Source organism: Dasypus novemcinctus, chromosome 12 (genome assembly GCF_030445035.2).
Source record: "Dasypus novemcinctus isolate mDasNov1 chromosome 12, mDasNov1.1.hap2, whole genome shotgun sequence".
Classification (NCBI taxonomy): Eukaryota; Metazoa; Chordata; class Mammalia; order Cingulata; family Dasypodidae; genus Dasypus; species Dasypus novemcinctus.
In genome coordinates this window covers 25,418,786-25,490,874 of record NC_080684.1, presented here as the reverse complement: position 1 = coordinate 25,490,874, position 72,089 = coordinate 25,418,786, and the positions used below count along the sequence as shown (strand labels likewise).

The 72,089-nt window shown below is 35.9% G+C and overlaps 1 pseudogene; it reads right to left on the bottom strand.

Moving 5' to 3' along the window:
* Positions 1 to 16,954: 16,954 nt before the first annotated feature.
* Positions 16,955 to 20,701, bottom strand: LOC101431228 (serine/threonine-protein kinase RIO3 pseudogene; annotated as a pseudogene).
* Between the last annotated feature and the right edge of the window lie 51,388 nt (positions 20,702 to 72,089).

Sequence of the window (72,089 nt, the reverse complement as noted above, 5' to 3'; positions counted from 1 at the left end):
CACAGTTGGGAGACTGTTGTAGGGTGCAGTGAGGGAGGAGGACACGTCTGGAAGCTGATTGGGGAATATTTTGCGAAGTTTGGGATTTCGGATCTTAGAGTCTGTTTTCGGCGTTTCCAGCTGAAGCCCACCCCACCCGGCGGGGCTTGGGATCTGGGTCATTGAACTGGCTGTGGTGTAGAGGCGCCCTCAAGTGGCCGTTTTGTGGGAGCACAGGGAGGGAGCTGTCCAAAGGCTGAAACCCTGAGGAGTAGGTGAATTGCAGGGATCAGACATACAATATAGAGTTCGCGGACCTGGCTTCCCCCACGGGGCTGGCACCCAGTTACGGGGATCCCTGAGGGCTGTGTTGCACGGCGGGGCTCCTAAGCTTTCTGTGGACCAGATTTGAGGTTGCCAGGTCTGGGTCCCCTGGACTCTGGCGGACCACACCCCAGACTCACACCTCTTGAGTCTTCAGTGTCTCAGACTTTCCACCCCTGAATCCATCACACCCTGGGGTCTACCTGGGGTCCTTGAGTGCCCTGGACCTTAACGTTTGCATTTTATCTTTATTGGTTCATATTGTTTTGTTTTTATTTTCACTTTATCTTATTTTTTACTCTTTTTGACGCCCTGATTGCTAATATTGCATTATCCCCTAGTCTTTTCTCCTAGCGTGTCCCCCAAAGTCCTTTTTTTTTATACAGCTATTTAGGGGTTTTTTGGTTGTTGTTTTAGATAGTGTTGCAATTGTGACACGTGTAATACCTGTATCTCTCTTCCCCCATCTGTTCCCCACCGTTTGCCCATCCTGTTTTTCTTTCTTCCTTTCTTCTTGTCTTTCTTTTTTTCTTTATTATAATTAGTTTTTTTTTCGGTTTTCTCTTTCCCTCTTGTCCCTCATCTTCCACTTATTTTAATTCAAGTATACAATAGGTGCTACAGGGAACACCTCACATTTGCTGGGTTTTCCCATCCTCCACTGCCTCATTTCTGTGTGAACTGATTTAGGCTACCTACACTATCCCCCTTCCCCTGCATCTTGATATCCACTATCATCTACTGTCTCTCCTATATTCCACCCCCCAACTACCGTTCTTTGATCCACAAAGTGTCTAACTCTTAATTTCTAATACCTTTGTTCTGTTTTCTGTCTGTTATCCACTCTTGAAACTATTACCTTTCTTTTCTTTTTCCCTCTCTCATGAAAACAATAGCTTTGTAGTTCATATCATATTCCTCCCATATTCAGTCATCTACTTCATAAAAGGTACTCTACCTACAGCTATAACTCTATACAATCTACATGAATCTAACCTCCATCCTCCCAGATCTCATATTCTTGCTTTGTTAACATACATCACCAATACTACTTTACACTTTTCCCTTGCTTACACAATTGCCTTTCCCCAACACTAATACTTTCCTCTAAAGTGAACTTAACCAACAACAAGTAACTAGAATAAGAAGAAAAAAGTGACAAAGAGAAGATATAACACCTATGCAAAAATAACAACTAATTAACCTCCAAGAGCAGACAAAGAAGCTAAGGAACTGATTAAATTCATCAAAATAAAGAGATGACCAGAAAGCAACAAAAATCTACAAACCAAACCAATAATCAGGAAAACATGGCTGAATCCAATCAACAAACCAAAAATCACGAAGGGGAGCAAAACTTGGCACAAGCAATGAAAGATCTCAGAACATTTATCACCGACAAATTTGATGCAGTAATGAAAGAGGTTAACAACATGAAGACATCACTTGGAGGGGAAATTGCAGACATACGCAAAAACATAACAGATATGATGGGAATGAACACCGCAGTTCAAGAAATCAAAAATACACTTGCAGCAAATATCAGCAGACTAGAAGAGACAGAGCAGAGAATTAGTGATGTGGAAGACAGTACATCAGAAATCAAACAGATAGTAGAAGGGGTCAATAAGAAGATAGAAAAAATCCAATTAGGATTTAGGGACCTGAATGACAATGCAAAACGCTCAAACATACATATTATAGGCATTCCAGAAGGTGAAGAGAAGGGAAAGGGGTCAGAAGGAGTGTTGCAGGAAATAATGGCTGAAAACTTCCCAAATCTACTGAAAGAGACAGATGTACATATCCAAGAAGCACAGTGCACTCCACAAGTCATAAACCCCAACAGGCCCACCCCAAGACATATACTTGTCAAATTATCCAATGCTCAAGACAAAGAGAAAATCCTAAAAGCAGCAAGAGAAAAGAAAACCATCACATACAAGGGAAGCTCAATTAGATTAAGTGCTGATTTCTCTTCTGAAACCATGGAGGCAAGAAGACAGTGGTATGATATAGTCAAGGTACTAAAGGAAAAAAATTTCCAACCAAGAATACTCTATCCAGCTAAACTAGCATTCAAACATGATGGAGAGTTCAAAATATTTGCAGACAAACAGAAACTGAAAGAGTATACCAACAAGAAACCTCCCCTTCAAGAAATTCTAAAGGGAGTTCTGCAGGAAGAAAGGAAAAAACATGAAAGGCAAAGTTGGAGGAGAGTATAAGACTAACAACAACAACAAAAAAGACAAAAAAAATATACAAACAAAATATGACAAACACAAATCCAATCAAAATATGGCTAACACAAATAATTCCTTGATAGTAATAACACTGAATGTCAACGGATTAAACTCACCTATCAAAAGATTCAGACTGGGACATTGGATAAGGAAATATGACCCATCCATATGCTGTCTACAAGAGACACATCTTAGACCCAGAGACGCATGGAGATTGAAACTGAATGGCTGGAAAACAATCATACAAGCTAACAATAACCAAAAAAAGGCAGGAGTAGCTATATTAATATCAGACAAAATAGACTTTAAATGTGAAACAATTGTGAGAGACAAAGAAGGATACTACATTTTAGTGAAAGGGAAAATCTGTCAAGAAGATCGAACAATCATAAATATCTATGCCCCTAACAAGGGTGCCTCTAAATACGTCAGGCAAACGCTGGAAAAACTAAGTGAAAGAATAGATACATCTACAATTATAGTGGGGGATTTTAATACACCACTATCAACTCTGGACAGAACATCTCAAAAGAGAATCACCAAAGAAACAAAACATCTGAATAGTATATTAGAGGAGCTCGATCTAATAGACATATATAGATCATTACACCCAAACACAGCAGGATATACATTTTTCTCAAGCGCACATGGATCATTCTCCAAGATAGATCATATGCTAGGCCACAAAGAAAGGCTGAACGAATTCAGAAAGATTGAAATCATACAAAACATTATCTCTGACCACAGTGGAGTCAAGCTGGAGATTTGCAAGGGACAGAAGCCCAGATTTCACACCACGATTTGGAAATTAAACAGCACACTCTTAGAAAAACAGTGGGTCAAAGAGGAAATCTCAAGAGAAATCAAGGACTACCTTGAAACAAATGATAATGATAACACAACATACCAAAATTTATGGGATGCAGCAAAAGCAGTACTGAGAGGGAAGTTTATAGCCATAAATTCATATATCAAAAAAGAAGAAAGAGCAAAAATTGAAGAACTAACTGCACATTTGAAGGAATTAGAAAAACAACAACAAAGTAACCCAACAGGAAGAAGAAGGAAGGAAATAACAAAGATAAGAGCAGAACTAAATGAAATAGAAAATAAGAAAGCACTTGAACAGATAAACAAGACCAAGAGCTGGTTTTTTGAGAAGATTAACAAAATTGACAAACCTTTAGCAACACTAACAAAGAAAAAAAGAGAGAAGATGCAAATACACAAAATAAGAAATGAGAAAGGCGATATCACCACTGACCCCACAGAAATAAAGACTATCATAAGAGGATATTTTGAAAAACTATATTCCAACAAAAATGACAATCTAGAGGAAATGGACAAATTCCTAGAAATACATAAGCAGCCCATATTGACAAAAGAAGAAATTGATGATCATAACAAACCAATCACAAGCAGAGAGATAGAATCAGTCATTAAAAATCTCCCAACTAAGAAGAGCCCAGGGCCAGATGGCTTCACAGGTGAATTCTACAAAACATTCCGGAAAGAACTGACACCAATCCTGCTGAAACTATTCCAAAACATCGAAACAGAAAGAACATTACCCAACTCCTTCTATGATGCCAACATTACCCTAGTACCAAAGCCAAACAAAGACATCACAAGAAAGGAAAATTACAGACCAATTTCTCTAATGAACCTAGATGCAAAAATACTTAACAAAATACTTGCTAATCGTATTCAACAACACATTAAACATATTATACACCACGACCAAGTGGGATTCATCCCAGGTATGCAAGGATGGTTCAACATAAGAAAATCAATCAACGTAATACACCATATAAACAGATTGAAGGAAAAAAATCACATGATTATATCTATTGATGCAGAAAAAGCATTTGACAAAATACAGCACCCTTTCTTGATAAAAACACTCCAAAAGATTGGAATACAAGGGAATTTTTTGAACATGATAAAGAGTATATATGAAAAACCTAAAGCCAATATTGTTTACAATGGAGAAATCCTAGACTCCTTCACTCTAAACTCAGGAACAAGACAAGGATGCCCACTGTCTCCGCTCCTATTTAATATTGTTTTAGAAGTACTTGCTCGAGCACTGAGGCAAGAACCAGAAATAAAAGGCATTCAAATTGGAAAGGAAGAAGTCAAAATTTCATTATTTGCTGATGACATGATCCTATACATAGAAAACCCTGAGAGATCTACAACGAAGATTCTAGAACTCATAAATGAGTTTAGTAAAGTCGCAGGTTATAAGATCAATGCGCAAAAATCAGTAGCATTTCTGTACACCAATAATGAGCAAGATCAGGAGGAAATCAAGAAACAAATACCATTCACAATAGTAAATAAAAAAATCAAATACTTAGGAATAAATTTAACTAAAGAGGTAAAGAACTTATACAACGAGAACTATACAAGATTGTTCAAGGAAATCAAAGAAGACCTAAATAAATGGAAGACTATTCCTTGTTCATGGATAGGAAGACTGAACATTATTAAGATGTCTATCCTACCAAAACTGATCTACACATTCAATGCAATCCCAATAAAAATCAACGCAGCCTTCTTTAAGGAACTAGAAAAACTAACTATGAAATTTATTTGGAAAGGAAAGAGACCCCGAATAGCCAAAGACATACTGAAAAAGAAAAACGAAATTGGAGGAATCACACTACCTGACTTCAAAACATACTATAAAGCTACGGTGGTGAAAACAGCATGGTATTGGCATAAGGAGAGACACATAGACCAATGGAATCGAATTGAAAGCTCTGATATAGAACCTCACATATACAGCCACATAATATTCGATAAAGCCACCAAACCCTCTCAACTGGGAGAGAGTGGCCTATTCAACAAATGGTGTCTGGAGAACTGGATAGCCATATGTAGAAGAATGAAAGAGGATTACCATCTCACACCTTATACAAAGATCAACTCAAGATGGATCAAAGACCTAAATATAAGAGCCAAGACCATAAAAACCTTAGAAAGCAGTGTAGGGAAACATCTACAGGACCTTGTAATAGGAAATGGATTTATGAATATCTCACCAAAAGCACGAGCAGCAAAAGAACTAATAGATAAATGGGACTTCCTCAAAATTAAAGCCTTCTGCACCTCAAAGGAGTTTGTCAAGAAAGTAAAAAGGGAGCCCACACAGTGGGAGAAAATATTTGGCAATCATATATCTGATAAGAAACTTATAACTTGCATATATAAAGAACTCCTATATCTTGAAAATAAAAAGATAAACAACCCATTTAAAAAATGGGAAAAAGACTTAAACAGACACTTCTCTGAAGAGGAAATACAAATGGCAAGAAAGCACATGAAAAAATGTTCCAAATCTCTAGCTATCAGGGAAATGCAAATCAAAACTACAATGAGATACCATATTACACCCATAAGATTGGCAGCTATGAAAAAAACAGAAGAATACAAGTGCTGGAGAGGATGTGAAGGAAGGGGAACACTCATCCACTGCTGGTGGGAATGCAGAAGGATCCAACCATTCTGGAGGACAGTATGGCGGTTTCTCAAAAAACTAGCCATAGATTTGCCATATGACCCAGCAATACCACTGTTGGGTATATACCCAGCAGAACTGAAAACAAGGACACAAACTGATATATGTGCACCAATGTTCATAGCAGCATTGTTCACTATTGCCAAAAGTTGGAATCAACCCAAATGCCCATCAATAGATGAGTGGATCAATAAAATGTGGTATATACACACAATGGAATACTACTCGGCTGTAAGAACAAACACACTACAAACACATGTGATAACATGGATGAATCTTGAGAACCTTATGTTGAGTGAAGCAACCCAGACATTGAAGGACAAATACTACATGACCTCAATGATATGAAATAAACAAGCTGCCCTAGATAGCAAGAGACTGAACGATAGGCTTACAGGAAATCGGAGGGTGGAGGAAGGATAAGAGCCGATGTCTGCAGGGGTGGAATTTAAGACGAGATGGTGGTAAGTATGAACACAAAGAAGAGATAAAAGGGGGGCAAGGGGTTGCCTTTAGTTGGGGCTTTGCGGGTTTGAGGGTGGCTGGGGAGGGACGGATGGGTAACGTTGCCCAAAAGTGGGGGGAGAGAGGGGTAGCATACGAACACAGGAGAGGGTCAGGTGTTGGTGGAGAGTAAAATGCCGAGAAAATCATATCAAAATATAATAAAGAGGGTTACCTGTTTAGAATGCTCGGAGGGGAGGGTCTGATGCAGGACGGGCTCCTGGGGAATGTCTAAATGCTCATTCTGCCAGAGTGGGTGACACCATGGGGTAGAAACCCAAGTATTGAGAGTGGGGGTGGACCCACATCCTGGGGAGGACTAATGCCATCAAATAGAGGGAACTGTATCCCTTGAGAGAAAGGGTGGCTCCCAGGGCATTGGGGCAGTTGAGCAAGTTAGGCCCTGAACACTATTCCATCTATCTCTGGAAGTGGCTCCTCAGGAAACGGAGGTTGGCTGTCACTGTGGGCACCAAGGTGGAAGGGAAAATGGACGTTAAATGTGCGGAACCAAAGTAAATGGGGGGTAAGAGAGGAGTTTCTTGAGAGTACACAAGGATGGATATAAAACATGTAATATTACACCATAACATATAGGAGATGACAGACTGATAATGTAAGCCATAATGTAAAACATAGGATAACTAAAAATGTAAAGAACTGTGTATCCTAAAGTATGCACCATAATGTAAGCACAGATGTCACCTTGTTAGAAAGCTAATGTCTCAGACTCTGTACATCACTTTAAGTAAATATGATATGAATAGGGCGTAAGAGTATCACTGTGGAAGGGAAAAGGTTTTCTGGTGGATGTGTGGGAGTGCTGTATATTATATATATGCATTGCTGTGGTCTAGGACTCCTGTGAAGAAAAGCTGAATAATTAGGGGGAAAAAAAAAAAAAAAGAAAAAGATAGGATGTGGAATTTTTTCAAGTCAACATTCTTTATCTAAGTTCTTTATCTAACTTTATCCAAGTTCTTTATCTATCCTTTAAACCCATCGCTATATGCCATTCCCTAGTAAGGGACCATGACATTATATTGGGCTTCAAATTTCGGGGAGTTCTGGATCACAGAGTGTTTCAACAATGGCAATGGAGGGATACTGGTATGGGATACCAATGACAGGTGATATATGGCTGACAGGGAGCTGTACAGAACATATGTCCAGGGTGCATGGTAATGTTTGGATATACTCATAGTGGCAACAATTAAAAACCACAGCAGGGGGGGTACTGGGTTCCTGGCCAGTGGTGCTCTGTCGTGGTCCCTAGGGGAGCAGAGACAGTCTCCCAGGTACAGCGGCGGGGACCGGGAGGGAGTGAGGGTTCAACAGTGAGCCCCTGATGCTAATGACTATGCTTGTGAGCTGATAAACCTAAAATAAGAACAAGGCCTAGAGCAACATTGTGCCTGGGAATTTCCTCCTGTCAGCCTTCATGTTACTCAAATGTGGCCAGTCTCGAAGCCAAACTCAGCATGTAAATGCAATGCCTTCCCCCCAGCGTGGGACATGACACCCGGGGATGAGCCTCCCTGGCAACGAGGGACCACTATCAACTACCAACTGATGATGCAACTGGAAAATGACCTTATATGGAAGGTTCAATGCGGATCAGCAGAATATCCATGTCTACATAAAATAACATGACTTTAAAATGCTGTTTGACCTAAAGTAAGGGGGAAATGGAAAGGAGAAATGAGTTTATATGGCTACGAGTTTCTAAAAAAGAGTCTGGAGGCTGGCAGAAGGATTGCCCTCATGCACAACTGAGCAGAGTCAGAGAGACAGATAAAGGAGATACAACCCCCAGATATTGGTTCCTTTGAGGGCTAAAGAGACCCATGGGAGTTATGGTCATGGCCGATGGGGTTAACTACCCGGGCAGATGGCCCCTCTTTGGAAATGGTGTTTATGTGTGATGAATCTGGACTCAGATGGGATCTCCCTTCATAAGACTTTCATGCTAATCTGCTGAAGGTGCAGTTAATGTTGGGGTTTAAGATATATTTAGGGGATTTGAATCTCTGGACTGACAATGTGATAGCCAGGTCCTGAGCCTCAACAGACTCCAGCACCTACAATCTGATCTATTGGACTTACCACACTCAGCTAAGATGGAGTTGAAGAAGGACAACCACCACACCATGGAGCCTAGAGTGATTACAACTGAAAATGGGAGGATTGCATCCAGCATCTATGTGGAATCTGAGCCTCCTCTTGACATAGAGGTGCAATGGACACAACCAATCCAATGTCCACATAGAAGAGGTGGCATTGGATTGGGAAAAGTGGACATGGTGGATGATGGGTATGGGGAAAGGCAGGAAGAGATGAGAAGTGGAGGCGTCTTTGGGACATGGAGCTGCCCTGGACGGTGCTTCAGAGGTAATCACTGGACATTGTAAATCCTCACAGGGCCCACTGGATGGAATGGAGGAGAGTATGGGCCATGATGTGGATCATTGTCTATGAGGTGCAGAGGTGCCCAAAGATGTACTTACCAAATCCAATGGATGTGTCATGATGATGGGAACGAGTGTTGTTGGGGGGGGGAGGGGGGGGGTGGGGGGGTGGGGTTGAATGGGACCTCACATATATATTTTTAATGTAATATTATTACAAAGTCAATAAAAAATAATAATAATACAGAAAAAAAAAAGAAAGTACACAAGAAAGTCTCTGCATTTTAGATGATGATACATGATGTGAACATATGGGAATATAGATGAATTAAATGGTGATAGGTGTGCAATTTTATTTAACATGATTTAAGCATGATATGGGGGATTATGTAAGTGGAAAAAAAATTCTCTTTCCTTCGCTTTGTTTCATTCTCCTTTTTCACTTTCTTTCATTCCCAATACCCTTTGGGCCTAAATCTCCAACAGATGCAGACAAGGAATTTTGCAAAATCTAACACACTTTCATGGAAAAAAAATCATAAAAATATCCGCAACAGTATAAAGAAATTCATGTAAAACCCATGGTTAACATTACACTCAATTGTGAAGGTCTTAATTCTTCCTACATCAGATCAAGTAAAAAATTAAGATACAACTTTCAGCATTGTTATTCAATATTATATTAGAAGTCATCCCAGTAATTAGGCAAGAAAAAGAAATAAAAGATATCCAATTTGGAAAGGGAGAAGTTAAACTACTCATAAATGACATGATCATTTTTATAGAATATTAAAAAGAATCCGCAATAAAATAAGTAGAGCTAATAAACAGATTTGGAAAAACTGTAATATACAATATTAACATGCAAATTTATGTTGTTTTCTATACACCAACAATGAACAATTAAAAGGGGAAATTAGAAAATGATTTTATTTAGAGTAGTAGCTAAAAGGACAAAATATCCAGAAATAAATTTAACTAAAGAGGTGAAATACTTGTAGAATGAAAACTATAACACACTGCTGAAAGAAATTAAAGAAGAACTAAACAATGGCAAGACATCCTATATTCATGGATTGGAACATTACAATTAAAATGTCATCACTACCCAATGGAACACACAGATTCAATTTAATCCCAAGTCCTAAAAAGGACCCTAAATTACACCTATATTTCCCTCTCCCAGTCTCTCAGAATTTCCAGTGGCCACTGTCTCCAAATCCACTGCAGGGATCACAACAAGTCTACTGTAGAAAAACCGTAAGTCTGCTCTAGTTCATTGCCCATTCTCTAGTCCTGAGGATTCTGTGATGGTGATGCCCACTCCACCTCTAATTCTGAAGGGGCTTAGATCTCATGTGGCAGAGTTTCTTACTTACAGTTGCAGACTCTTTTTTTCTTTGAGAAGGTCATTGCCATCTCCTTGTTAGTTGTCCTGGGTTAATCCAATAAACTGGAGGATAGATGTTGTAAGTCTGTTGAGATTCAGGGCCCAACTGGTATATGGACAGCCCAAAGATTCAAGCTTCTTGAACATAAACCTATTAACTCTAATGCTAGCTCTAGTTTCAAATAGAGGAGCAGAAGAGCCATGTGTAAGGAAAACACAACTGAGTTCAACTCCATCATATTGAGGAGCATAAATTCTAAAGTAGGTTCCCCTGGTAGGGTGGCAAACACGTGACCTGTCTTCCCTGCCTATAGTGTTTGGATGTCTCCAAAGCCCTCAGAAGCCCCACTTTGAGCTATCTGAGGTTATATTTTCTTTGGCAGTCAGTGAATTCCTGCTGTGACATGCATAAGTGTAATCTCCTGACTCACTTTGAAGTCTCTTAGCCATACGAACTCATTTGTCTTTACCCTGTCCCCCTTTTGGTAATGATCTTTTTCCAATTGCATTGTTAGTTGGGGCTTGGTATAATCTTTTGTTGCCACAAAGCTCATCCCTGGAAGTCATGCCCCACACTGGGGGAAGCAAATGCATTTATATGCTAAGTTTGGCTTACAGAGATGCTACACTTGAGCAATAAGGATGCTCTCAGGAGGTAATTCTTAGGCACACTATAATACTAGGCTAAGTTTCAATTTCAAAAGTAAATGTTCATAATTACAGTCATCAATAACAAGGACCCATCAAAGGTTCATCCTCCTTCACAGTGTATGCAGGGGATTCTTGCTATCCCATTAGAAAACATCACAGAGCTCTCCAGGATGGGAATTCAATATTCCTTTGGTTATTGTGTGAATCTCCACCCTATAACTATGTCCCGAGAACACTTGAACACATTCATATATTTTATTGGTATGCTCCAAGTGAAACTCCTCCCATGCTTCCACATCTCTGACACCCCACACCAATGATCTTCCCCTGCCACAGTTTAACTGTTTTATGATCAAAAACTTTTTCAAAATTGAATCCAATAAAATAACCAAAAACAATTGATAGGAAAATGATATAATAATTATCCTTTTGAAAATAATGAATATATTACAAAAAATTAAGTTTTAAGTAATTTAAAAAATTAAAATTGAAAAAAATTGACATTATATATTTTATCACTGTAAAATTTGCTGTCTTTTATGTACAGTGATATTTACTTCCATTCACTTGCTCAATGTCCTATTTTTTTCATTTTGTCTTCAAAGAAGCTTTAGGCTGCAGAAAAGTCATGTACAGAATATACGTGATTCCCATATACCAAACATCCTCTCTCTTTCCTCTTTCCCCTATTAATAACATTTTACATGTGGATGGTGCATTTGTTACAATTGATGTACAAATATTGAAAATAACAATGGTCAGTGATTTACATTGTTGATTACATTTTGGACCATACACATTTATAGATTTTGATGAAGTTTGTGTGGTCTGTATCCATCTTTGCAAGATCATGTAGAACAATTCCATCACTACAAAATTGTCCCATGTTCCATATTTTCTATTTCTCCTTCCCTTTCCCCTCAAGGACTATGGTAACTACCAAGATTATCTCATGGAAAGACTAGATTCAGTTACTTGCAGCAACATTGAGGGCATGACGTACTGGCCTGTCCTGCCCTGTTAGACACTGACTATGCTCTCAAGAGAATTCCATCCCTGACCTTAAAACATACTACAAGTCTACAGCAGTCAAAACTGCCTGGTATTGGCACAAGCATAGACATACTGACCAATGTAACTGAATTGAGACTTCTGATATAGATCCCCACTATACAGTCACTTGATATTCAAAAAGCGCAACAAGCTCACTCAATTGGGAGAGAATGGCCTCTTCAACAAATGGTGCTTGGAGAACTGAGTATCCATATCCAAGGAAGGAGAGAGGAATACCACCTCACACTTTATACCAAAATTAAGTCAAGATGGATCAAAGATTTAAATATAGGAGCCAAGACCATAAAGATCCTAGAAGACAATAAAGGGAAGCATCTACAGGATCTTGTTTTAAGAAACAGTTTCATGAACTTTACATCCAAAACACAAGCAATGAAAAAAATAGACAAATGGGACCTCCTCAAAATCCAAAAAACCTTTTACACCTCAAGGGGGTTTGTAAAGAAAGTGAAAAGGCAGCCAACTCAATGGGAAAAATATTTGGTAATCTTATATCTGATAAGGAAGTAATATCCAGCATACATAAAGAAATCCTACACCTTGAAAATCTTGAAAATAAAAAGGGATTGTTTAATCCCTTTAAAAAATGGTCAAATGATTTGAAAAGACCCTTCTCCAAAGAAGAAATACAAATGGATAAAAAGTACATGAAAAGATTTTCAAAAAAAAATAAACAGAGGACTACAAATGTTGGAAAGAATATGGAGAAATGGGAACCCTTATTCACTGTTGGTGGGAATGTTCATAGTGGCATTATTCGCTATTGCCAAAATTGGAAACAAGCCATATTTCCAACAACAGATGAATAGATAAGCCAACCCTTATACATCCATACAATGGAATATTATTCAGTGATATGAAAGAATGCAGTATTAACACATGGAATAACATGAATGAATCTTGAAGACCTTATGCTGAGTGAAGCAAGCCAGGCGCTGAAGGACAAATATTACATGACCTCACATATATGAATTAAGCAAATTACACAAACCCAAGGAGTTAGAGTCTGGAATATAGGATTACAGAAAACAGAAAGGGAGAAGTTTGTGAGCCAATGCCCATATGGACAAAATCTATGATAAAGTGTAAGTGTGTAGTTGTGCAGTGGAGGGGGATGACAGTGGTGCAGTGATAAAATAGGGTTGGACAATGTTGATTTTTAAGGGGCCTAAGGTTGGGAAAGTGTGTTGGACAATCCACAGAATGGGAAGGAGAGTTGAAGGTGGGAATGTTGAACACTGTGGATTTGCAGGTATGTGGTTAAAAATACAACATTGGGAATGTTTATTTATTTTTTGGAAATATGCTGGTGAATATTAAAGGTTTAGGGTGCTGGATGTGGGGGGCATTTGAAAAAGAGAGCACTGGACAGGGTTCTAGAGAGTGTGTGAGTGTTCCTCTTGTCATAGTGCATTAGGAGGTTCAGACCCAAGTAATGAGTGGGAAGGTGTTGGACTCTCATCCTGGGGCGTCCTGCTATATTCTCAAACATAGGAGCGGTAGTCTCTTGAGAACATCAGGAATGCCTAATAGAGGAGGACAGACCAGTATGTCAAGCCCTCCATGTTGCTGTGAGTAACTATAAATCTTGTTCAAGGAGTGAAGCCTGGTGGTTGGCATGGGTTCTGAGTGGTGGTGGAGGGAGGAATAGAATAGATGAAACATGGGGTATTTGGGGGATGATGGAAGTGTTCTACATGATCTTGCAATGATGGGTACAAGCCATGTTAAATTTCATCAAAATTTATAAAAGTGAATGGCCAAAATGTAAACCATAATGTAAACCATTGACGATGGTTAGTAGCTATGTTTCAATATTTGTACATCAATTGCAAGAAAGTTACCATACACAAATATAATGTTACCAATAGATGATAGGAGAAAAGGGGGAGGATGTTGGGTTTATGGCAATCTCTCATATTTTGTATGTAACTTTTCTGTAGCCCAAAACTTCTTTAAGACAAAATGAAAAAAGTACGATACTGGGGCATAAATGGAAGAAAATGTTACTGTACATACAGGACAACAGATTTTGCCAAACTATGCCAGAGTTCAGGAGGCATACCAGGGGTAATACCTGGGGGCTTCCTTGGTGGTGGAACACCTCCATCTGGTGGTGACTTCTAAACCCGGCACTGAAGAGGTTGATTAAACCATCAAACATACTTTAGCATTATGAGAGTAAATTGAAGGACCCAAATTTGTAGTGCATACTGTGGCAGTCTAAAGTTCAGCTGCTGTACAAAATTCTGGGCATCTCAATACATGACTATGGAATGTGTACAGTGAAAGGAAATAGCATTGCACTTTATAGCACTATATATAGTGATATATATATATATATATATCAGCATATCCAGAGATGTGGTAGATCCTTTTATTATTTTAGGGGTTGTAGTGACTGACTTAGCCAATAACTCAAATGGAGAGGCCCCATGCAGGGTATCAGGGGGTCTGGTTTGAATGAATAAGAGAGTTTGACAATAATGACATTTATCTCTTTTCATTTTTATATACTTTCTAAAAATTTTCAATGCAGTTTATAACATATTAAATGAAATTAACTATTTTTAATGCTTTACTTTTACTTTTACACCTTTACCATGATTACATTAAATAAAAGGTATTTTACTTTAGGAAAAAAGTGCTTTCTCTTTTGAATATTATAATGTAGTAAATCTGGAAATTATAATCTTCTTCCTCCTTAGAGTCTTTGTTGTTGTTGTTGTTGTAGTTTTATGAACTTTCTAAAAATGTTTGTAAAGTCTGTGTTCTTAATTGTGCATCATCTTAAGGTCTTTCTTTATCCAGTTTTTAGGTGTGATGTTCTCTGAATGGCAAGAACCCAAAAGTATGTAACATGGGGTGGGAGGAAGAGAGAGAGAGAGAGAGAGAGAGAGAGAGAGAGAGAGAGAGAGAGAGAGAGAGAGAGAGAGAGAGAGAGAGAGAGAGAGAGAGAGAGGAAGAAGAGGGAAGGGGAGTGGAGGTAGAGGGAGGGGAGGGAAGGAGATGACAGGAAAATACAACTAAGATTTGCACACTGGTTCTGTGCTAGACCATTATTAAATGTTTACCCAAGCCATTTACAACCCCTCCTTAGCTTCTGCTTCCTTCTTGTACTGAGCCTAGAGGTCAGCCACATGCATCTTAGTGTCTTTTCTCTGATGGTATGTCTAGCTCTGGGTTTGTGTGTGACTTTCTAAATTCACCAGTAACCTTTGGTACATTTTAATATCCTAACTTTTCAAAGAATGTCTCTTTACAGCTTTTCCTCTCTGGCTGATGGCATTCTATTTATTTATTTATTTTCTTTTTACTGTGTTGTTTGATACCACGGTAATATTTTTTTTGTTTGCCTTATGATGTTTTTGAAGACTGCAAGCTTGTTTTATTGTCTGTGTGGCTTCTGAATTAGGGGAAACAAATATGAGCACCTCGGGCTAGTCCTTCAGGATTTTTCCAGTAGGCTACAGACAAATACAATTGTTTCAGAATAAGATCTTCTCCACTCCCTTTGAAATTACATCCCACCATGAGAACTTGCGCTACCCTGTTCCAGGGAGGGGGTGGATAGGGCTAGTACAATGCACAAAGTTTACCTTCCACTTTTAAATGCTATTTTCCTCATTCAGCATTTGTTTGTTTATTGTAGACCTTTGCTTCTTTTCTGAGTTCACATAAACATAATTATGACTGTTTTATCTAGATATTTTGATGCTTCTATAGAGGCACAAGTTTTTGAAGGTTAGTACTCTGTCATTTTTGCTGACATCACTCTACATGCGTATTTGACTGTTAATCTCCCATATGTTAATATCTCTTATTTTTAAAAATTGTTTGTTCTCCCTGATTTATATTGCATAGTTGATATTGAAATTCCAGTTCAATGATCTTTCTTTTTGCATTGTCTTTTTCAGTGTTAATTCCACCCACGATATTTTCATCTAAGGTCATGAAATTTTTCATGTCTGTAAATTCCATTTGTTTCTTTTGCTTATTCACTATTTTTACTAGCTTGCCATATTTCTCTCAAAAATCAGTAAATATATAATTGAGCGAAATGTACACTGAACTTTGTTTCTTTGGTTTTATTAACATACGTCAAACATGATTAAGTCTTAAATTTTGTTCTCCAGAAAATGTGTGTTTTCATTACAAATGCAGAGTGACTATATTATGAGCCTAACCACTTCACATAAATAAAGAAAAGCTTAAAGTTAAATAAAAATATTTTTCGATAGTTAAGAAGATCTGAATATGTTTATCTCTTTTAGAAACCTGAAATAGAATTCAGTTCATTTTCATGATTTATCAACACAACATTGCTTATGTCCAATTGTATCAGCCATTCTGAAATCAAGTTGCCGTTTAGAGCACCCACTAAAAGGGAAGAAAATTTTGTATGGAAAAAGAATAGAGAAATAAAAGCAAATATATTGTAATAAAACTATCTTATGAAAACACTTATATCCTTTCCTCTCATATTTGGAAATATTACCCTAGGTTTAAAATTGCTCATCAATTAATTTTATAACAAAAATCATATAAATTCAGGTCTATTTTATCTAGAAAACATTTAGTTATGAAATAATTACATTATCTTATTCATAAGATGAGAGATAGTGACACACTATTCTCTCAATGCTGAGCTAAAATTTCCACACTGCCTGGTATATGGGTTACAATGAAATAAAGGAAGACAGAAGCACAATTGTACACTTCTTATGTTTCCTTTTTTGTTATTTCGAGATACCCATAACTCAAAGTGCCGTTGACAGCTGACAGTCTCTACCGTCTTAATATTTAAAGACAGTGAATAAAGATGTTATACATTATATAGTGCTGGCAGGCCTCAATTGTCTTTTAAAAAAGGAAAAGCCTTCCTTACAGTCTTCTGAATATGATCTTCATTCATCTTCTCCAAAGCTTCTATTTCAATTAAGAAACAAGCTTCATTGCCTGATGAGGTGTTTAAACATGAAATAGCATTGAAGAGTTTTCTTTTACCAAGGACATCCTCTATCCTCCTTTAAGAAAAAAACTGTGAGAAATTCCTACAGTCTTGGAAGAGAACTCCAAGCAAGGAGGATGGGTTGGCTCTATAGACTGACTGACATCAGTTAACCAGACCTTGCCAGTATGCTATAGCACGCTATACTCACTGAGGCCTGCATGTACAAGCATATGTTTATTATATAACAGCTGCATCATATGAAGGGTTTGATAATAGACTTCTTTCATTTCTTCACTACTGAGCCCTTCTTTTGACTAGGGTCTGGATATTGATCCTGACCAACAAAAGTTATAACTAAAATGTGTTTCTTGAGCACTATACCTTTTGGGCAAGGAATTCCAGCTCTCTGCATTTTTATGAGATTGTGCATCTATTTTTCTGCCCACATGCAGATGATCCTACATAGATTTAATTTGCTGAGGTGATCTTCAAACCTGAAATCATCTCTAATGTATTTGTTACAATTCTTAAATTCATTAAGAGTTAAATATCTCGATGGCATATACTGTATAACTTTATTATCTTCCTTTATATCTTCTACCCTTCCTCCATAGGCATGAGACAAGAGATTCATTTACTGTACTAATACAGCCAGTTCTTGTCTCTAACATACTAGAGTTGATCATTTTATGCATAAATAAACTTGTCTTAGGATCAACTCATTTTTCTGCAGGCAGTAAATGGATCCTTTTCTTCATGGAGGTGGGTACTTCCACCCTCTGAATGGGCATGTGGTTTTAAAGCATACACTCCAATTCCATCTACTATCTGAAACTCAGCTGCAAAACTTTCCATCGTTACTGTATTTTTTCTCCCACAAACTGCTTTATAATGTTTAGTGGTGATCTTGTTTCTTTTTCCTATAAACCATTGTGGGTGTAGGAACTGGTTTTACTGATATGTAAGGAGTCCTCATGATTATCTAGCTGCTTACCCTCATCTTCAGAGCTACCATTTTCTTCTTAAGAATGCATTTTTGATAATTGTCAAAGGAAATGGAAACCTTCTATCTCCATTGAACTTTTTCTTTTTCTTCACAATTTAGCTGTGCATCATATTCTCTGTCAAATTCCATCTGTAGTATCTGAACCAAAATTAAATACCCCCAAGTATTTGTACTTTCTTCAGTAATAAATCATCTTTCAGCAGCAGCAATTTCAGGAAAAACAACAGCTTCTTCAAACTGCAATTCTTTAGTCAGCTGTTCACTTTGCATCAAACAACATGATACTGTATTTTGAAGGGTAACCATGGACTGTGCCTGGGTCCCCAGGCTGCTGTGGCCTGGGCTCCAGTGATACCTCTCTGCCCAGTTCCATAGGGGGAAGATGCCAGTGAGGAGAACAAGGCACAGAGGTGGAAGACCAGAAGTAGAGTTCATGTAAGAGGACACAGCAAGGGATTATGAGCTGTTTGTGCAAGAGTTGTGGTCATAGATCATTGGGCAATTTCATTTGTTTTGTTTTAATTAATATACTTTTTAATTTTTCAAAAATATATTTAGATTACAGAAATATTACATAAAAAATATAGGAGATTTCCATATGCCCCACTCCCTAGCTCTCCCACATTTTACCACGTTAACATCCTTAATTAATGTGGTTCATTTGTTACACTTGATAAACACATATTGGAGCATTGCCACTAAAAGTGGATTATAGATTACATTGTAGTTTACACTCCCTCCCAGACATTTCTGTAAGTTTTCACAAGATATATAATGAATAATATCTGTCATTATAATGCCATTCAGGACAATTCCTAAGTCCCAAAAATACCCCTAAATTATACCTATTTTTCCCTCTCCCTCCCCTTAGAACTGCTAGTGGACACTTCCCCCACATCAATGATAAAATAAGTTCTTCCATTGTTAGAATCACAATAAGTCTGTAGTAATATAACTATATCTACTCAAGTCCATTGTTCCTTCCTCAATCCTGAGGATTCTGGCATGGTGATACCCACTCTTTCTCATTTCTTTCTCATTTTGGTTCATGTTTTATCTTAAATCTTCAACTATATTTGAATATTTATTATAGCTATTTCAGGATTTGTTGGCTAATTTCACCATCTTTGCCATTTTTTTGTTTGTTTCTTTTAGATTTTTATCCTGCTTATGGCTCACACTTTACTGCCTTTTTTTTTTTTACACATTTAGTAATTTTCAATTGTTTCCAGGAAATTATGGTTTTACATTGTTGAGTACCTGAATTTAGTTATCTTGTTTGAAAGATTTGAGTTATTTTTGGTAGGCAGATCAGCTACTTGATCAACATGATCTCTAAGTATTGTCTTTAAAGTTTTATTTTCTAAAGGTACTCAAGAGTCACCTTTATATGAGGTTCCATTCAGCCTTGTGTTACTAAGGCATGAATTCTTAGGAATTTTCACTGAATGCATCTGTGTTCGAAATGAGCATTCTACTACAGCTCTTCAGAACTTAAACATCTTAAGCTCTGTGGGACATCCTGAAATCTTTGACTAGCGGCTCCTACTTTTTTGACAGACATTGTTGACTTTCATCCTACGCATGCCCAACTTACTACTCAGTCTAAACTCAAGGGGACACATAAGCACATTTATGGAGCTGTTTCTCTCATCAGCATTTTCCAGGTCTGGAATTTTCCACTCTAATTGCAATTCCCTCAGGCTTCCTGATTTAAAATCCCTACCTTCTCAACTCTGTGAATTGATGCTATTCTATGATTTTCTTTTTGTACCACATTCTAGTTTTTGCTTTCAGGCAAAATCTAGAATGGGCAAGGTTTTACCAGATTTGTTTTCTATCTATCAAGGACTTCAATTCTCTTCTGGCTATTGTCCCATGACCAAAAGGAGTATGATGTGGGGTTGCTATGTTTATTCCCTACTAGGACATCAACTTTTGAAGTAGATTCACAGGTCTTTATTTCTAGACCCCATAATTATTTATTTTATTCTCTTGAACACAGTAAGATATTGTCAAATTCAATACTGGTTTGAAATAAGATATGATATTAGGTTAAAAATGCAGTATATCTTCTGTCAATATTTGACTTTAAATGTCAGATTTCTCAAAACTTAGAATCTAGGAGACTATTCTCTGTTCTACTTGTAAGTAGAAACATTGAGTCATTTAGCTAATAAAAATAATAGAACATATTTTAAAATAATTGTGTATTTACAATGAATGTATTATCATGTCATTTTATAGAAAAGAAAGCTAATTGTAAGAAAGGTAAATGCTTTACCCAAGGTTATGCAAATATAAAATGAAAGAGTAGCTGCTAAACCTATGTCCCATTGCCAGCATATTACACCTATTCTTCCTTCTCCCATCCGTCAGAACCTCTGGTGGCTGCTGCCTTTACATCAATGACAAGAATTCTTCCATTGCTAGAGTAATAGTAAGCCTATAGTAAAATAATACTAAGTCCTACTTTAGTCCTTTGTTCATTCCACAGTCTTGAGGATTTGAGGATGGTGATGCCCACTCTGCTTCTAATTGAGAAGAGGTTTAAATCCAATGGGGCAGATGGATGGAGCTATCTTTCTTGCAGTTGCAGACACTCTCTGCGCCTTGGGATGAGCATCGTCCATCTTCATCGCCTTGTTAATTGTCTTGGGTGAGTTCAATGACCTGGAGGATTGGTGTTGCAACTCCGCTGAAATTCAGGGCTCACTTGGCATATGGTACATTTGATTGTTTGTTAATCTCCTGAAATTGTGAATATGTGTACAAACCATTTATATTATTTTAACTTTATATATTTAGAAACTATGGTATTTGGTGGAAACAAATTCAGGATAATTAAATATTCTTGAAATGTTTCATTTTATGTCGTGTAATGTTTCCTGTCCAAGTTCTTCTCTGTTTTATAGTAATATAGCCATAGCTGCTTTCTTTAGTGATTGCATGGCATATATATTTTTCTAAAATTTTACTTTCAATCTATCTATGTCTTTATGGTTGAAAGTATGCTTTATGAAGGCAGTATATGATTTGTTTTTTTCTTTTATATTTCAATTGGAAATATTCTGTCCTTTAATTAGGGTTAGGTCTATTTGCATTTAATTTTTCTAAACAATTTTTTAAAAATCACAATTTTATTTATACACATTAATAAAGCATACAAATTTTATCTTTTTATTAAGTTTATAATAAGTTTTTTGAGAAATTTACACCCTGCTTATTACTTATTTTGGTGCATGTTTAATTAAATCATGGCTTTTCCATTTTTCACGTCCTTACATTGATTTATATATTAATGTTTCCAGTTTTAGAGGTTTATTTATTTTTTTTACAGAAGGGTGGATATATAGTGAATCCTGGCCTTCCTGTAGATATGCATATTGTTTTACAAATAAAGTACTGCTTGTGGGGTATGTAGGTTTCATTACTTGAAACAACTTTTTTTTTCCAGAATTTTACATCATTTTCTTAGATTTGTTAGCTCACTTTGGAATATAAACTGTTCTTCAAATTTAAGGAATTTTTATTTTTCTTATAGAATATCTGTAAGATTTAGACTTCTTTTTTTAGAAAAGTATTTCCTCTTGCTATGTGATGATCCTTTTTAATTAGTAGACTCAAGCCTTTCTTTAGCTTTGAATTGCATTCCATTATTTATTTGTACTATTTTCTTTATGTTAGATCAATTTCTGTTTCTGGAGACTATATTTTATCCATATTAGAACATGTACAATTATTTCCTTTCTTTTTTCCTCCACATTTTAATTTTAGTCTGGTTTCCCAAATATTTTCCAGGTACTTTAATCTTCCTGGAAATCTATTTCTACCAAACAGAGTGAAGACAGCTCACACACCAGGAAATCCATTCTATAGAGTCTGTGGGATAGACAATTGAACTAAATAATAGAAAATCTTACCTAATGGGGTCTGTGCATGGCAATGAAATAGAAAAAAAGAAAACATTCATTTCTCAAATGAATCAGGCATAGAAAGACCAAATAATAAAACACATTTTTTCCCCTGTATTAGAGATTGACATCTAATAAGGAATGAAACAAGGAGCAGTTACAAGATTACTTCTTGTAGACCTGGGTAGATATGTGCTCTCCTTCTACTAGAGATTCAAAAGAGAGTATTTTCTATTTTGGGGGAAAAATTGGCACAGTACTGACCTCACTTGTTTCTTTTGCTACTGCCCCAAAAGTAGTCCCAGTATTTCCTCATGTACATCAAAGAGATACGACTATCAGAGTAAACAACTTGGAAGCATTTTTTTTCTTTTTTTTTTTTATTGACTTTGTAATAATATTACATCAAAAATATATATGTGAGGTCCCATTCAACCCCGCTCCCCCACCCCCCCCCTCTCCCCCCCCAACAACACTCGTTCCCATCATCATGACACGTCCATTGGATTTGGTAAGTACATCTTTGGGCACCTCTGCACCTCATAGTCAATGGTCCACATCATGGCCCATACTCTCCCCCATTCCATCCAGTGGGCCCTGTGAGGATTTACAATGTCCGGTGATTGCCTCTGAAGCACCATCCAGGGCAGCTCCATGTCCCAAAGACACCTCCACCTCTCATCTCTTCCTGCCTTTCCCCATACCCATCGTCCACCATGTCCACTTTTCTCAATCCAATACCACCTCTTCTATGTGGACATTGGATTGGTTGTGTCCATTGCACCTCTATGTCAAGAGGAGGCTCAAATTCCACATGCATGCTGGATGCAATCCTCCCATTTTCAGTTGTAATCACTCTAGGCTTCATGGTGTGGTGATTGTCCTTCTTCAACTCCATCTTAGCTGAGTGCGGTAAGTCCAATAAATCAGATTGTAGGTGCTGGAGTCTGTTGAGGTTCAGGACCTGGCTATCACATTGTCAGTCCAGAGATTCAAATCCCCTAAATATATCTTAAATCCCAACATTAACTGCACCTCCAGCACATTAGCATGAAAGTCTTATGAAGGGAGATCCCATCTGAGTCCAGATTCATCACACATAAACACCATTTGGAAGCATTTTTAAAAGGCTAGTGAAGCTCAAAATTTTGCTTAATTGTCTCTGGTCATTTTTAGGTGCCTCTATCAAATCTGGGGTTTGAAATTCAATTTTGTGGCTAGAGAACTCAAATGGTTTGACTGCATTGAATGAGATTGTGATATCCTAAATTCTGATCACCCAACTTATTTCTATTCCAATATTGGAAGATAACTGAATGTACCATTTTGATATAGTTTTGAATTCCTAAAAGAAATATTGGATTATGTTTGAAAACTTTTTTCTTCTACTGGTGACATTAGAGTGTTTTGGATTCAAAGGTTTTACTTTTACTTGATTATTTAATGATTAAGACTTAGCTTGGATCACATCAGTAGGACATTGTGTTCCCGACGCTTGGTGGACAGGGACTCACAGAGAAACTGTACCTCAGAGAAGAGAAGTTGGACTCTTGAATTGGAGCCCCAAGAAGTGAGTACACAGAGGAGCTTGGCTTTGAGGAAAGAGAAGAAATCTCTGGGAAGAGAGGAACCTAGGAAGCCTGAACCCTGGCAGATGTAGGCAGCCATATTGCTCCAACACATGGCAAAAAACGTTGGTGAGGGAAGTAACTTATGCTTTATGTCCTGGTAACTGTAAACTTCTACCCAAAATAAATACCCTTTATAAAAACCAACTGATTTCTAGCATTTTGCATCAGCACCCCTTTGGCTGAGTAATATACTGACTGGCTCTCAGAGGATGGAAGGATCACTAAAGGCCATCTGATAATTCCCTTAACACAATCTAATTCTGAACTCAAAGAGCTAGAAGTGGTCACATTTTCCTAAGGGTTCTTGGCCTTACTTGGTCTTCAGGGAATCTAAAAATTCAGAAACCATGCCAAGATGCCTCATTTGTGGGCAATAATCAAATTTTGGAGTGGAGCTTTCAAGTAGGAAATTAGAAAGTGAAGTATTTCAACTCAGTCCTAGGATAAAATGTAGGTCAATGTGTGTCCTGATGAGCATGGCAGAAGAATGGAGAGGCCTCAGTGGAATGGTAGATTTCTTTCCTAGGCAAGAGAATGGGGTGAGGCTGGAAGGGGTACTGAAGGCTGGTAACCCTGGGTTCATCCCTCCTGAGCTTCAGATATGGCCTCCAAGTACTAAGTCCTGTGGTTTTATTTTGTTTTCTCCAGCTTCTTTTTTAGAGGCCTGAGAGGAAGGGGTCTGGGAAAAGGACAAATGAATCTTTACTTCAGTAGGGCTGTCTAGTAGTTCAAATAGGTAATACCTAGGTCATAGTCCTTGGGAAGATTCTGTGAGGCCAAAATAGTTGAGAGTTCCAAAAAGCTATTTGGAAGGGGCACTGTATAAGAATTAGGTTACAGCATTTTGGAGGGGCCTAGCAATGTTCCAAGTGGAAACATAAAACACTCTGGGAATTACTGCTATGAACTCCCGCAGTCTTGGGAGTCTCTTAAATGAATATGCACAGCTGGGTATTTTTCTGACTTCACTGAACACTTTTATGACCAATTTGAAGGGAAAACTCCAATACGTTTATACCTACTCTGAAATTCCAATAAAAAAGCTTCAGGAATTATCAGTGATCTCCTCAATACTTTGAGAAGAGTTAGGAACTAATGGACAGTTTAAACATGTTTTTAATACTTCCAGTTCCTGACCTTTGTATCAAGCCAGAGCTGAACAGTTTCCCACCCTTCAAATTCCTGCCTTGAAGTTTCATCCCCTACCTCTATTCCTACAAAGATTTTCCCTGGTAGATCTCCCCATCAAACCAATTCAACGTAAGCTATTCCCATTTTCTTTGCCATTGCTCTGGAAATGTTTTCCTTGGTGTATATTGTATCATAATGAAAAATATCCAATTCTGGGAGACAACCTTAAGAATGGTGAAATTGAAAGTTCTATTATGATATCATGACTCATTATTCTTAGTTTCAGCTGCCAGTTTGCATGAATTGATAGTAATGAAATAATTTAGGATTCCATGGTCTTTTACCCATTACTCACAACTACAAGAGCTTTCATTCATAACAGAGGAAACAGACACTTGTTCTGATAGAGGATATATTTTGTGTAATAGTCCTGTAGAAAAGGACAAGTACTGAGTGCTAGATCTTTGAGCCTAGATCTTTTGACATACTAGTATACTGTTGAGGATTTTTTGCACACATATTCATTAAAGAAATTCGTCTGTAATTTTCTCTTCTTGTGTAATATTTATCTGGCTTTTCTATTAAGGTGATGTTGGACTCATGGAATGAGTTAGATAGTGTTCCCTTATCTTCAATCCTTTGGAAGAGTTTTAGCAGGACTGGTATTAATTCTTCTTGCAATTATTGGTAGAATTCACCTGTGAATCCAGCTGGTGCAGGGGTTTCCTTTGTTGGAACATTTTTGATGATTGATTCAATCCCTTACTTGTGCTTGGACTGTTAAGATTTTCTGTTTCTTGTATGTTAAGTGTAGGTTGTTCATGTGTTTCTAGGAATTTGTTCATTTCATCTATGTTATCTAATCTGTGGCATACAGTTGTTCATAGCAGCCTCCTATGATCCTTTTTATTTCCCTGCTGTCAATAGTAATGCCCTCTTCTCACTTTTGATTTTGTTTATTGGCATCTTCTCTTGTTTTTCTTTGTCAGTCTAGCTAAAGCTCTTCCAATTTTATTGATCTTTTCAAATAATCAATTTGTTTTTAGTGCTCTCTATTGTTTTTTATTCTCTATTTCATTTATTTCTCTTTTAGTTTTTGGTATTTCCTTCCTTAATAATTTTTTGGTTTTAGGTTTTTTCTTTTTGCATTTCCTCCAGTTGTGCACTTAGGTCTTTGATTTTAGCCCTTTCTTTCTTTTTTTTATGTTAGCATTTGGGGCCATAAATATCCCTGTTAGTATAGCCTTTACTTCCTCTATAAATTTTGACATGGTGTGTTTTCATTTTTATTTATCTCAAGATATTTTTTTATTTCACCTGTAAGTTCTTCTTTGATCCATTGATTGTTTAAGAATGTGCTATTTACTTTTTATATAGCCATGGATTTTCCAGTCCTCTGACTGTTATTGATTTCCAGCTTTATTCCATTGTGGTCATAAATGATGCTTTGCATATTTTAATCCTTTTAAATTTATTGAGACTTATTTTGTGACTCAACATATGTTCTATCCTGCAGAACAATTCATGTGCGCTTGAGGAGAATATGTATCCTGCTCTTTTGGGGTATAATGATTTGTGTATATCTCTTAGGTCTAGGTAATTTACCATGCTATTTAAATTCTATGTTCCCTTATTGATGCTCTGTTTGAATGTTCTAGCTATTGATTGACAGTGGTATTTTGAGCTCTCCAACTATAATTTTAGAGGTGCCTATTTTTCCCTTCAGTTTTCCCAGTGTTTGCCTCATTTATTTTGAGGCACTGTGGTTAGGTGCATAAATATTTATCATTGTTATTTCTTCTTGGTGGATTTTCCCTTTCATTAATATTTAGTGACCTTCTTTGTGTCTTATAACAACTTTTGTATTAAATCTATTTTGTCCAATAATAATATAGCTCTCCCAGATGTTTTATGGCTACTCTTTGCATGGGATATCTTTTTCCTTCATTTTACTTTCTAACTATTTTTGTCTTTGAGGTTGAGGTGAATTTCTTGTAAACAGCATATAGTTGTATCATGCTTCTTAGCTCTTTGACTTATTTATCTTTGCCTGGGGAGCTTAATTCATTAACATGCAATTTTATTATTGTAAAAGCAGAAATTACTTTTGCCATTTTTTCCTTTGTTTTGTTTTTGTCATATATTTTGTATCTCTTTCCTTTATTGCAGTTTCCTTTTCTATATAGGTGATCTTTTATGATGTATCTGACTGATCCCTTTCCCATTTCTGTTTCTGCATACTTGTTAAATACTTTGTGGTTACCCTGGGACTTTATTACACCACCTACATTTATTACCCAGTAATTTAAAATATTCCAAGTTACCTTCAATAGGATGCAATTTCTCTACTCCAATATTCCTCCAATTCTCTTTATGTTATTTTTCCCACATTACCTCTTCATATTCTACCTGTCCATTATTAAAAAATATAATTTTTTAAATTAAGTTATATTCCGACTCTTAAGGAATTAAAGGGTAGAGTTATATTTTGAGGATAAGTATTATTGTGTTTTTTTGCTAGCAAAAAGCACTTTTATTCCAATAATAACTCAAATTCATATCGGAGTGGGAGGTGGGAGGGTAGAGCAGGAACAATTTCTCTCACCAAATCACTATACAGGTCAGCAAAGGTATGAGAGGGGGAAGGAAAAAAACAGGAAACTTAGAGACCTTCAATGTGACTGAGAATCAAAAAACAGAAGATGGTGAAGTTGCAATGACCAGTATCATTTTCTTAAGGGAATACTCAAGGATTTGTCAGATAACTGGACTTTCTTTGGGTGTTAAGTTTCCAAAAACAGCATTTTCAATTTAAGCTTTCTATTAAAGTATTAAAAATTTATGACATGCTAGAGTTTTAACAGCTATGAGAATAGTACCAAAGCCCTGAAAATCTATTAGAAAAACCACAGAATAGAAAAAATAAGCCAGAATATGAGGGGAAAAAAAAGACTTCAGACATTCCTGCTGGCCCAGGGACAGATCCTTGTAGTGTTCAATACTACAGCGAAAACTATCTGCTTTCAAAAAGCAAAGGGTTTGAGGGAAGATAGGGTTTACCTAATAGAGGGAAAGGGGAGAGCCTTTCCCAGTACAGTTTTGGATAGGGCTATTAATTTAACCCAAGAACATCTCTCAATTTGAAGAATAATTGTGCTCTCACCAGCACCTCAAATCTGCTATGACTTTGCAGTATAGCAGCAAGAATGTTCAATAAAAAATAGAAAAAATAATTTCATCCAAAAATAATTCTTATTCTAAAATTAACCCATTGTTTGTGTTGTTAATAACTGAACATATACTTAACTGGAAACCTAGATCCAAAAGACTGTACATGAATCAAGAATCCCAAAACCAAAACAAAAAATGAATATTGAGGGTTAAAGCACATCATTTTAAGTCAACACATACATGAAGAAAAAGGGGAAGAGGAAATGAGAGATGTTGGAAGCAAACGCTTAGTGACTAAATGCAATCAGTCTGTAGATGTTTATACAAAGAGTGTAGTGGAACATCAAGAAAAGCTCCATGTGCATTCATATGAACATGTCTGGAGGCAGGAGACACTTCTATTGCATATCCAAGTACATGGATTGGAGTACATTCCTGTCATCCCAGTTTTAGAGGCTCCATGTAAAAGTCGAGAGTGGCATTTGGTGGGGTGATGCTTGAGTGCCCAGTGGCACCACAGCCCTCATCTGGGGAGAAAGTCAGTTTGGATCTCGCACCCAAGCTCACCTGGGCAACCCTTTCTTCCCACACTTGGATCCCTTCCTGCTTGCCTAGGATGAAAATAAAGGGCTTGCTTCTGTCTTGAGAAGAATCAAATTTCCTTCCCTCTTCAAACACACAATTCTGGCCACGTTTCAGGAAGGTGCACCCATCTCTGGGGAAGGTGGTCTTCACCTACACTCCCGTGGTGGCAGCAGATACTAGGCAGGTGTTGTGGACCAAAAGGAGACCTGAAGGCAGCTCTCTGGCTCTTCCTCATCTTTCTGTGCCTACTCTTGGGTTTTGCATTTACCCTTATAGTTGCCTTTAGTAAAAATCTTCACTTCACATTATTCCATGGTACTCTTTCCTTTCCATTTCTTTAAATCAGAAGGACTCCCTTTAGAATTATTGTAGGATAGGTCTTTTGTTGTGAGCTTTATAAGCTTCTGTCTACCTATGAAAATCTCCTGTATTTTTGATGGACATTTTTACTGGATAAAGAATTTTTACCTGGCAGTTTTCCTCTTTCACACCTCAAATATATCATCCACTGCCTTCTCACTTTCGTGGTTTCTGAAGAGTAATCATTACTTAATCCTATTGAGGATCCCTTGTATGTAATGAATCACATTTCTCTTGCTTCATTCAGAATTCTCTCTATCTTTGGCATTTGGTATTCCAATTAGTTTGTGTCTTAGTCTATTAAATTTAATTCTGTTTGGTATGTTATGCTTCTTGTATATATATATTTATATCTTTCATAAGAGTTGGAAATTTTTTGGCCCTTATTTCCTGAAGTACTCTTTCTACCCCTTTTCTCCTCTGTTCTATTTCTGTAGTGCCCGTGATGCATATGTTTGTATGCATATATTTATTTAGAATATATTTATTCTTTCTTCTATCCATTCAAATCAGGTGTTCTATGTCTCTAGTGTATGATTTTTTTTCTTTGAAATGTTTATAATTGTAAAATTTATCAAAGTCTATGATTTAACTTAGGATTCACTGTGTAGTGTATTCCATGGATTCTTTTTAAAAGTTTGGTCTGATACCATATATACAATTTAACATTTCCCCTTTTCATCATATTCATATGTATGTATATTCACTATTGTTACTTGCATTCACAATGTTGTGCTTCCATCAACACCATCCATTTCTAAAATATCATTCCTTATCCTCACCCCATCTCCTGGTAGCCTATATACTAGATTCTGAGTTTTACTTTATTCTAATTTATGTTGATTATTTCAAATCAGTGACATACAATATTTGTCCTTTTATGTATGGCTATTTCACTCAACATGATGTCAATATGGTACATCCATGTTGTTCTATGTTTCAGAACTTCATTTCTTTTTATGACTGAATGATATTCCATTGCATGTATGTACCACATTATATTTATTCCATTTAATGGTTGATGGACACTTGGATTGCTTCCATCCTTTGCAATTGTGAAAAATGCTGTTAAAGACATTGGTGTACAAATAGCTGTTAAAGTCCATGCATTCAATTCTTTGGGGTATATAGTAGTGGGATTGCAAGTTCATATGATAGTTCTGCTCCTAGCTTTCTCTTTTTTTAATTTATACAGTTCACATTTATTATTGATAACAATATGAAAATCTTATATAAAGACTATTAGTAGTGTATTACCAAGAGTGACATAATATGTATACAAAACATTTACAAACTTGGTACACAAATAACGGATTTAGGAAGGAAAGGGGATTAGGAAACTAGTAAAAAAAGGGAAAAAGCAAAAGATGACAGCAGCATTTTAAAAAGAGTGGCAGGGTACTATAAGTAAAGAGACATAATGTAAACTGTAAAGTCAGATTACATATGTCCCATAATTTCCTTACAAGAAGAATTAGGTATTGTTTTACTCATGAATAAACCTGATAAGAATTTGTACACCAACGTGCTTTGAACTCTTAAAGATGCATTAAACTTTTTGGGAATAGAACAGTGCCACTTTTGAATCAATTAAAAATATAGATCCTCAGACTGGAAATAGGAGAAATCATTGGAATTCGAATAGGTCTATGAACATTCCTGGGAAGATGTGGGTTGTTAAGTTTAGCATTTTCTTTGCGTCTGTCAGCAAAGTCACCATCTGACCAAGAAAAACAGAGAAGGAAAGAAAAGAAGGGACAATCTTCAGGTCCTTATAATTTGGAAACAAGGAGTACTGACTGCAAGCAGCACAAATGCATTAAATAACCCTATTGTGCTTTCTGGAAACAAGGCTCAGGTACCCATGAAGAACTAATCCTTTCAAAGAAAATACAGGCTGTGATCTGGGAAGGTAGATGAATCAGCAGAAACTCAAGGGCGGTGCATTATGCAGTCTGGCTGTTAAAGGGCTTGGCTGCTATGCAAGGGGCTGGATTTTTGAGCTACCTGCTCAATTTTTCCCCAGGTCTCTGACACCCCCAACTTGGGATGCACACATTATCTCCACACAGTACCCCCTCACAAGGCCCCAGACAAATGTCTGAAGGCAGTTTTTCTACCATATGGTCTAGGACCTATGTGCCCAATGTCAAGCTGTCTTCCAAAGTGGCTGTACCAATTTACATTGTCACTGCAATGAATAACTGTTCCTATTTTCTGCATCCTTTTCAACACTTGTTATTTTTTATTTTTTAAATAACAGTCATTCTAATCAATATGAAATAATATCTCACCATCGTTTAGATTTGCATTTCCCTGATGGGTAAATATTTGAGTATCTTTTCATGTACTCTATTGCCATTTGTATATCTTTGTTGGAGAGATGATTTTTCAAGTCTTTTGCCCATTCTTTTAAAGTCTTTCTTTTTAATTTTAAAGAAACTTTAGATTACATAAATGTTGGATCAAAGATATGGGAAATTACCATTCCCCACCTGCTCCACTCCCCATACTTTCCCCCATTAACATCTTTTATTAGTGTGGTACATTTGTCACAATTGATAAACATATATTGAGGCATTGCTATGAACCATAGTCTATAGTTTACCTTCTAGTTTACACTTTGAGCTGTATAATTTTATATGTTTAGACAAAATGTAAAATAGCCTGCATTTGTCACTGTAATGTCAAGCAGGACAATTCCAGTGTTCCCAAAATGTCCCTTGTTCTTCCCTCTCCCTCCCTTCAGAACCTCTGATGGCCACTGCCTTTATATCAATGATACAAATTCTTCCATTGCTTGTCTTTTGTTGTTAAATTGAAGTATTTAATTATATATTCTGACTAATAAACCTTTACTAGATGTGTGGTTTCCAAATATTTTCTCCCATATTGTAGGTTTTCTATTTACTTTCTTGAGGAATAAATGTGTTGCTGTTTTTTTTTATTATTTTGATAAGCTCACATTCATTTATTTTTCTTTTTTTGCTTGCCCATTGGTAGTAAAGTTTAAGAAACTATTGCCTAAGAAAGAGTTCTGGAGATACTTTCACACATATTCTTCTCAGAATTTGATAGTTTTAGCTCTTATATTGGGGCATGAGAGACTTCCAACTTCAAATGTCGTTTGAAAGATGGCTTAGCTATTCCATTCAGCTTAACCTTCCATATAAATTTGATAATTAACTTTATTTCTGCCAAGAGGTTGTTGGAATTTTGATTGGGATTGCATTGAATCTATACATTGCTTTTGGTAGCATTGACATATTAACAATATTTACTTTTCCAATATTTGAACATGGAATAGCCTTCCATTTATTGATGCCTTTATTAATTTCTTTTAGCAATATTTTGTTGTTTTCTGGGTTCACATCCATTCCATTCTTACTTAGATTTATTCCTAGTTATTTTATTCTTTTAGTTGTTATTGTAAATGGGATTTTTCTTGATTTCTCCTTCTGATAATTATTGTATGTGTATCGAAACAATATTGGTTATTGTGTGTTAATTTTGTTCCCTGCTATTTTGCTGAAGTTATTAATTTCCTCTAGGAGCTTTGTTGTGACTTTTTCAGGATTTTCTTTATATAGTGTCATTTCATCTGCAGACAGGGCAAGTTCAAATTCTTCCTTTCAAATTTGGATGCCTTTTCTTTCTTTCTTTTTTTTTTCCTAATTGCTCCAGCTAGAACTTCTAGTACAATGTTGATTAACTGTGGTGGCAATGGGCATCCTGGTCTTCTTCCTGATCCTAAAAAGTTTTCAGTTTTTCACCATTATGTAGTGAATTAGCTGTGGGCTTCTCATGTGTGCTCTTTATCATGTTGAGGAAGTTTCCTTCTATTCCTAGTGTTCTAAGTGTATTTATCAAGAAAAGATGCTATATTTTTTCAGATGCCTTTTCTGCACCAATTAAGATAACCATGGGTTTTTTCCCCTTAATTCTGTTAATGTGGTGTGTTACATTAATTAATTTTCTTATGTTGAATCAACCTTGCATGCAAGGAATAAATATCTCTTAGTCATGATGTACAATTCTTTTAATATTCACTTTGTTAGCATTTTAATGAGGATCTTTGCATCTATATTCATAAGAGATATTGTTCTGTAGTTTTCTTGAGGTATCTTTATTTGGCTTTGGTATGTGGGTGATGTTGGCCTCATGGAATGTGTTGGGGAGTATTCCCTCCTCTTCATTTTTTTTTTGAAGTGTCTGTAGAATTCAAGTCATGTCTCCTTGGAATGTTTGATAGATTTCCCCTGTGAAGCCATCTGGTTCAGGGCTTTTCTTTGTTGGGATGTTTTTGATTCTAATTCAGTCTCTTTCCTGGTAATTGATTTGTTGAGATCTTCTATTTCCTCTTGAGTCAATGCACATAAGTTTTGTGTTTCCAAGAATTTTGCCATTTCATTTAGGATATCTAAATGTTTAATACACATTTGTTCATAGTATCCACTGATGATATTTTTATTTCAGTGGGATCACTTGTAATGTCCCCCTTTCATTTCTGATTTTCATTACTTTTTATCTTTGCCAGTCTAACAGGAAGCTTGTTGATTTTGTTGATATTTTCAGAGAATTAATTTTTTTTTAAATTCTCTATTTATTTTTCTATTTTATTTATCTCCTTTTTAATCTTTGTTATTTCCCTCCTTCTTCCTGTTTTGGGTTTAGTTTGCTTTTTTTTTTTATTGGTAATTCCAGTTTTAAAGTTAGGCTTCTGGTTTAAAGTCTTTCTTTTTTATTAATGAAAGCATATAGAACTATAAATTTCCCCTCAGCACTGTCTTCTCTGCCGCCCATAAGTTTTCACATATTTTATTTTCATTTTTATTCACTTCCAGATATTTCCAAATTTTGCTTAATTTCCTTTTAATCCATTGTTTGCATAAGAGTATGTTGTTTAATTTCCACATATTTTTGAATGTTTCATATGTCCTTCTGTTACTGATTTCTAAATCCTTTCATTGTGTTTGGAGAATATAAATTTTATGATTTAAACATTTTTGAATTTATTGAGATTTGTTTTGTGACCCAATATATGGTTTGTCCTGGAGAATTAGCTCTGTGCACTCAAGAAGTTTGTATATTCTGTTTTCATTGAGTGTGTGTTCTATTCATGTCTTTAGGTCTAGTTGCTTTATTGTATCATTCAAATCCTTTACGTCCTTATTTATCTTCTGAGTAGATGTTCTGTTCATTACTGAGAGTGGTGTGTTAAAGTCTCTCACTATTAATGTGGACCGTCAATTTCTTCCTTCAAATTTGTGTTTGCTTCATGTATTTGGGACTCTGCTTTTAGGTGCCTATGTATTCATAATTGTTACATCTTTCTGTTGAATTTTCTTCTTTATCAGTATGTAATAGCCATCTTTGTCAGTTGTAACAGTTTTTGAATTAAAATCTTTGTTATCTGATATTTGTGTAGCCACTACAACTCAGTTTTGGTTAATAATTGCATGTACATATTTTCCCATCCTTTCACTGGTAACCTAATTGTATCTTTGACTTTGAAGCAAGTCTCTTGCAGACACCATATAGTTGAGTCCTGCTTTTTTATTTGTTCTGTCAATCTTTGCCTTTTTTGTCTTTATTTATTTTTTTAATGTTACATTCAAAATATATGAGGTCTCCATATACACCCCACCCCCCTCAACCCACTCCTCCTCCCATAACAACAACCTCCTCAATTATCATGAGACATTCATTGCATTTGGTGAATATGTCTCTGAGCACCGCTGCACCTCATGGTCAGTGGTCCACTTTTGATAGGAGAGTTTAAGCCATTTACATTTAAATTCAGTGCCAATGATATATGTTTTTCTTCTGGCATTTTGCTATTGTGTCCTCCTCTCGTGATAAATCTTACTTTTACATTTATTTGCTTTCCAGATTTCTATTTGGATATGTTTTTTCATCTCTTTCCTTGTGGTTACCATAAGGTGGAAATTCAACCACCTAAATATCTGGAATTTATATTTATATTTCTCCAAATTTTAATTTTTAGTCTGAATTCCCAAATATTTACCAGTTTTAATCTTCCTGGAACATCATTTATTTAGCTTTCTACAGCATACATTGTATTGTTCAGTGGATCCACTGTGTTTTTACTTAGGATTTTTGATTCTCCTTTCTATGATATCTTTTCAAAATAAATAGTTTTACTTTTACTATTCTTTGCTTTAATTTCATAGATTTAGAAACCTTCTTGTATATTGTTGATTGCAAATTATTCATTTCCTAAGTTTTTCTTATTCCTTAATATAATTTAATCTTTTAGAAAAATATTTGCTATGAATTTTCATATTTTATTCTTTTAAAGTATAACCAAATGGATATTTCCATTTCTCTTCTTTTATTCTATAGAAAGTCTATTTTATTCATTATGAAAGTTAAGCTATCTTCTTTAGCATTCGGTTGGTATATGTTCAGATCACTAAGACAGAGTCAAAGGGATGGCTTATTGTTTATATTTACCGATTTTTTTTTAACCAGTGTAAGGAATCTCCATTCTGAGGAAAATTAGGCCTAATCCATAATTACAGGTAATCATGCAATAAAATTTCTCTAGTGTGTTATATTAGTCAGGAAATATTGCAGAAACATAGCTGTGCTATTTTCCTGGCATAGCTTTCAACCTGGAATGAATACCACCATAGGTGCCTTCTCATTTGTGTCTCCTGATAATATCATGATTTATTCATATATTCAGCCCTTGCCAATCTGTGCTAGGGAATATTAGAGAAACTACGCTGTATTTTCTCCCATTATATACAATTTATTTTTCTCCATATGGGAAATCAGGAGAAACATATTCCTTCTTTTAATATTATTTTTAATCAAATTTGGTTGAAATACCTCAAATGACTAAGCTGACTGTCATCTAAACATTTTTCTATGCTACTACAGTGATCTTATATTTTATAATTCTACATATACAAGTATAAAATCCCCATTAAACCTTATATCCTATTCTATTTAGTAATGTTATTTTTGAACATTGAGGCACTTGTCTAATTGTGTTTGACTTGTTTTGAGGTGATCTATCCCCAAATAGTTTGCTTGGAGCACACCATATCTGTTGATCCAAAGAGCTAATTTTGGCCATTTCTTCAAGTTTGTTTAATGAAAGATTTCTTTCTCAGTGTGATAAATGTAATGACATTATTTAACCCTAAATAGGACTATCAAAATTAACTCATTACTAACATTATAGTAGGCCAAATGTTGTTCTTGTTCACTACTTTATAGATATAATAGTCTTTATTTCTCCTTATTAACATTTTACCTTCATTAAAATGTTATACAAGTTGGTTTCATTTTACTTGATTGGTTTCATCTGATCATTAATTCCAGGGGAAATATTTTTGTGTGTTTACTGTACTTTTCATATAGTATGAAATTAATAAAATGATAAAGGAACTCTTGCTTTATAAAATGTAAAGTTATTAATAAAATTTCTCCCTCAGGTGATATGCTAAAATTGTTTAAATAAAACATTCCTAAACCTTTGTCCATATGAACTGTCAAGTATGAAGGACATGATAAAATATTTCAGTTACTTATTAATAATAGAATTGATACTAAAGCGGACATAAAGGATGGAAATAGTAGAACATTTTTTTATCTTATCTAGGATAGAAAATCTAAATATTCTAGTTTATAGTACTGAAGTGCAAAGCATTGTTACAAAGTCAGATTTACATGTGAGGATGAGTAGAGATGGTTGAACATTCACATAAGAACAAAGTACACTTTTTACATTGAGTCATAACTTAATGAACATTTTTCTTCAATATCACTGAAATAATATTGTCCATACTTTGAGTACATTCATAATCCATGACTAGCTCTTATTTTTTGTTTCTGGTATTCTAGTATAAAACACAGAAACTTCAGTATTGTGACTAAGAAGTGATTTATGGTTGTACCTTTATTTTGTAATTGTTAGTTAATGTGGTATTTGTGGAAGTTAAAGTCAGATATTTAACAGGGTTTTATTTTTTTATCATTATACTTAATCTTATAGTTTAGATCTGTAAAACCTAAGAGCACAGAATTCATTAAATACATCTTTACACCTATGTCTTTATTGTTTTCTTTCCTGACTAATTATATGATTTGATTATTGCACTCAATATGAAAAAATGAAAAAAGAGCTGTTCTCTAGAAAGGAAGAAACCCTCTTTGTATGCCTATCATATTGCCATATTATTTTTAGTGATTTTTTGTGTGTGATTACAATTTCTCTTTCTTACCACATCCCTTTCCTTTTGTACATGAGAGAGGTCTCATCTTTATAACTATTGGTAAATTTTATTTATCAATGTGAAAATCAGGACTAATATGCATTACAGCTCATATCATCTTTGATGCTAGGTAGGCATATATTGGCATTTGATGTCCCAGTAATATTAATGCTTAGCAAGTCTTCCTTTCAGTGTGTGGTGTGACACAGGGGCAAAAAAAAGAGCAAGTTACACATGTAAAACTGTGTTGATATTTGGGTTAGGTGGCTGTTATGAGACATTACCGTGATTCCTCCAATATGTTCTTAGAAACAGACATCTTCACCTAATATGACTAAGGGAACTGGTTATTTGAATACCTACAATATATTTGGCATTTTCCATCCTCACCTTGTGATCATTAGACCAGTTTCTTTACCATTATAAGGAAGCTTGTTGAAACACAGTTTCAAGTTCCACTAGATGTACTAAAAATCTGTCTGTATTTTAACAAGATTTCTGGTTATTTTCAACTAAAATTTTTGAAACACAGTTCTAGACTTTATGCGAAATGTGTGTGTCATTGGGTTGGATCTTGAATGAGGTGATGGTTATAGCAAACATTCCAATTCAAAGGAACAGAGCCTGACTGAAGTGGTTCAAAAGAATTTTTTTTGAAGGGCAAGATTTCCCTTTATTTTACATCAATCTTACACACAAAAAAAAACCAGGATAGCCAGAAATATCGAGCAGATAATGTGTCAGTACAGAAGTCTGGCATCAGAAGGGGAGAAGAATCTAGTTCACCTCCATTTTCCTAGTCTGGAAATATATATATTTCTGTTACACAGAGTGAAGACATCTGACCTACCAGGAAATCCATTCTATGGATACTTGGAGCTAAATAATAGAAAATCTCACCTGTTGAGGTCTGTGCAGTGCAAGGGAATAGAAAAAACAGAAAACATTCATTCCTCAGATGAATCACGCATAGAAATACCAAATGGTAAAAACAAGTATTTTTTTTCAAAGTCATTGTATTAGAGATTGATTTCTAAAAAAGAATTAAACAGGTATTCGTTTTAGAAGGTATTCTTTATAGACCTGGGTAGATACCTGCTCTCCTTCTATCAGAGATGACACAGAGAGAATTTTCTAGGATTTGATAAGAATTGGCAGAGAACTGACGTCACTCGTTTACTTTGCCACTGCCCCTAAAATAGCCCCCATGCTTCATGTCCATCAAGGTGATATGGCTATCAGAGTAATCAACTTAGCAGCATTTTTAAAATGCAAGTGATGCTCAAAATTTTGCATAATTGTCTCTGGGGTTTTTAGGTGCCTCTATCAAATCTGAGGTTTAAAATACAACTACTAGGTTAAGGAACTCAAATAATTTAAATGCATTGAACTAGCTTGTGATATCCTAAGTTCAGATCACCACCATTGTTTCTATTCCAAAATTAGAAGATCACTGACTGACTCTCATATGCTAGAAGACTCACTAAAGGCCACCTGATCATTCCACATGACACCATATAATTCTCAAGTCAAAGGGCTAGGGACAGTCACATCTTTCTAGAACCTGAGTTCTTAGCTTTACTTGCTCTTCAGGGAATCAAAATAAGGGGAAATCAGGCCAAGATGTCTCACTTGTAGCCACAATTCAAGGTTCTGAGAGGAATTTTCAAGTAAGGAACTAAGGAGGGAAGTATTTCAACTCGGTCCTAGGATAAAACGCAGACCAAAATGTGTCTGATAAGCAAGGCAGGAGAATGGGAAAGACTCAGTGGAAGGGTAGAGGTCCTTCCTAGGCAAGAAAGCAGGGTGAAGCTGAAAGGGATACTGAAGATTGGTAACCCTGGATTCAGCCTTCCTGAGCTTCAGATGTGGCCTCCACCTACTGTGGTTTTACTTATTTTTCCCCAGCTTCCTTTATAGGGGTTAAGAGGAATGGGACCTTGGGATGATCCAATGACTCCTGGCTCAATAGCACTGTCTAACAGTTCAAATGGGTATCACCAAGATCGAATCTTGGGAAGATGAGGCCCAAAGTGTTGAGAGTTCTGAAGAGCTATTTGGAAGGGGCAGTGTATAAGAATTAGACTAGAGCATGTTCATGAAGTCTGGCAAGATTCAAAGTGATATCCTAAAACACTGAGGGAACTACTACTATGAATCCAGATAGACTTGAGAATCTCCAAAGGAGTACACACATCTGGGTATTTTTCTGGCTTCTCTGAACAATTTTATGACCAATTTGAAGGGAATACTTCATTACTTGTGTATCTAATCTGAAACCCTAGTAAAAAAGCTCCAAGAAATACTGGTGATCAACCAAACCTTTTGAGAGGAATCAGGAAATATCGTGTGGTTTAAAAAGGTTTTTAATACTTTCAGTCCCTCTTCTTTGTATCTAGCCAGAGCTGAACAGTTTCCCACCCCTCTATTCCCTGCTTTGAAGTTTCATCTCCTTCCTATATTCTTAGAAGTGCATTCCCTGGTAGGTATCCCTATAAACTGATTCTATATAGGCTATTACCATGCATTTTGACTCTGCTCTGGAAATGTTTTCATTGTTTTATTTTGAAAAATATCCAATGCTGGGATACTACCTTAAGAATCTTGGAAATAAAAGGTTCTCTTATGATTTATGATTCCTCATTTTTAGCAGTCAGTTTGCATGAATTGATACTAATGAAATTGTGTAGGATTCCATGGTCTTTTTGCTGTTTACTCCCAACCATAAAATATTTCATTCACAATAGAGGAAACAGGTACCTGGTATGAGAGAGGATTTATTTTGTATCACAGTTGTAAAAATATATGAGTACTGAGTTCTAGATCTTTGAGTCCAGGCCTTGATATATTAGACTGCAAATACAAATACCTCTGGGAATTTCAGAAACAGTAGTTCAAAACCTCATGAGCTATTTTCTTCTTTCTAGCAAAGAGTATATTTTACTTGCCAGATGAACTGATATCTAGAAGATATAATATCAACATAACTTTTTGTTATGAATTACTTATGCCAGAATGCCTTTATATAAATTTTGGTCATTATTGCATTTTAAGATTTTTTCATCTATTCCTTTGCCATCAATTTTTGTTTAGTATATTATGAGTCAAAAAGGAGATGTTAAGAAGGGACTGTCTTTGTTTTTTAACCTTTTAGGAAAGTTTGATATTCCCTTTTTAAAATATATATATTTATTTTTTTTAAAAACGTACTTAGATCACACAAAATGTTGTATAAAAAATATAAGAGATTCCCATATGACCTACTCCCTATACCTCCCACCCTTCCCTGAATTAACAACTTCTTTCATTAGTGTGGTACATTCATTGCAATTGATAAATACATTTGGAGCATTGCCCCTAAGCATGGATTATAGTTGATATTGTAGTTTACACTCACTCCCACTCAATAATTCCAAGTCCCAAAATGGGTGTAGGGTGGGGTGGGGTGGGGAGTGGTGCTGAGACCAGCTCAACAATAGGTCTGCATGAAGGGAAGGCAATGCAGAACTGACGAAATAAAAGGACAGAAAGAAAGACACAAAAGAGAAACAAAGGTGGGTCCAGGGTACTTCACAGCTTCTGAAACTGAGAGCCTCAACCATAGTTTCTCCATCATATTTATTTGAAAGCTAACGAGCAACTTGTGACATAAGAAGCAACTTGCAACATCTACAATAAGGTACAGGAACATCTTATACAATAACAAGAAACAACTAATAGGTAATTTACAATAACAGGAGGCAGCAACTCAGAACATCTTGTACAATAAAATAAACAACTAATAGATAAGTCAGTTTTCCTATAACAGAGTGGGGTATATGGGAACCTCTTATATTTTTAATGTAACATTTTGTGTGATCTACATATCTAAAAAAGGACAAAAAAATTGCTAAAAATTTATTGAGCCATTTGTCAAACATAAAATCATAGAAATCTCATGGTTTAAAAAACAAGACATAAGCATAACAGATGATAAAGAATTTGAATAAACTCAATGTGGAGATCCTCATGCTGAGCCCATATCAACAAACCAAAGTTTAAGTAATTAAATTCCTTTCTCTTGTAAGGGGTCCTTCTCCCAGAACTTGGGACCTGAAAACAACCAATTATAACTTGCCAGCTACCTTTTTTCTGTAGCTTACTTCTTCTAAATTAAGAAACTTCTTCTAAAATAAGAAACTGTCCTTCGCAAATCAATACAGTTATTTTCTTTAGGACTACCTTGTTCTACGTATATGAATCTTGCTTTAGGATTGAATATTGCTTAACCCATGCACCACTTAATAAAGGTGTGAGATATCAGGTAGCTCAAGAATTTGGTGCCTCACCAGTGGGCTCTATTTCAGAGTTTGTGCTCCTGAGTATGACAGAGTTGAACTCAGATGTGACTTCTCTCCACATGCCTCTTCTCTCCCTTCTTTTTTTTTTTCTTTTCTTTATTTTTTATTGACTTTGTAATAATATTACATTAAAAATATATATGTGAGGTCCCATTCAACCCCACCCCTCCACTCCCCTCTCCCCCCCCCCCCAACAACACTCGTTCCCATCATCATGACACATCCATTGGATTTGGTAAGTACATCTTTGGGCACCTCTGCACCTCATAGACAATGGTCCACATCATGGGCCATACTCTCCTCCATTCCATCCAGTGGGCCCTGTGAGGATTTACAATGTCCGGTGATTACCTCTGAAGCACCATCCAGGGCAGCTCCATGTCCCAAAGACACCTCTCTCCCTTCTTTTTGAACCTATATTTTGTGCTGGAGTTGGTAGATCAAGGTCCAAGAGACTCAAGTCTTTGGGCTGTCCATGTGCCAGCTGAGCCCTTAGCCTCAGCTGAGTTGCAATACCTATCCTCCAGTTCACTGGACTCATCTGGGACAACTAACAAGGAGGTAAGTATGGACACTTCTTGTTAATAATAAATTTATTGAACTGAAATATTTTCATGTTAGTCTGTTTATTATTCTCTCTTGCTGACAATGGAGAAAGCTAAAACTTTGAGTTCTGATTTACAAAATCCTTGTAGCAGGACTGTTTATATTACAGAAAAAATTGAGAAATAAATAGCTTCTATATTTTTCTTGGGCCAAGGTATATCTCAGACCAGGAAGGAATCCTGACTGGAATAATTTTTGCTTTGAAAAATCTATAAATCTAAGGAAAAGAATGGACAGAAATAGAATTCAATTTTTTGTTGCTGCTTTTTTGTGCTTTAGACATAAAGATGATAATGTCTTGTTTGAACCTCTAGAAAATTATTTTCATATCCACTTATGAAAATGTCCTATTATGAAGGAAGATTTCTTTGAAATAAAATCATAGTCCTTAATTTGACTCTGTGGTTCAAAGAGTAATTGAAAACAAACTTTATTGTTAAACAGACTATAGTGTAGGTTTGAATTAAAATACATAAGAAAAGAGGAATTACTTAAATGTATGTACTTTTGATATTTAAAATCAATTTCCTTTATTTGAGAGAAATGCAGTCTTTTTTATTGTCTCCTTAAAGGCTTGTTTGACTTGCTTATTCCACAGAGTATAAATGAAGGGGTTCATCAAAGGGATAACTGAGGTGTTGAGCAATGACACCACCTTATTAATGAGGATACCTTCCTTTGGAGGTTTGATATAAATGAAGTTGCAACTTCCATAGGTGATAGAAATTACAATAATGTGGGAAGAACAGGTGGAGAAAGCCTTTTTCCATGGTTGAGCAGAAGGAAGTCTTACAATGGTCTCGATGATATTTGTGTATGACAAAATCATACACACAAGTGTGGCTATGAAAGTCAGCACAGCCATGATTAAAACAAGTTGTTCTGTGAATTCTGTGTCTGAACATACAATCTTCAGAAGAGGATAAACATCACAGCCAAAGGGTCAATCACATTGCAGTTACAAAATTCTAGCTGAAATCCCAGGCTAAGAGGTAGAAAATGACCATTAATCCAGTCAGCTAAGAGCAGAGGACAAGTGTGGTGCACACCCCGTCGCTCATGATGGTGGTGTAGTGCAGGGGCTTGCAGATGGCCACGTAGAGGTCATAGTACACTGCAGTGAAAAGAAAGAATTCTATTGCTCCAATCAGGATATTAAAAAATAATTGAGTGGCACTTTTGTCCCCAGCTGTACAGGAATCTTGGAACACAGACAGTGGTAAATAATATTTTAAAGATTGAGAAATTTTGAAGGAAAAAATACATAGGTGTTTTAAGAGTTCAGCAATGAGAGCAGAATAATGATTAGACTTCCAGCAACAGTGAAAATGTAAGTGAAAAACAGAAATACTGACAGTAAAATATGTAGTTTTGCATCATCTGTTAGTCCTAGTAAGATGAATGTTATCACTGTAGAATGATTTCTCATCACTGTCTTCAGATATATAATTAGCATGCTTTAAAAAAATCAAACTTTGAATCTAAGGGAAGATTATAAAAAGAGTATTTTAATGTACTATACATTGAAAATCAAAGCAAAAGTCTCTATGACATCACCCCCACCTTTTTTTTAACATGATCATCAGTAATGCTGAGGAAGAAATTTTTTAATCCTATTTCATTTCTTGTGATTTTGCTTAATCCAGGTCTTCTAAACAGGTTAATGTTAAAAATCTGAAGGTTCAATTCTACTCATGAAGGACCTTTTTTTTTTTTTTTTTTTTTTTTAAGGAGTTACCATGGGTTGAACCCAGGACCTTGTACATGGGAAGCAGACACTCAATCACTTGAATTATATCTGCTCCCAAGGACCGATTTTAAACAGACAATAAAATATCTGTCAGTTGATTAAAATTATGACAGGCTTTAAGGTATTTTAACTGTCAGTTTAGAGTAGGGGCTCCTTATGTTGATTAAATGTAAAATCTGCACCAAAATTTTTATTTCACTGTCTGTGATAACACCACACCATGTCATTATCGTAATGATAATATACCACAAATAGCTTAGCTGCACATTTCCCATGTTTGCAACTCTTGTTCCCTTCAAGTAATCCCAACTTAACATTTCACTCACATACAAGAGTAGTCTTTTTTGGTAGACTGATATGGAAATTGTGTTCTGGAATTACCTGAAATTTCCAGAATTCCATACTCTTCCAGGATTTCATCTTTGCACCCTCTTTATAATAACCTGCAGAATTATTCAATCCTGTGTCCCTGCGTGTATCAGTTTGAAAGTCTCTTTGTTTCATCTTCTGAATTCCTGTTTCAATATGCCTTTGATGCTTGACATCCCACCCATCCTTTGCCTTCCCATAATACTAAAATATAGAATATTCTTTTGGTTTCTCAGAGAATTGAATCATGTTCTTAGACTACTATCATTCTTGATTTGGACCTGTAGTTTATGCATAGATATTTCTGTTCCCAAATGCCTTCTACAGATACCTGTAAGCTCCTTCAGTGACATAAAAAGTACATGCTCAAAAATGGGCAATGGAGGGAGAATTCCTCTTGTGGAAAAAAACCATGATTCCTTTCTCTAAAGACTGGCATTGCTCTTCAGCCTTGGCCTTGCCCTAACTATCCCTGTTCTTATCACATTGCCTCAGGGCCCTTTTCACTCCTTAAGCACTTTCATTCAAGAATGGTCTTAGCTTGGAATTGTCCTGAATTGCAAGAACAAAGACCATTATATATCCTGCCATAACCTACAGAATTGAGTGGGAGAAAGTAGGTACAATGTAAACTATAAACCATTCTTAGTGGCAATGCTCCAAATGTTTTCATCAGTTGCAATGATTTTACCACACTAATGAAAGAAACTGTTAATGTGGGGAAGGATGGGAGGTTTGGAAATTGGGACATATGGAAATCCCATATAAATACTTTTCTGCATAACATTTTGTGTAATCTAAATATCTTTTTAAAAAATAAAAAAAATATTTAAATAAAGAATGGTCTCAGTATCTTTTTATTTTCCCAGAGAACAATTAGCAGGAATTAATATCCAAACTTTAGTATAGTATGCAAAATACATTAAACTTAGCTATTAAATATGGATCTTTTTTAAAAAGTGACAAATCAAATCCATCTTTATGAGTTCTTATATGCAGCTGCCTCCCTGTGTTACTCCTTCTGAGAATCATATAAAATAATCCATCTTTTCTCTACCTCCCAGATGCCCTTGGCTAGTATTTTTCTTTTCTCACATATCCTCCCTAATCACTTTCCCTTATCAATAACGACAATTATAAAAATTGGATTCAAAACCATAAAATCTCCCAGAAGCTATACTTTTAGGAATCGCGGCAATTGTTCATGTTTACACAATTTTAATAATCACTACTTGATTAAAATATTAGTTTTTCAAATAATTATTAGCTACAAGTAGTATCCTAAGAGAATTTGGGTTTCATGAATATATAACTAGAATAAAATCTTCCAATGAGACACCAATTACTTTTTAATATGAATGATTTTTATGTGATGTAAGATATTCCCCACAAAATCCACAAAGTGTTGTTTTCCTTTGAGTTTAGGGAAGGCATTATTTCTTTTCTGTTATGGAAAGTTGTCACAGTGTGACAGGATTTAATAGAAAAAGGCTGCTGACCTAAGGATGGGAGAAATGATTTACCTATGTTTTGTCAGCTGTTTAATAACATATAATCACACAAAGCTAGCTTTACTAGATCAGGAAGGCAATGTTGCCTGGTAGCCACACATTTTTCCTCTCTGTACCTCCACTCTTCTCTTCAGTTCCTTCTACCTTCATAATCCAGTGCTTTCAAAAGCCCAATGGCTTCATGCTGGCCCATAAATTGACTAAAAGTAATATCATAGAGGGTAACCCCTTCTCCTAAATCATTTTGTCTCTCTTGCATATCTTTTAAAAATATAATCCTGTGTTTTCAGTTCTGAGAAAATAACTGGATTTAAATTTTCAAGTACATTTGCATCATTGTTTGAATGACTGCTATAAGAAGAAAGTTATTAGTATAAAGAAATTATTTTTGCTATTGGATTCTCAGATTATGTACGATGACTGTTTTATTTCCTACTATCAAGGATAATTTTAAATTATTTTTCTATTTAATGATAACATTACTTTAATCCTCTGTAAAATATTAGCATGTATTCATTTACTACATTCATTCAGAAAGCACAAAAAGTAAAGTAAAAAGGAAATCTCCTATAAGGACATCACAGAGTCCATCACTATTAACATCTCATATTTATGTACAGCTTGTTTATGCAAATAAAATTATATTTCATGTAATTAACATTGCATTGTGATTAACATTTGATGTCATGTTTTCATCACTTAACATCACATTCATTGATTCAACAATTTTAGATAGTCATAATATTTTTCTCATGTAATTAAACATTCTTTAAAACACATTTTTACTTGCTCAATATATTCCTTCATGCAAGGCAGAAAATTGTAAAATTAATAGTTCTAATATTGAATGTTGATATTACTTTCGTGTGATAAATAATAATCTTTTAGTGAACAGACTTGTATATAAGTCTTTTTACACCCAGTGTTATATTTCATATTTAAGAACTGGCCAAAAAAGAAAGTCTGAATAAAAGGGCTTTTGATATTTATTCCTGAACTAGTCCTTTAGAAAATGTATCCACATGTGTATTCCCATAAGTAACTGAGACTTTTTTCTCTCTAAAGTCTTGGAGATTTGGATATTATTATTTTGGGTACTATTTTAGATATTGTTTTGCTAATAAGACCTTAATAACTGATGTTTGTTTAATGTGAATTTTCCTTATAAGTATGATGAAACACTTCATTCTATATATGTAGTGGCTACTTGTGAATAGCATGTTTCACTACAAATGATCACAATCATATTTCCCCGACCACATAATGTTTTAAATTCATAAGAAACACCTACAAATTCAATATTTTATGTGAACCTTATGGAATGAAGGGTACATGTTATAGGTTCATAATAAGTGGCAGGATCTTCCAGACCTAGCAGAATATTCTGCTGAACTTAAGTCATGAACTCAAGTGGCTGAGAACTAGATGTGGGGAAGTATTGGAAGAGGAGGGTGGGAAGCAATTTTTAGACAAGATTACTGAAGTACTGGATGCTACGGAAAGAGAAAAACCTCAAACTAATTCTTGGATGATTGTGGAAGAAATGTGAATGTTGGATTTATGAAATAAGAGTATGGAGGGACATAGAGACCAATTTCAAGAAAAGATTAAAAACTATATTACTAATTCTTCATCTGAAGAGATTGTTTCCCTGATAACCTACTCAACCTGCTCTAGGGCAATCTTCCAAGGTTTGGCTCTTTCCTGTCTTCCAGGTAAAAAGCTTACTCAAGACACAATTACCTATTTCTATCAAGAGTAATATATTCTCAATCATCTGAGCTCAAACTCTACTAGTCACTTAGACTCAGCTTTTCCACATCTCTCTTTTAATCAGATATTTAATATGATTATTTCTAATTTTATATCTGTTTTGGATGAACATTTTCTTTGATGTAAGGATGCATATGTGTACTTGACCCAACTCCTTTTTGCAAGAAATCTTTTGGTTTGCTTTTTTACCTGTTGTAGAAGTTTGTTATTACTGATGAATTCCAAAAAGAAATATTGCATTATGTTTGCAAACTAATCTTTTCCTCTAGGCATATTAGATTATATTGGATTCATAGGTTTACTTGATTAAGTAATTACATAAACCCCTTGTGCCAGATAAAAGGCATAAAAAAGGACAGAATTAAGGGTTTTTTGATGTTGGAGTTTTGATGTTGGAGTTTGATGCTTTAGTTTTAGGCTGGAGCCCCAGGAAGTAAGCTCACAAAGGAAATAGATGCAAGCCCCAGGAAGAGAGAAACCCTGAGCCCAGGAAAAGAAGCCTAAGGGAGGAACCCAGGAAGCCTGAACCCTCACAGACATTGGCAGCCATCTTGCTCCAACATGCAGAAATAGACTTTGGTAAGGGATGTAACTTATACTTTATGGCCTGATATCTGTAAGCTCCTACCCCAAATAAATATCCTTTATAAAAACCAACCAGTTTCTGCTTTTTTCCATCAGCACCCCTTTGGCTGACTAATACACCCATCTAAATTTCTTCCAGGTACATTTGAAGTTCTATCTCCTCATAGGACTTGCCACCACAAGAAACAAGATTGCATTCTGGTTAATGTGCATGGATTCTGGATCCAGATTATATGGGTTCAAATCTCAGCTTTTCTACCTATTAGGTTCTATGCCTCAATTCCCTTATTTTTAATATGGAAATAATAATATTAACATTTTACCATAATTATTAATAGCATTTTGATGATAATAGTATTTAACTGATAGGGGTTTTGAATCACTGTATTACTATCCTAGAAATTATTTAGAACAGTGCTTGGCTCGTAGTAAATAATGTAATTCCTCCTATTATTTATCTTGACCTCAGGATCTATCTTCTGTATTGAAAGCTGCTAAGATCTGTTCAACTCATATGGCACTTCAATACATGATGTCTTACGAAATTTCTTATATCACTGATGTATAATGGTTATATATCATACATATTGACTCTGGGAGGCATTTACTTCTTTGCACTTCCAATACTGCCTAGCAAAATACTAGACATACATTCAATACTATTTATCAAATTATGAAGAAAATAGGGCTTGGAAGCCAAAGAATTTCTAGGACTGTTTGTATTCCTAGAAAACCGATGCTGATTACTCAGTAAGGTAGGCATCCACTTTTTGTAGCTCAAACATAAGACCCAAAGTAATAAAGATTTTGTTTCTCTTCAGATCAGCCACTTTGCGATCAATTGTACTGGCAAACAATGCCTTCTCTTGGAGTTCTAATTCTAAAGGGATTAGCGAAGAGCCTTTGTTGCCATCTTCAGGAACAATAGTAAAATAGATATTTGAGAAATGAGTCCCAGAGATCTGTAAGGAAGATGCAATCGGAGCATGAAACACAGGTCATCAGCAGGCTAAGCAGAAGAGCAAGAGATGAAATGATACAGTTGATAGCATCCTTGCATTGAGTGGTCTGTAAAAGATATGTTCAAGTTTTCTTTCATATTTATGATTTAAGTAGCCATAGATTTTTTTCTCAGCATTTAACTTGAGAATTGCACATATTTCTCGAGTAAGGACATAACTGAAAAAGGGTTATAGAGCCAAGAAAGGGGTGATCTTTCTATATTCTGGTGCTTCAGTAAAACTCTGGCACATAGTATTCATTCAGTAAATAACTGTTTAATGGAAAAAATGAAAGAAAGAATACAGTTCTTGAATAAAGTTTGGAAAATATTTCCTATACTTTCATTAACTATATCGATGTTCTTCTCCCCTCCTCTATAACCCTGTACTCTAGGGCTTCTCTTGCCCACACTGTTATTTCCTTAATGATTTAGGTAGCAATACAAATGTGGTGTGAGCTCTAAGTGCTTCCAGATTGTATCATATCTATTTTTAAGAAGAAAGAACATGGTTTCACAAGTATTTATGGGAAATAGTTATAGGGTTTATTGAGAAAAAAATTGATAAATAATAAAGAATACATAATCATATATTGTTGATCTCTTTTGAGACTTCTTTTAAAAAGAGTTCAAATTATGCAGTCAAATCTGATTCTACAATGACAACTAGTGTAGAGATGATGAATAAGCATCTGTTATTCAAAAAGTAATATTTAAAATACTTCCTATGTCTAAGACATTTGCCACGCATTTGTGATATTCCCCAATTTATGCATACAATTATTTGCCATAGAATTTTGAATATTTTCATTGCCCAACGTGTGCAAAGTGAAAACACATGAACAATTTGGGTACTAGGTGACATAATTTGTGTCCTGCTTTAGTTGCCTAGGCTGCTGAAAGCCAATGCCATAAAATGGATTGACTTTTAACAATGAAATTTATTAGCTTACAGTTTGAGGAAATGAGAATGTCCAAATCAGGGCATTATCAAGGCAATGCTTTCTTCTCAAAGACTAGCTGCTAGTGATCCTTGGGTCCTCTGCCACATGGCAAAGCACATGGTGATGTCTGCTGAGCTCTCCTTCCTCTTCTGCGTTTCCTTGCTTTCAGCTTCTTGGTGTATACACCATAACTTGTTTATCCATTCATCAGTTGATGGACACCTGGGTTGTTTGCAGTTTTTGGCAATGGTGAATAATGCATCAGAATTCAAATGTGTATCCATGTCACTTCTTTCATTTCTTCTGGTATACATCTAGTAGTGGTATTGACAGATCACATGGCAAGTCTATAATCAACTTTGTTAGGTATGGCCAAACAGTTCTCCACAATGGCTATACCATTGTGTATTACCACCAAATGTGAATAAATATTCCTATCTCTCCACATCCTCTCCAACATTACAGTTTTCTGACTTTTTAATAATTACCAGTCTAATAGGCATGAAATATCACATTGTAGTTTTGATTTGCATTTCCCTAATTGCTGGTAATAATGAACATGTTTTCATGTGTTTCTTTGCTATTTATATTTCTTCTTTGGACAATTGTCTTTTCAAGTTTTTGCCCATTTTTAATAAGGTTGTTTATCTTTTTATTGTTCAGTTGTATGATCTTTTTGTATATCATGGGTATAACCCTTATTAGATATCTGATTGTCAAATATTTTTCCCATTGTGCTAGCTGCCTTTTCATCCTTTAGACAAAGTCTTCTGAGGTGCAAAAGTGTCGAATTTTGAGGAGGTCCAATTTATCTGTTTTTTCTTTTGTTCCTTGGGTTTTGGGTGGAAAGTTTAAGAAACTACCACCACCACAATATTTTGAAGATGTTTTCCTACAATTTCTTCTAGGAGTTTTATGGTTGCTGCTCTTATATGTAGGGTTAATTCATTTTGAGTTAATTTTTGTATATGGTGTGAGATAGGGGTATTCTTTCTGTCTTTTGGATATGGATCTCCAAAGAACAAGCTACATTTTCAAATAAAATGTTCTGGCCCACCTGGGAGTATTTGACCACCTTGCCAAAAATCACTTGACTGTAGATGTGAAAGTCTATTTCTGAGCTCTTATTTCTGTCCCATTGGTCAATGTGTCTGTCTTTATGGCAGTATCATACTCTTTTTACCAATGTGGTTGTGTAGTATGTTAAAGTTCAGAAGTGAGAGACTTCCAAGTTCATTCTTCTTTTTTAAGATCTTTTTGGCTATTTGGTGTCCCATACTCTTCCAAATAAATTTGATAATTGGCTTTTCCACTTCTGCAAAAAAGGTTGTTATAATTTTTATTGGAATTGAATCTGTAAATCGGTTTGGTTTGAATTGGCATCTTAATGATATTTAGTCTTCCAATCCATGAACACAGGATGTCCTTCCATTTATTTAAGTCTTCTTCAGGATCTTTTAGCAATGTTTTGTAGTTTTCTGAATATAGATTCTTTAGGTCCTTTGTTAAATTTATTCCTAAATATTTGATTGATTTAGTAGAGTTGTTATACTAATTGCATTTTTTTTACTGATTTTCTCCTCAGATTGCACATCAGTATTGTATAGAAACAGTATTGATTTATCTGCATTAATCTTGTATCCTACCAGTTTGCTAAACTCATCTATTAGTTCTAGTAGCTTTGTTGTGAATTTTTTAGGAGATTCTAGATATAGGATCATAACAGCAAATAGTGAAAGTTTTCTTCTTCCTTTCCTATTTGGGTGCATTTTCTTTCTTTATCTAGCCTACTTGTTCTAGCTAGAACCTCTAGCACAATATCGAATAGCAATGGAGACAGTGGACATCCTTATCTTTTTCCTAATCTCAGCAGGGAAACTTTCAGTCTTTCACCATTGAGTACAATGCTAGCTGTAGGTCTTTCACATAAGCAATTTGCCATTTTGAGAAAGTGTCCTTATATTCCTATCTTTTGGAGTGTTTTTATCAAGAAAGGGTGCTGTATTTTGCCCAATACCTTTTATGCATCATTTGAGTGGGTCATGTTATTTTTCTTCTTCAATTTTTCAATGTGGTTTATTACATTAATTGATTTTCTTGTGTTGAGTCACCCATGTATACCTGGGATAAAACCCACTTGATTGTTGTGTATAATTCTTTTAATGTGCTTTTGGATTCCATCTAAAGCATTAGTTGAGGATTTTTGCATCAACATTCACTAGAGATATTGGTCTGTAATTTTCTTTTTTCATAGTATTTTTTTTTATCAGGTTTTGGTATTAGGGTGATGTTGGCTTATAGAATGAGTTGGGTAGCATTCTTTCTTGTTCAATTTTTCAATTTTTTGGAAGAGCTTGAGAAAGATTGATACTATGTAGTCTTTGAGTGATTGGCAAAAGTCTCAACAGTCTTGCAGCACCTACTCTCCCACTTGTTGGACTTACCCAGGAACACTAACAAGGAGATGATGATTGACAGCAACCATCTCAAGAAACAGAGAAATTCCGCAACTGCAAGCAAGAAAATCCATCCATCTGTTCTGTGGGATTTAAACGCCCTCTCAGTTAGAGGTGGAGTGGGCATCACCATCACAGAATCCTCAGGAATGGGGAATGGATGATGGAATAGAATAGATTTATGTTCTACTATAAGTTTGTTGTGATCCTAGTAATGCAAGAACTTTTATCATGGATGTGGAGGCACTGGCCACTGAAGATTCTGAGGGTAGGGAGAGGGAAAAATAGATGTAATTTGGGGGTATCTTTGGGACTTGGGAAATATCCTGATTGACATTGCAATGACAGATACAGGTCATTGTATATCTTGCAATAACCTGCAAAAATGTATGGGAGAGAGTGTAAATTACAATGCAAACTGTAATCCTCAGTGACAATGCTCCAAGATTTGTTGACCAATTGTTGCAAATGTGCCACACTAATGAAGGATGTTGTTGATGTGGGAAAGTGTGGTAGGGATAGAGAGCAGGGAATATGGGAATCACCTATATATTTTTGTGCAACATTTATGCAATCTAAGTTTCCTTCAAAAAATAAAAAAAAAAGTATATTGAAAAATGAAAAACTAAAACAGTAAAAAAGAAAATCAACTGTAAAGCCTTCTGGTCCTGAGCTTCATCTTTGGAAGGTTTTTGAAGACTGTTTCAATCACTTCACTTGTGATTGGTTTATTGAGGTCTTCTATTTCTTCTAGGGTCAGTGTAGGTGGTTTTTGTGTTTCTAGGAATTTGTCCATCTCCTCTTCATTGTCTAGATTTTTTGGCACGTTGTCTAGATTTTTTATTCAAAGTATCCTTTTATGACTGCTTTTATTTCTGTGGGATCTGTGGTAATTTCCACTTGCTCATTTCTGATTTTATTTATTTGTGTCTTCTCTCCTTTTTTCTTTTTCTTTCTAGCTAAGAGTGTGTCAGTTTTGTTGATTTAAAGAACCAACTTTTGGTTTTGTTGATTCTCTCTATTTTTTTCTTCCTCCATTTCATTTATTTCTGCTCTGATCTTCACTATTTCTTTCTTTCAGCTTGGTGTGGGATTATTTTGCTTTTCTTTGGTAGTTCTTCCAGGGTGCATTAGATCTTCAATTTTAGCTCTTTTTAAGAAAATGTAAGCAATGATGGCTATAAATTTCCCTTGCAGCACAGCATTTGCAGTGTCTCATAGATTTTGATATGATATTTTCTCATTTTCACTCATCTTAGGATATTTACTGAATTCTCATGCTATTTCTTCTTTGAACCACTGATTATTTAAGAGTGTGTTGTTTAGTCTCCATATATTTATGAATTTTCCTTTTCTGTTCTTTAATGACGCTTAACTTCCTTCCCTTATGATCAAAGAAAGTGTTTTGTATAATTTCAGTCTTACTAAATTTATTAAGACTTGTCTTATGACCCAACATATAGTCTATTTTGGAGAAGGATCCATGGGCAAAAGTATATTCCACTGATTTGGGGTACAATGCTTTATGGACATCTGTTATTTCTAGTTCATTTATCATATTACTCAAGTTCTCTATTTATTTATCTTCTCTCCAGATTTCTATCCAATACTAAGAGTGGTGTACTGAAGTCTCCAACTATTATGGTATAGACATATATTTCTCCCTTCAGTTTTGCCAGGGTGGGCCTCATGTATTTTGTCACACTTACGTTAGGTGCATAAATATTTAGTATAGTCATTTCTTCTTGGTGAATTGCCCATTTTATTAATATACAATGACCTCCTCCATCCCTTACAACACTTGTGCATTTGAAATCTATTTTGTCTGGTATGAGTATCATTACTCTAGCTTGATTTTGTTACTGTTTCTGTGGAATACTTTTTTCCAACCTTTCACTTATAACCTGTTTATGTCCTTATGTCTGAGATGGGTCTCTTGTAGACAACATAATGATGGCTCATAATTTTTCACCCATTCTGTCAGTCTATCTTTTTTGATTGGGAAGTTCAATCCATTAACATTCTATGTTATTACTGTAAAGATATTACTTACTTCATCTGTTTTTCCTTTGAATCTTTCTTATATCATTATGTTGTTGCTTTCTTACCCTTCCTAATAATCTTTATTTCTAAACTCTTCTCCAAATCTCTCACTCTTGCTTTTTCCTTTTAGGCTGTAGCACCCCCGTTAGTGTCTCTTGTAAATCTTGTCTTTTAGTAATAATCTCTCTCAAGTTTTGTTTGTCTGTGAAGACTTTGAACTTACCCTCATTTGTGAAGGTTAGTTTTGCAAGATACGTAATTTTTGGCTGGCAGTTTTTTGTTTTTTTTTCAGTACCTTAAATACATCATATCACTTTCTTCACACTTCCATGGTGATAGGCTATTATTTGGGATTTATCAAGTTCTGTTGTGTGTGATGCTTTTCTTTTCTTTTACTGCTTTCGGAACCTCTCCTTATCTCTGGTATTTGACTTTCTGAATAGTAGGTGTCTTGTGGTAGGTCTATTTAGATTTGTTCTGTTTTGTTCTGCATTTTCATTCTGGGATATTAATAGTTATGTCTTTCAAAGGGTTGGAAATTTTTCACTCACTATTTCCTCAAATATTTTTTCTGCTTCTTTTCCTTTCTCTTCTCCTTCTGGGACACCAATGATGCAAATGTTTTGCAAATTTGCTCAATTCCCTGAGGCTCAGTTTCAGTTTTTTCCATTCTCCTTTATTTCTGTTCCCCTTTTCTAGTTCAGATATTCTCTTTTCATAACTGCTAATTCTGTCTTCAAGCAATTCAAATCTGTTCTTATGTGCCTCTGGTATGTTTTCTTGTTTTAAGATTTATTTTATTTATTTCTCTCTTCTTCCCCCCCCCCGCCCCACCCCAGTTGTCTGTTCTCTGTGTCCATTTGCTGCATGTTCTTCTTTTTGTCTGCTTCTGTTGTTGTCAGTGGCATGAGAATCTGTGTTTCTTTTTTTGTTGCTTCCTCTTGCTGCATCAGCTCTCTGTGTGTGTGGAGCCATTCTTGGCAGGCTGAACTTTCTTTCACGCTGGGCAGCTCTCCTTATGGGATGTACTCCTTGCATGTGGGGCTCCCCTATACAGGTGGGCACCCCTACATGGCACAGCACTCCTTGTGTGCATCAGCAATGCACATGGGCCAGCTCCACGTGAGTCAAGGAAGCCCAGGGTTTGAACCGTGGACCTCCTATGTGGTAGACAGAAGCCCTATCAACTGGGCCAAGTCTGCTTCCCGCTAATATGTTTTAAATCTCATCCATTGTGTCTTCCTTTCCTCTAAGGTCTGTTAGTTTTCTTTGAAGGTTTTCAAATTGTTCCTAATACTCACCAATATCATTTTAATATCCTTTATTTCTTTCGTCATATTTTCTTTAAATTCTTTGGTTTGGAGAGTTGTATGATTACCACTGATTAATTGTCTTAAATTTTGTATCTTTTCAGGATATTTGGTTAGTTCTTTTGATTGCTATCTCTTCCTGTTACCTAATGTGGCTTGTAAATTTTTGCTGATGCCTAGGCATCTGAGTATTTTGGTGAATTTATTCTGATGGCTAATTTTTCTCTCGCCTATTTTTTTCACAGTTTCTCTTTGATATCTGATTCACCTTATTCTAAATCTTTAAAGTTATCCAGTTTAAGTTCTCAAAATCAGACCAGGGAGTCACTAGTGGGGTGCAGATTCTCTCCCAGAGGTAAAACACAAATAGAACAGAAAAGTTTTTGTCCATGCACTTTCCAAACCAGCCAGCAAATGGTGCTCATCAGCACAGCTTTCCACAAAGGTATTTCAATATGGGTTTTCCTGTGTTCCTATATTGAATCTCCACAACAGAGATTTAAAGCAAGCTTTACTGGCTGAATTCACTGAATAAAAGCCCTCAGCTCCCCCTCCCTTTTCCATTGAAACAGATGTCATGGAAGATGTTGTCTGTTAGTTGCAGTAAGCCAGGGGTTTTTATCCAGCTTAATATCTTATTGGTGGGATAGTGGAACCCTTCCCTGTTGCTGTGGGGGCCTTATAACTCATGTTTCTTGTTTCAGATTCTTCATCTCTCTGTCACTCATCTTTCAGGGAGTTGAGTAGCACTGTCTTGGTTTGCTGACCCACAAAGCAGATCCCTCAGATAACTTTTGGCTCTTTCTCTGTTGTTTTTGTGAGGCATCGAATTCTGCCTGTTAGTCAATGCTATCTTCCCACAATTTCAATCAATTAGCAAATATTCTGTTGAGGATTTTTTCCATCTATTTTATTAGAGAAATCAATCTGTAATTTTCTTTTCTTTTCTTTTTTCTGTATTTAATCTGGCTTTTGTATTAGGGTATTAGTGTTCCCTGATGTTCAATTTTTTTGGAGTAGTTTTAGCAAATATGGTATTATATCTTCTTAGATTGGTGGAATTCACCTGGGTACCCATCAGTCCCTGGTTGATTCAATTTTGGTAGGATTTTGAAAACTGTTTCAATCTTGTTACTTATATTACCATTTGCTGAGGTCTTCTGTTTCTTCCAGTGTCAGTGTAGGTTGTTCATGTGTTTCTAGGAATGTGTCTATAGTGTCTATATTTTCTAGTTTGTTGGCATTCATTTGTTCATATTCTCCTCTTATAATCTCTTTTATTTCTTTGGGGTAAGTGGTGATGCCCACCCCCCCTCCATTTCTGATTTTACTTATTATCATTTTCTGTCCTTTTCCTTTGTCAGTTTAATTAAGGGTTTGTCAATTTGGTTGATTTCTTGAAGAGCCAGCTTTTGGTTTTGTGAATTCTCTCTATTGATTTTGCTCTCAATTTCACTTATATCTGCTCTCATATTTTTTATGTCCATCCCTCTGATTGCATTGGGATTAGTTTGCTATTCATTTTTAAGGTCCTCCATGTGTGAAGCTAGGTTTTCAATTTTAGCTTTTTCTTCATTTTTAATGTAAGCATTGAGGGCTACAATTTTGCCTTGCAGAACTGCCTTTGTTGCATCCTATTGGCTTTTAAAAATATATATAGTTATTTGTATTAGTAAGTGTTCTCTAGGGAAACTAATAACAAGAGCTATCTGTCAGTAGTATGCAATTTTATCAGATTCTCTTGCATGACCATGGGGATGCACAAGTCCAGGTTCCACAGGCAGACTGCAACTAGGGGGTCTAATGATAGTTCAAGGAAGGTTCTTGATGAGTTCTGGGAGATATTGGCTGTCCAAAGATGAGCTAGGGAATTCTCACTCAATGCTGGAATTGCTTCCCTTTTAAGGCATTTAAATGATTGGATAAAGCATCACTCATTGCTGATGGAAATCTCCCTGATTGATGTCATTGTAATTACCTGTCTATGATTTACCACTGTGATAAAGTCAATGGTGACTAACATCCATAAATGACCTTGTTTCATAGTTAGCTCAGTGCTTGCTTGACCAAACAACTAGACACAATTACTTGTCTGAGTTGACACATTAGCCTAACCATCAAATTATTTATTTTTAAAGATACATAGACTACATAAATATTACATAAAAAATATAAAGGATTCTCACATGCCATGCTACTAACCCTTTCAATGTTTTCCCACATTAAAAACAGCCTTCATTAGTGTGGCACATTTGTTACAATTGGTGAAAACATTTTATATGTTTTGTTCTCATTTTCATTCATCTTGAAAAATTTACTGATTTTTCTTATTATTTTTCTTTTACTCACTGCTTGTTTACTAACAACACTGGATGTTGTTTAATCTCTCTATATTTGTGAATTTTCTTAATCTCCACCTGTTATTGATTTCTGACTTCATTCCATTATGGTCAGGGAAAGTGCTTTGTATAATTTATAACTTTTAAAATTCATTGAGAACTCTCTTATTACCCAATATATGGTCTATCCTGGAGAAGGATACATGAGCACTTGAAGAGAATGTATCTTCTGCTGTTTTGGTTGTAGAACTCTTATCAATCTCTGTTAGGGCTTCTTCATTTATTATATTGTTTAAGTGTTCTTTTCACTCTTTTATCCTCTGCCAGGTGCTCTACCCAATAATGATGTGGTGTACTGAAGTCTTCAACTACTACAGCAGATACATCTATTTCTCCTTTCAATTTTGCCAATGTCTCTGTCGTGCATTTTGGAACACACATGTTAGGTGCATAAATGATTGTTATTTCTGTTATTAGGTGCATTTATGATTGTTATTTCTTCTTAGTGAATTACCTCTTTTATTAATATGTAATTTCCTTTATCTCTTACAACAGTTTTGCATTTAAAATCTATTTTTTCTGATATTTTGTCTGATATTAGTCTTGCTACCTTCTTCTGAACCTTTCACTTTCATCCTGACTGTGTCCTTTCATGTGAGGTGAGTCTCTTGTAGACAGCATATAGATGGCTCATATATTTTTATCCATTTTGTCAATCTATGTGTTTTATTTTTTCATTTTTAAATTTTTCCATTTATTTTTTAGAGAAGTTGTGAGCTTAGGAAAAAACATGAAGAAGTTGCATAATTCCCATAAGACACCCATCCACCAAAACCTTACATTATTGTGGAACATTTGCTACAGATTTTGAAAGAACATAATCAGAATATTACCACTACGGTCCATAGCATACATTTGATATATTTTTCCATACATCCCCAATATAAACATTATATATTAGTATTATACATTTGTTATCTTTCATAAGAGAACATTATCATATTTGTACTGTTAACCAAAGTCCATCATCCATCACATGTTCATTCTTATCCCATCTCATGCCTTGTACATTCTATACAAAGTATATACCCCATGGTTATCACTTTCATCAGAGTTCTTCAGTCACTGCCCCAGTAAACTTTCAAATGTTTTCCTTAGTAAAAAAAGAATCCCATTCGCCCCTAATATTGAACCTTAGCGTTGATATAGTACCCTTTTTGATACTGGTGCAAGAATATTACAATATTGCTGTTAACTATAGTCTGTAAGTTACATTAATTGTATTTTCCCCAAGCATCAATATTCTTACCACCTTGAAATAGTGATGTGCATTAGTTTTAGCTCATAGAAGGACATTCTTTTATTTGTACAATTAACTGCAATCTTCATCTACCTCTGGGTTCACTATGTTATTCAGTACCTACATTATTTTCTAGCTTTCTTTCAGCTGACATTTACCTCCTTCATCTACTCCTTTCTGCTGCAATCCTATTAATACACCAGCCATGTTAATTATGCTGACTATAATGTGTTATCAATTCTATCCATTTCCATGCTTTTACATTCAAGTTAATTGAAAATTCTACATATATTAAGCATCAGTACTGTTTTCAGTCCTCTTCCTATCTCATAGTAAACTGTAGTCTAGGTTTTATTATAATAAACTCCATATGTTTATTCTTCTATATAGTTCATATTAATGAGACCATACATTTGTCCTTTTGTATCTGAATTATTTCACTCAGCATAATATTCTCAAGGTTCTTTCATGTTATATGTATCCCAATTTCATTTCTTCTTACAGTAGCACAGCATTCCATTGTAGGCATACACCACATTTTGTTTATTCATTCATTGGTTGATGAACACTTGGGTTGTTTCTATCTTTTGTCAATTGTAAATAATGCTACTATGCACATCAGTGTCCAAATTGTTGGTTTGTGTCACTGTTTTCCATTCTTCAGTATATGCCTAGTAGAGGGATTGCTGGATCATAGGACAGTTCTGAATTTAGTTTCCTGAGGATCCACCAAACTGTCTTCCACAGTAGCTGAACCATTCTACATTTCGACCATCAGTGAAGCAGTGTTTCTGTATTTCCACATTGTCTCCAGCATTTGTTGTTTTCTGTTTTTGTTTTTTTTTAATAATGAACATTCTATAAAGTGTGAGATGATATCTCATTGTTGTTTTTATTTGTACTTCCCTAATAGCTAGAGATATTGAACATTTTATCTTGTGCATTTTGCCATTTGTATTTACTCTTTGGAAAAATGTCTATTTAAGGCTTTTGTTTATTTAAAATATCAGATTTCTGGCTTATTTTCTTGTTGAGGTGTATGATTCATTTATATAGCAAGGAAATCAAACTCTTATTGGTTATGTGGTTTCTAAATATTTCTCCTATTGAATGGGTTGCCTTTTCACCTTCTTGACAAAGTCCTTTGAAACACTAAAGTGTTTAGGTTTGAGGAGTTCCAATTTATGCATTTTTCTGCTTTTGTTGTCCTTGCTTTTGGTGTAACATTCAAGACGCCACCATGTACCACCAGGTCTTGAAGATGTTTTCCTACACTTTCTTCTAGGATTTTTATGGTTCTTACTTTTATATTTTGATTCATTTTGAATTAATTTTCGTTTAAAGTGTGAGGTACAGGTCCTCTTTTTTTCCTTTTAGATATGGTTATCCAGTTCTCCTAGCACCACTTGTTAAATAAACTGTTCAGACACATCTGGGTGGGTTTGACAGCCTTGTCAAAAATCACTTGACCATAGATACAAGGGTATGTTTCTGTACCATCAGTTTGGTTCCATTGGTCTATGTGTCTATAGGTCTATCTTATGACAGTACCAAGCTATTTTCACCACTGTAGCTAGTTAATACAACTTAAAGTCTGGAAGTGAGAGCTCTCCAATTTTCTTCTTCCTTTTGTGATGTTTCTGGCTATTTTGGGCTCATTACCCTTCCAAATAAATTTGATAATTAGGTTTTTCATTTCTTTTAAAAAGGCAGGATTGCCTTGAATTTGCACATCAATATGGGTAGAATTGACATCTAGTTTTCCCATCCATGAACATGGAATGTCCTTCCATTTATTTAAACCTTCTTTAATTTCTTTTAGCAATGAATTGTAGTGTTTTTTTTTGTAATACAAGTGCTTTATGTCCTTGGTTAAGTTTATTTCTAAATACTTGATTCTTTCTGTCACTATTGTAAATGGAATTTTTCCTCACTTCCTCCACAGATTGCTGATTAATAGTATATAGTAAAACTACTGAATTTTGCATATTAATCTTGTATCTTGCAACTCTAATGAATTCATTTAATAACTCTTGTAGCTTTGTTGTAGATTTTTCAGTTTTCTAGGTATAGGATCATATCTGTAATTAGCAAAAGTTTTACTTCTTCCTTTCTGATTTGCATGCCTTCTATTTCTTTTTCTTGCCTGATTGCTCTGGCTATAACCTTCTGTACGATACTGAACGACAGTTGGGACAGTGAGCATCCTTGTCTTTTCCTGATCTCAACAGGAAAGCTTTCATTTTTTCAGCATTGAGTAAAATGTTAGCTGTGGATTTTTCATATATGCCCTTTATCACATTGAGAAAGATTCCTTGATTCCTATCTTTTGGAGTGTTTATATCAAGAAAGAATGCCATTTTTTGTTTGTTTATTTTCAAATTCCTTTTCTGTTTCAATGAAAATGATCATGTGAATTTTCTTCTTTGATTTTACAGTGTGATGCATTACACTGATAGATTTTCTTGTGTTGAACACCCTTGCATGCCTGTGATAAAACCTACACTTTATCATTATGGATAATTCTTCAATATGATGTTATCGGGTTTGTTTAGCAACTATTTTGGTGGGGAGTTTTCTATCTATATTTATTAGGGAAATTGGTCTGTAATTTTCTTTTTTTGTGTGTTATATCTTTATGTGGCTTTGGTATTAGATGTATATTGGCTTCAAAGAATGAGTTTGGTAGAGTTCTTTCCTGTTCAATTTTTTGGAAGAGTTTGGGCCAGATTGGTAATAAATGTTTGAATCCTTGGCAGAATTCACCTGTGAAGTCACGTAGTCCTGGGCTTCTCATTTTGTGGAGTTGTTTGATGACTCTTTCAATCTCTTTGCTTGTGATCGTTTTCTTTCTTTCTTTCTTTCTTTCTTTCTTTCTTTCTTTCTTTCTTTCTTTCTTTCTTTCTTTCTTTCTTTCTTTCTTTCTCTCTTTCTCTCTTTCTTTCCTTCTTTCCTTCTTTCTTTCTTTCTCTCTTTTCTGAGGTCTTCTATTTGTTCTAAGGTCAGTGCGGGTTGTTCATATGTTCGTAGACATTATTTCATTTTATCCATATTGTCTAATTTGTTCACATACAGTTGTTCATGGTATCCTCTTTTGATCTTTCTTATTACTGTGGGGTTAGTACGAATGCCTCCATTTTCATTTGTTATTTTATTTATTTGTATCTTCTCTTTTTTCCTTTGTCGATTTAGCTAAGGGATTGTCCATTTTGTTGCTATTTTCAGAAAACCTAATTTTCCTTTGTTAGTTCTATTATTTTTCCCTTCTCAATTTCATTTATTTCTGTTAAGATCTTTATTATTTCATCCTTTCTGTTTGTTTTGGGCATAGTCTGCTGTTCTTTTTCTAGTTCCTCCACCTGCATTGTTAGGTTGCTGGTTTTAGGTATTTCTCTTTTTTAAATGTAAGCATCAAAGGCTATACATTTCCCTCTCAGCACTGCTTTCTTTGCAGACCATATGTTCTGAAATGTTGTGTTGTCATTTTATTCATCTTGAGATATTTATTGATTTCTCTTGCAATTTCTTCTTTGACCCATTGATTATTTAATAATGTGTTGTTTAATCTCCATATATTTGTGAATTTTCCTTTTTTACTGCATATTGTTGATTTCCAGCTTTATTCTGTTGTGATCAGAGAAAGTTCTTTCTATAATTTTGATCTTTTAAAATTTGTTGAGGTCTGCTTTGTGACTCAACATATGGTATATATGGAGAAGGACCATGAGCACTTGAGAAGAATGTATACCCTGCTTTTTGGGGATGCAATGTTGTATATATATCTATTAGGTTTAGTTCATTTATCATACATTCAATAATGCTGTTTCTTTATTGATCCTCTGCCCAGATGATCTATATAATAATAAGAATAGTGTATTGAAGTCTCCAACTATTATTGTAGAGACATCTATTTCTCCCTTCAGTATTGCCAGTGTTTCCATCATGTAATTTGGGGTATCCTGGTTAGGTACATACATTTATTATTATTATTTCTTGCCTATTTTATAAGTATACAATTGCCTCCCTTGTCTCTAATAGCAGCTTGTTTTAAAAGGAGGTACCAAGGATTGAACCTGGGACCTCAAATATGTGAAGAAGATGCTCAATCACTGAGTTACAGAGTTACACCCACTACCCAACAGGTTTGCTCTTAAAGTCTATTTCATTTGATATATGTATATCTACTCCAGCTTTATTTTGGTTACTGCATGCATGGAATATTTTTTTTCTAGTCTTTCATTTTCAATCTGTTTATAGCCTTCATTCTAAGGTGAGTCTCTTGTAGATAGCATATAAATGCTTTATATTTTCTTATCCATTCTGTCAGTCTGTGTCTTTTTATTTGGGAGTTTAATCCATGAATATTCAATGCTATTACTGTAGGCATCTTTCTTTACCCATTTTGATCTTTGGGTTTTATCTGCCATACCTTGTTTTTACCACTCTTTTTTATACTTTTTGCTACTTTTAGTGATATAATCTACATTTCTAGATTTTCTTCCAAGCCTTCCTTTCCTGTCTTTTCTTTTCTGACTGTAGTACCCCCCTTTAGTATTTCCTGCAAAACTGATCTCTTAGTTACAAATCCTCTTAGTTTTGTTTTTTCCATGTATATCCTAAACTCTCCCTCATTTATGAAAAACAGTTTTTTCTGGATGTAAGATCTATGGCTAGTTGTTTTTCTCTTGCAGTGTATTTAAAAATTCATACCACTGCCCTCTTTCTACCATGGTTTCTGGTGAGAAATCAGCATTTAATTTTATTGGGGATCCCTTGTATGTGATGAATCTTTTTTCTCTTGCTGCTTTTAGAATTCCCTCTTAAACTTTGGCCTTTGACACTCTGATTAATATGAGTCTCAAATACCAGATGTATTTGTATGGGAGTACATTGCACTTCTTGGATATGGATATCAATGTCCTTCAATAGAGTTGAGAAGTTTTCTGCAATTACTTCCTTAAATATTTTTGCTGCTCCTTTTCCCTACTTTTCTCTTTCTGGGACACCCATTACACATATGTTTGCACGTCTTTTGTCATCATTTAAGTCATGAGATGCTGTTAAAAGTTTGTTGTTGTTGTTCTTTCATTTATCTGTTTCTTTGTATGTTTTCTTTCAGAGATTCTGTCTTCAAGCTCACTGGTCTTTTCTCCTGTCTCTTCAGTACAGTTTTGATCTGCCTCCAGTGTATTTTTTTATTTCATTCATAGTGGCTTTCATTACCATAAAACCTTCTACCTTTCTATATATGACTTCATTTATTTCTTTGTACTCACCCAGTGAATTTCTTCTCGATGTCCTTAATCTCTTTAGCCATCTCTTTTAGCTTATTAAGGAGATTTGTTTGAACACCTAGGATTATTTGTCTCAACTATTCTGTGTCATCTGGAGTCTTAATTCCTTTGATGAACCATATCTTCCATTTATTGGTATGAATTGTAATTTTCTGTTGGAGTCTTGGCATCTGATTTACTAGACATATTTATTTGACTCAGTTTTTTTCTTCAGTCTACATTGGATTTGTGCTACAGCCCTTCTTTGCTATTTGGTTCAACTTAATTTGGAACTTTATAGTGGCTCATGTTTAGACAATCTGAATTTTTTCACCTCTATCATCTTCATCTTGCCCTTTCTCCCCTGCTCGTTGTGGAATATTAGCCATGGATTTAATTTCAAGCTGTGGGGGCTGAAGCATCCTGTGTTGCCCCAGACAACAGATGACAGCTTTTCCAACCTTTCTCCCATGCCAGGGGTAGAGAGAACCACAGCCTTGTGCAGTAATCCAAGCTGTGCAGGCAAACATGATCTGTAGTTTACCAAAAAGACTGAGCAGCTCCACAATTCTTCCTCCCCTGCCTGTGACAGGGCAGGAGCTGAAGGTGTGAGCAGCAAATCAAATCATCTGAGTAAAAACTAACTGCAGTTGCCCAGGTAAACTGATAAAACACTGGCCCGTCTCATCTCCTGCCAGAGATGGGAATTGAGCATCTAGTGTGCCGAGCAATCTAGTCCATGCAAGTCAAAAGTAACTGCAGTTTCCTGGAGAGAGGAAGGGTGCACTGCCCTTCCTCCTGCCCTGCCAGGGGCAACAATGGAGCCCAGATGTGTCCAATAATCTTGTTATGTGGGCTGAAAGAAGCTGCAGTTGTCCAGAGAGGCTGAGGGTGCACTATCCCTCCTCCTGTCCTGTCAGGGGCAGAAGTGGAGTCAGAGATGATTTCAATAGCCTAGTCCATGCAGGCTGAAAGTGGTCATGCAGGTTGAAAGTGGCTTCCATTTTCCAGGGAAGGTGAGGGAGCACTATGCCTTCTGCCCTGTCAGGGGCAGAGATAGATTCATGGAAGTATCCAATACTCTAGTCCATGCAGGTGAAAATGCCAGAGAAGTTTTCCCAGAGAAGTTAAGGAAACACTGACTTCCTCTTATCTATTGGTAGTGCAGATATATATATTTATACAGGTTTGCCCACCAGTCCAGTTCATCCACGTTGAAAATGACTAGTTATCTGGAGAGGATGAGGGCTCACTATTGCTCCTCTTGTGCTGTCAGGGGAGGGGTGGAGACAGAGATGTGTCAGACAACCTGGTTCATGAAGTCAAAAGCAACTGAAGTTTCCCTGAGAACCTGGGAAACCCTGTCCCCACTTGTCCTATTATGGATGGGGGTGGAGACACAGATGTGTCAAATAATCTAGTTCATGTAGGCCAAAAGCAACTACAGTTCCCTGGGGAGGCTAAGGAAGCATTGTCCCTGCTGCCCTGTCAGGGACAGTGATGAATCCACAGGCATGCCCAACAGTCTAGTCCATGCAGGCTGAAAGCATCTGCAATTGCCTGGAGAGGTTGAGGAAACACTGCCCCCCCCTTCAATCCTATGGGGGCAGATATGTATCTTCAGGTCTGTCCACCAGTCTAGTCCATGCAGGGTGAAAAAGACTGCAACTTACCAGAGAGGCTGAGGGCACACTATCCCTGCTCCTGCCCTGTCAAGGGCTGGAATGGAGTCAGAGATGTGACCAACCTCCTAGTCCCCCCAGGCCCTGCAGTTGTCCAAAGAGGATGGTGTAGGTACCCCCAGCTTCCTTCCTGCCACAGGTGGGACTTGAGCCTAGGCTAGGGCTGCAATCCTACCTGGGTGGAAAGAAGCTGGTCCCCACTGTCAGTGTAATTTTCAACCAACCCCCATTCCCTTCACACTGGGGTCAGAGTTAAAATGAAGGCTACTGGCTTCTTTCTGACTTGGACAGTTTCAAATGATAGTTTTCCTTAGGATTGAACTTTACCTAGCTGAATTTACTAACCAGTAGCTGAAATTGGTGCCTGAATATCCCTTCCTCACCCTATTTTGAGAAATGGAGCTTCCAACTCCAGCCAAGGAATAGCTCCCAAGGTGGCTATGGTGGCTTGTGCTGGGGGAGGGGTTTGTGCATCTGCCTCCATGGTGTGGACACCTCTATTCATGAATCTTCATGCAGATGGACAATATCCTGCTGTTCTTCAAAGGATGTTCTTCTGGTCCCCTGGGTCCCCAAAAGAGGTGATTTAGATAGCTCTGGCTCATTATTAACTGGTCTGTAGGATGAGCTTCATTACTCTGCTGCAATCTTGCTCCTCCCCCAGTCTGTGTTTTGATTGGGGAGTCCAATCCATTAACATTCAATGATAATGCTATAAAGGAATTACTTACTTTGCTCATTTTATCCTTTGGCTTTATGTTGCCATGTCTTACATTACCTGTCCTTTTATCTTTTAGTTATCTTTTCTAATCTTCATTTCTACAATGTTCTCCAGGTCTCTCACCTTTGTCTTTTCCTTTTGGGCTGTAGCACTCTCTTTAGTATCTCTTATAAATTCATTCTTTTGGTAAGAAACTCTCTCAGTTTTTGTTTGCCTGTGAAAACGTTAAACTCACCTTCATTTTTGAAGGACAGTTTGTCAGATAAAGAATTCTTGGCTGACAGATTTTCTCTTTCAATACCTTAAATATATTATCCACTGCCTTCTCTTCTCCATGGTTTCTGATGACAAACAGTCTGATTAAGCTTCCATTTTATGTGATGCATTGCTTTACTCATGGTGCTTTCAAAATCCTGTTTATCTCTGGCATTTGATATTCTGAATAGTACATATCTCAGAGTTGGTCTGTTTAGATTTATTCTGTTCAGGGTGTGTTGCCCCTCTTGGATATTGATATTTATATCTTTCAAAAGGGTTGGGAAATTTTCAGTCATTATTTCCTTAACTATTCTTTCTGCCCTCTTTCCATTCTTTTCTCCTTCTAGACACCTGTAATGTATAGGTATTTTTGTATGTTTTGCATTTTCATTCAATTCCCTGAGACCCCGTTCAATTTTTTCCATTCTTTCTCTTTCTGTTCTCCTGTCTTTTCAAGTTCAGATGCTCTGATTTCTAATTCACTATTTTTGTCCTAAGCCAATACATTATTCCTCTAATTTATTTCTAATGTGTCTTTCATTCCCATAAGCTCTGTTACTTTTACTTGTAAGGTTTCAAATTGTTTTTCATGTTCACCCAGTGTCTTATCAAATTATTTCTTTATCCATATTTTCTTTAACTCCTCGAGTGGATTTAAGAGATTTGTGTGAATATTTTTGATTAATTGTTTTAAATCCTGAGTCTCCTCAGGATTTAGGATTTGTTTCTTGGGCTGGGAGATCTTTTCCTGTTCCTTCATATTGCTTGTAAATTTTTGCTGATGTGTAGGCATCTGGTTATGTTTAATTTACTCTGATGGTCAATTTCTCTCTCTTGCCTAGTGGGTTTGTTTTATGGCTCTTGTTTGATTTTTGGTGCAACTTATTCTAAATATTTAATATTGCTCAGTTTAAGTTATCAAAACAGAACCAAGTATCCATTAATGGTGTGCAGACCAGATTCAAGGAGGGCTGGGACATGAGACCTCCCAAAAGCTTTTGTTTCTCCTTGCAATTTTCTGGCCTGCCAGAAGATAGTGCTCTTCAGTTATTCTTTTGACCAAAGTTTCTCTTTCAACCTCCACTTGCTGGGCTGGCTAAAGTAGATATTGAAAGTGGCTATGCTGGCCAAACTTATTGAAGAGAAACCACTCTCCATCGTCTGCTATATGCTCCATCTTCCCAGGTAGAAACACTTTTGTTTCCCTCTCAGCTGGCCCCAGTGAGCCACCAGTTTTACCAAGGCTGTTCATCTTATAGGAGGAGGATGGATTCTGTTCCTATATGTGGGTGCAAGTAACTCATGGTTTTTATTTTGGTCTCTTCATCTCTCTGTCCCTCTCCCTCCTGGACAATGTGCAGCACTCTCATAGTCTGCAGATACCCAAAGCAGCACCTTCAGACAGAGCTTTGCCCTTCCTCCATTGTTTTTGTAAAAGAGTCGAGCCCTGAAAACCTACTCTGATGCCATCTTCTTGGAAGTGTCAAGATCTGGTCATCTTGCTTCTAAATTCAGTCTTGTTCTACTTGTACCTGGGTCTAAATACTATCAATTCCAATATCAGTAGAAGATATATATCATATGGATGCCTTGCAATTTCTCTTCTCTATGCATATTATATTTCAAGGATGAAATACATCCAAAAGTTTTCCACAAAGGCCTAGATATTCAAGTATTACCAAGTGAGAAAATGTTTCTGGGATTTTAGAATCCACAACATGAAAAGACCATATGACTAGGGATATAATTTTTTTATTTGCATTTCTTGCTTATGATAGTGGATGTTTTGGGAATCCAGTCTCAGGTGACTTTGTTAATGAAAGCATCATTATAAGTAAAATAAGTTTAAATGAAATAGATTGATTTTGTTTTCTGATTGTAAGAGTTAATGTTCTTGGGGGAAAGATTAGCTTGATAAATCTAAAGGATAGGAAGAAATCATGTACTTGGCAAATTCATGGAAGTCACTCATATTTCATTCAAATTTAAAGTTCACTCAACACCTGCATTTGTCAGCCAAAGGGGTGCTGATGCAAAATACCAGAAATCTGTTGACTTTTATAAAAGTTATTTGGGGTAGGAGTTTACAGTTATCAGGCCACAAAACATAAGTTACTTACCTCACCAGTCTTTTGCCATGTGTCGGAGTAAGACAGCTGGCAACATCTGTCAAGAGTTCTGGCTTCCTGGGCTCCATTTCTCTCCAGGGTCAGCTGCTGTTTTCTCAAGTTCATCTGTAGACTATGAGGCTCTCTAGACTTTGAATTTCTCCACAGGGCCACCTGTAGACTATCAGGCACTTGGTTCTGTTTCTCTCTCCTGGGCTTGTTTCTTTCTGGGCTCAGCTGTTCTGCTTCTCTGTGTACTTAGTTCCTAGGGCTCCAGCTCAAAACTCCAACCTCCCTTCTCTGTGGTGTGGATTCTCTGTGAGTCCTCACCCACCAAGGTGGCGGGGATGCAACATCCTACTAACATGGCTCAATCAAAGCCTTAATCATTATTTAATCAAGTAAAAGTAAAACCTCTGAATCCAATACACTCTAATATGCCAAGAGGAAAGGACTAGTTTACAAACATAATCTAATATTTCTTTTTTTGGTACTCATCAATAATATCAAACTGCTCCAACTCCAGAGCATCCATAGTCTCTTACTTCCTTTTGAGAAATGTAGTCCTTTTCTCAGCATCTTTGAAGATTTCCTTTACTCATTTGTTTTGAAGAGTATAATTGAATGGGTTAACCAAAGGGGCAACTGAAATAGTGAGCATGACTTATTAATGGTCACCCCTTCTTTTGCTGAAGGTTTGATATAGATAAGTACGCAGCTGCTGTATGTGATAGAAATCACACCGATGTGAGAAGAACAAGTAGAAAAGGCCTTTTTCCTTTATTAGCAGAAGGGAATTTTGGAATGATTTTGATGATGTGTGTGTAGGATAATAATGAGTGTCAAAATAGCAAATCTCAGAACAATTCTGACCATAAACACTGTGCCTGAACAGGTTATCTGAAGAACTAGGGATGCATCACAGCCAAAATTATTGATATGAAATCAACATCAATGTTATTCAAGTACTGAATTCCAGCTGAAGGCCCATGCAAAGAAGTGTCAGGATGATCAATAGGCCAGCAAAGGCGACGGACTTGGCCCAGTGGTTAGGGTGTGCGTCTACCACATGGGAGGTCCATGGTTCAAACCCCAGGCCTCCTTGACCTGTGTGGAACTGGCCCATGCACAGTGCTGATGCGAGCAAGGAGTGCTGTGCCACGCAGGGGTGTCCCCTGCATAGGGAAGCCCCACTCTCAAGGAGTGTGCCCTGTAAGAAGAGCTGCCCAGTTCAAAAGAAAGTGTAGCCTGCCCAGGAATGGTGCTGCACACACCGAGAACTGACACAATAAGATGACGCAACAAAAAGAAACACAGATTCCCGTACCACTGACAACAACAGAAGTAGACAAAAAACACGCAGCAAATAAACACAGAGAGCAGACAACTGGGGTGGGGGGGAAGGGGAGAGATAATAAATAAATAAATAAATCTTTTTAAAAAAAATAGGCCAGCAAACTAGCAGCAGAGAATAAGTATGGTGCAGATTCTGTGTGATGCAGGGGCTTACAAAAGGCCACATAGGTTTCCTCTAGTGGAGAATCAATAGTTTTCAACCTTTCTTCCATGCTTCAGGCATGCTCATATTTGAACAACTTCTGATGAAATCTGATGGAGAATTAAGCTTTAAAGTAACTTAAAATTGCAACACTAATAAAATGGTTCAGTAGTAACAATTTATTAAGGTCTCTGACATAAAATTTCTTGCATTTCAGGTTTTAACTCTGCCCATTCCTCTCTCAGGAAAACACAGTGAAATGAAAACCAGATTAATATTATTATAGGGAAAACATTGAATTTGTTCCAATTATTAAAAAAAAAATAAGCAACCATATAGCAGTCATTGGACATATTAACGAGGAAAAAATTCTGTTGTTCCAAAGATGACAACAGGGTGGCCCATGCAAGATATGTAAAAGTTTTATCTCCAACTATCATAGTGTACAAGAAATTAGGGGTACAGACAATGATGAATGAGACTTCTAAGAAGGAGAAATTTTGGAGGAACAAAACACATAGGAGCTAAATTTATATATGTGTGTGTGTGTGTGTGTGTGTGTGTATATGTATATATATATATATAAATAGTCTTCTTAATGTACCTGGGCTGGGGATTGAACCCAGGACCGCTCATGTAGGAAGCTGATACTCAACTACTGAGCCATCTCGGCTCTCCTAAAATATTTTTAACAAGTCAATTTTATTGATAAATATTAAGAGAGATAAATCTACCCAAAGTGTACAGTCAATGATATTCAGTATAATCACATAGTTGTGCTTTCATCGTTTCAATCATTTTTAGAGCATTTTCATTGCCCTAAAAGAAAATGTTTATTTTTTGTTTATTATTATTATTAATATTATTGGAATAATGCAAATACATGAGAGTTTTAAGATAGAATCCAAAAGGGTGAGACTGATAATGGTCAGATACCCAGCTACATTGGACATGTAATTGAGAAACGAAAATATCAAAAACAGAACTTGTAGCTTTGGGTCATCTGTCCATCTCACCAGGATAAATGTTATTGCTGTATGATTTTTCATCACTTCTTTGCACTGAGTCAAGAGTGATTGGTTGTGAGGAAAGAATTATCATGAGAAGATAGCACTGGAAT